The 72,089-nt window shown below is 41.5% G+C and overlaps 1 protein-coding gene across 3 annotated transcripts; it reads right to left on the bottom strand.

Moving 5' to 3' along the window:
• Nucleotides 1–14,706: 14,706 nt before the first annotated feature.
• Nucleotides 14,707–71,576, bottom strand: PELI1 (pellino E3 ubiquitin protein ligase 1). Of its 3 annotated transcripts, none has more exons than XM_004710183.2 (7): nt 71,324–71,576; nt 29,709–29,848; nt 26,526–26,655; nt 22,715–22,816; nt 18,124–18,321; nt 17,841–18,029; nt 14,707–17,191 (listed from the first exon to the last, which is right to left on the bottom strand). In XM_004710183.2, exons 2-7 carry the CDS (start codon nt 29,777–29,779, stop codon nt 16,625–16,627), a joined length of 1,257 nt encoding a protein of 418 aa, XP_004710240.1. In that variant the 5' UTR covers nt 29,780–29,848; nt 71,324–71,576; the 3' UTR covers nt 14,707–16,624. The 3 variants fall into 3 exon arrangements, with proteins under 3 accessions (XP_004710240.1, XP_045150125.1, XP_045150126.1); XM_045294190.1 differs by lacking the exon at nt 71,324–71,576 and adding an exon at nt 70,593–70,611; XM_045294191.1 differs by lacking the exon at nt 71,324–71,576 and adding an exon at nt 30,107–30,125.
• Between the last annotated feature and the right edge of the window lie 513 nt (nt 71,577–72,089).

Genomic DNA, 72,089 nt, shown 5'->3' with positions numbered 1-72,089 from the left:
CCTTGGGTAGCCAATGCAGCCGGTGTGTTTGCGGGACGAAAGAAAGGCAGTGTGGCTGGAACAGAGTAAGATGGGAAGCTTAACCGAAATGAGATGCAGCCACAGAGAGTGGCAAAGCCAGAGCCACGAAGCTCTGGGAGCCTCCAAATTCAGAAGATGCTACTGTCGAATGCATATTACATCCTGTCTGCGTTGGGGAGAATGGGCAGTGGGAAGTCCTGGTGCCAGACAATGGTGGTTTGGACTCGGATTTCAGAAGAAAGCTGCGGCTGGCCCCATCAAACACAGGCCCTGGTGAACATTAGAGAAAAAACCAAACCTCCCCTGGTCTTTGGCGGCTTCGAATGGCAGAGGGATTAAATGTGGCGTGTGAGGAATAGGGAGGCATGGGGAATGACTCAGGTTTGAGCCTGCATAATTGGGTGGGTAGCGGGTCTCGTCTGTGTGCAGTGCAAGGACCGTCACGGCTTCACGAGCCGTGGGTGCCCCCGTGTGCCCAGGTGAAAAACGCACTGGCGTTTACCGCACTGGTGCTGACTTCGCTTCAGCTGGCACCCGGCATCTTTCCGCTCCAGTGCTGGAGAGGGATCTGTGAGATCTTCAACCGGGGTCTTTTTGATCTCCGCAGACCTCGAGTCGGTGGGACAGCGTTGAGACACAGAGGGGGGCAGGGAGAAGCACTTAGCTTAAAAGGATGGGGTAAGTCATGACTTAGGCTAGCTTCAAAATAGGTGGGTGGGGGGAAGTGGAGAGCAAGACAATCCCTTGAAACCAGGTGCTTTGATGAACAAAACCAAGCCTTGGTGAAAGACGTAAAGGAGAAGGGGCGGGGGCTGGTAGGCACCAAGGAGGCAGGGCTGGCAGGGCCTGGAGCTGCTCCAAGAAAGAACACAGGATGTCGCCTCAGAGCCGGTTTCCAGGACTGGAAGGGGAGATCAAAGGTTTCGCAGCCGGCCGGAAGTGGGGAGATTCAGCGGTTTGAGCCCAGCGTGAGCCCCGCCCGCCCCCGAGTGGAGGGGAAGTCCTGAAACAGAAGACAGGGCAACCACCGAGGAGGGGACTTGGGGCCCTTTCCAAGAGCTGGTGCTTCCCCCTCCAGGGCTGGGAGCGCCTGCAGGGCAGTGAGGGAGGCTGTCAGGACAAGGGGGCTGGAAGACGTTTGGATGCAGGCCAAGGTCAGCACCTCGGGCTGTGGCAGGGCCAGGGCCGGGTTAGGCCCAAAGCTCAGGTGAGGCCAGTTCCTCACCAAGGGAGGCTGACCTCGGCTTCTGGGTGGCAACCTGGGAAAAGGAAGGCTTTGGGTTTTAATGTGATACAAAGACACAGAACAAGACATTTGCCTTTCAACCTTTTTTTTTTTACATGTACAATTTAATGACGTGAATTATATTCCTAGTGTGTGCAGCCATCACCACCGTTTCCAAAATGTTCCATCACCTTTAACCAAGAACGTAGCGCTTCCCCAAGCAGTATCTGGAGGAGCCCTGGTGGTGGCGCGGTTACCTGTTGGAGTGCGAACCTCATGGTCGGCAGTGGTCGGCAGTTTGCAACCAGGAGCCGCTTCCATGGGAGCAAGTCTGGGCTTTCTGATCCCATGGACAGTGACAGGCTCAGAAACCCAAGGGGAGCTCACAGAGTCGGCATCGACTCGCTGGCAGTGAGTTTGGGAAGCATTGTCTCACCACCAGGGAGTGGATTCTGATTCAGAGACCCTATGTAGGGTTTTCCAAGACTGTAAATCTTCCTGGGGAGATTTACCCTTTCTCTCTCCTCCAGCAGCTGGTGGGTTTAAACTGCTGACTTGAAGTTAGCAGCCCAATGCTTAACCCACAGCATTCCCTAAGCAATAAACAAAACAAAAATCCCTCAAGACCATTGGGTTGATTCTGATTTATGGCAACCCTGTAGGTCAGAGTGGAACTAGGGTGGGTTTCCTAGAAATTTTTATGGACCTAGAAAGCCTCATCTTTCTCAAGCACGGTGGCTGGTGGTTTTGAACTTCGGACCTTGTGGTTAGCAGTAACTTACTATTCAACCAGGCCTCTACTCTGGGTATCCACTAAGGAACAGCCCAAGGAGATTATTTTAATCCAAAAGAGACGGAGATGCCTTTAGTGGTCAAGGTCAAATGTGTTCCACCTTGGTCAGGAATGGGCAGCTTTCGCAAGAAGTCTCTTTAGACAATAAGGTTTCTCGTTTTGGTTTTGGTTATATCAGATATCTAGTGTGTACACTTCAACCCAACTATGTTAGAATGCTCCTTAGAGGCATGGCTGGCGAGGCTTATCCCATACTTTGGACATGTTATTAGGGGAAACCACCCTCTCGGAAGTGTCCTCTTCCGTGTCACTGATGGCGTCTGGCTTGCTGCCTGTCTTTCTCCGGTGCTTCCTTCTCAGGCTTTGAGATGGGTTTTTTTCTTTCAATGCTCCGCTCCCTCAGAAGTCCGCCTTGGCCACTGTGTGCTGGGAGGTCTCACTCGCCTACAGGACCTCAGGCTGGTTGGCCCCCGTTTTAGGTGCTTAGTGCTGCTCGGTGACAGCAATACCACTAAAGGTGGCTTAGTTAGTTAATTGTGCCAGCCTGGCCGATAATCACATATGGGGCTAATTGAAAGGCGGAGGGATAAATGGGTGGTGAGCCTCGCCTTTCTAGTTCTCGGGTCTCTTGCTTTGTGATGGTCGCCACCGGGTGCAGCTGCCTTAGCAGTTCCCTGCTTCAGCTTACAAGATTGATTTCCTACAAGACATCCTCAAGGAGAAGCTACATGGCCTATCCCGATGCAGCCCTGGGTACTGGAGCAGCCGTGTGGAGACCCCTGCTAGTGCTGAGATACTTGTTCGTTCACTGACTCAGCTTTCCTCCTGCAGTCGGCATCATTGCCTCTGTTTTGTGAGGTGGAGGACTTTGTGGACTGGTGTTGGGTTAATGTTGGACTTGTGGGCTTGTGCAGCATTGGGTTGGGATGTTTCCGTGATGCACATTTTCTTTACATAAAACTCTTTCTTATACATGAGTCGCTGTGGATTTGTTTCTTCAAAGTACCCAGACTAATACAGTGGCTTTAACCAGCAGACGTTTATATCCTCACAGTTTAGGAGATGAGAGTTTTGGATTTAGGGCACCAGCTCCAGGGGAAGTGTTCACTCTCTGCCAGCGGGAGGAAGATCCTTTCTGGTTCAACAGCTGTGGGCCTGGCCTTCCTTGGTCTTGGCATCTCTTGCTCATCTCAGTTCCTCCAATGGGCCATCTTCCCTGATGATGCTGAGCCTCTGCCCAAGCTAGTCCCTCTCCTGGGAATCCCCCCCCACCCCCATTCTTGGCTAACTTTGGTTTCCTTCAAGGCCCAGATAAATGTCTCCTTCTTCTAGAGAAACTCCTCCGATTCCCCCCAAGTCTGTGTCAGTGCCTCTCCTGTGTGCCCCTAAAGTATGAGGGGCTTCCAAAGTTCATGGGAAAACTCCATTATCTTTCCATTTCTGTTTTCCAAAGAACTTTTGGAAGCCCTCTCAATTCCTGCCTCTGTCCTAGCACGGGACACACCACCTGCCGATTGCCTAGTTCCTCGTGTCCTTCCACTCACTTTGAAGTATTGTGAGAGGAGGGCCCATGCCCTCTTGTTCTTCTGAAAATCTTCAGTGCCTCTGGCTTGTCGCTGCCTTTTATGGGTTGAGTTGTAGCCTTCAAAAATATGTGCTAAAAAAAAAAGTGCCGTGAATTCCGCCTTGTGGTTCTACTATTGTGTGGGAATGGGTTGTCTTTGTTATATCAGCAAGGGAGGAGTAGTGTGGTGTGGGAAACTAACACTGAGGGAAATATGACGAGGACTATATTCCCTAACTTAGAACAGAGGGAATCTGGAAAGCTGGTATTCCGTGGTAGGGAAGTTAGAGGGAAAATCCAAGTACGTTATCCTGCTTTAAATACCATTCCCACAGTCTCCCCTTAACAGCTCTGCTGCCTTAAAGTGAGCACATGGTGGATTATATCTCCCTATAGACTGAGGTTCTTTCTTTCTGCTGTGTCACCCATTCCCCCTCATACCTTCCCCCAATGTAGGTACGAGGTTTCCTCACCTGTGATCTCAGGGGCCTTAATGTAAATACCACCCACCTTGTGATGCATGTAACTACTGAATATGCATGTCTTATGGCTACCTATAAAGGTCCCAAGATAGTAAAGGCTCTCTCTCACTTCTCCCAGTTCCACGTGGTCCATCAAGAGGAGCTGAGGTGAGCATGCCACCATAAAATGTGTCTGACTCCTTTATTTCTGTCTCTGTCTCTCTCTCTCTCTCTCCTGTCTTCCCTCTCCTCTATGACTTTGCAATAATCTTTATGTATTATTGCCCTACTTCAGTCGTTGGAGGCTGGTTTCTTCTGACCAGGAGCAGAAGCTCAGAGTGAGAAGCTTCCTCTACAGCAAGGAGCTGGGAGGGGCCGCTGGGAGGTGGGAAGGAAGTAAAAGGGAGGGGGAAGAGAGAGGGAGAGAGGGACTTTGAACTTCTAGTCTCCTATACTGTGAGGAGAAAACGAATTCGTTTGCTATAGCCACCTGTTTGTGGTACTTCTGTTATAGCACCACTAGGAAACTAAGACAACACTCAAGATATATTGACATATTTATAATATATACATATGTATGAAGTGAATTCAAAGTAGGCATTTGGTATTCAACACCCTCTTCCCCTTTCAAGGGGATGCACATGGCTGACTCGTCAGGCAATTAAGAGATATTCAGTCTAACAGCCACTGTCCCTGGGAGGGAAGCGGAACTTGCTCTCCCAGCCTCCTCTTCTCACGTTTTTAAAAATTCATCACATGTAACCGTGCGCTGGGCATTGTGATGGTGCGGAGAAAAAGATCCATCTCCAATCAGACCATGTCACTTGTCCACAGGCCTCCTTTTTCGAGGCTCCCCCGGCGTTCCCCAGAATGGGGTGGGTGGGTGCAGAAGGTGTACCACTCTGTCAGCAAAGCTCCTCATTTCTCTCCTGCTCCCCCCTGCCCAGCCCCACCAGGGTGGGGGTCACTTCTCCTATCCTGTACTATCAAGGTGGCTAGGAAATTAAAAATAGCTTTTTTTACGCAGGAAGGATGAAGGATCTGGTTCTAATCTACTAAAAAATGCAATGAATATTTTACCGGAGGCTGGCTCGCTGCAGGAAATGCTATTTTTCACAGTGCCCTCGGGTTTTAGGAAGTGCCACCTCTTTGTATTTTATCATATTCTTTTCTGAGTGAGGGGCCCGTGCTGGATCGTCAAAGGGCTTTCATCAAGAAGCAGGCAGAATCAAATCCTAATAGTTTCTGTCTCGGTCATTCAGGTCCAAATCCCATCACTAATTTAAGACCCCCCAAAGGAACCGATCTCTCGGAATTCCACAGAAGCATGGCGTTAGCTTGATGGCACCCATCTAACTTTCGTTTGCTTGACGTACCGCCAGCAAGCCCAAAGCAAAATGCAGTGTTCGCAGGACAGGAACCAGGCCAACACGTAAATCACAGAGGGACTTCAGAACCAACGTCTTCTTTCCAGCCAGGAAGACTGATGTCCCTGCATAAAAAGGATGCCAGCGGAGTTCCGAGAGATCGGTTCCTTTGCAAGTGGACTTGGGGGCGGTATGGATGGCTCATTGAAAAAAATAATCTACAAAGTGATCCCTTTTCTGGGCCAATGATCTTCTCCTGGAGAAAACTATCCTGTAAGGCAGTCCCTCCGAGGTGTACCTGTGGGCATCACGTGCCGCAGTGAATGGGTAAGGTACCTGCATAAGAAAAACAGCTAAAACCCAAATCCTTTCCACATAGAGAGCAACTTGGAAGAAACAGTCACAAAATGATGTTCCAGAAGGGTTCTGACTTGGTGGGATGCGAGCTTCTTGTGTGTGTGTAAATCCTCTCCAGTAAAGGCTGGAGGCAAATAAAGGAGTCCTAACAATAGGGCGTGGTGTGCGCTCTGAGAGAAGTACAGACTTCCTTTAGAGATCGGATATGAGTCTTGAAACCGTGGAAACCCAGGTGTCAGGCATCATATGCAACAATTATGACAAAAGTCAAAGGAATGTTGCCAAGAGTGAAAAAAAAGCCAATTGCTCTGTGTTCTCCATGCCTTCTCCCACATCGGTATCATTTGGGAGACATTTCATTGCTAGACAGATTTCAGGCAACCTAACGAACCAGTCACCTTCTAGAAATCCTCATTACCGCAAAACACTCTCGCAGATTCACAAGATGTTCAGACTGGGGTGGGTGTCCATGGCTCTAGGTCACAGGTCAACATGTCATTAGATACTGGTAGCAATAGTCCTTGGAGTTCCTTATGAAATCTGACAACATGGAGTCACTACTCTGTTCCCAAGCTATGTCCTTCCAGTTTTTTCAGCAATGAATAATCTGGATCATCCTTTGCATTCATGATTGAATGATGAAAAAAGACTCTTGGCTTGAAGATAACTTGATCATTAATTTGAGATGCTCGTTGTATGTCAGGCGACTGAACTTCCCAAGTGAAGGGGCTATAGATTGATTACTTTGAGACATCTGATGTCACACAAGTCTAATTCCACACACAGGGCCAAGCACCAAAGGCCTAAGGGACTAAGATAGGTAGAACAAGTCTTAATGCACTGAGGCCAAAGGGTTGAATGATCTTATTCCCATAAGAAGGCAGGTAACGAGGTTCATGACCACAGAGCCAAGGAGTTAAACAGAAGAGCGTGTTATAAAATTACAGGGAATGCTGGCTCCAGTACAAGCGAGTCTTTTCAGAAGGGCAGAACTACTTATCTTGACATTTTCTAACTCTCCCCTGGCAGTTAGGTTCTCCTTAATTTCTGAGGAATAACTGTCCATTGTTACCTACCTTGATAAAGGAACACCCGGGTCTCTGGGGCTGGATGGGATTCAGGCTTGGACTTGTGCCTGACCTGAGGAGTTCCACAAATCTGTGAAACTCCACCCAGACAACATTTTTCAAGGTGCTTTTGTATTTAAAGAGGAATGAAAACACGTTGGTAAGTAAGTGTGTCCATATTTGAAGTCAGTAGCAATAATGAAGCCATAAAGGCACTTTTAAGCATATCACTTAACAGTTTGCACAGTTACTTTTGCACCAAGATCACCAACACTGCACAGGACAATGGACTCAGGGATCTTTTGCTACCATTGAGTGCTTTGAATAAAATCAATACAACATACAAATAAACCATCTGTGTTCATATGTGGATGCAGCATGCCCAACCTAGAAATGACATTAACCTAACAAACCAGCATGCACACCCTGAAGTGAACACTTTTGTTAGTTGCTGTTGAGTCGATTAGACTTGGGGCGACTCTGTGGGCAGAGTAGAACCACACCCTCCCATTTCCAAGGCTGTCAGCTTTGAGCTTGAAGAAGCAGCCTGCCAGCTTGTCTGCTGAGGCACCCGAGTGGGTCCCCATCAACCCTTTGGCTAATGATCCAGGATTTAATTATTTGCATCACCAAGGCAGCCTAAGCTGTGGTAATACCACACCCACTGCCAGTGAGCTGATTCGGACTCATAATAAACCTAGAGTTCAGCGGAGAACTGCCCACGGTGGGTTCCCAGACTGCAAATCTTTATGGAAACAGAAAACCTTAACTTTCCCCTGCAGAGAAGCTGGTGGTTCGAACATCCAATCTTGCAGTTTGCAGCTCATCGCATAACCTAGCATGCCAGCAGGGCTCCTGAGAAGCCATACTTACTTAAACATTAGCAGCAGCTGCCTAGAGAGTGTAGGTGTGAGACAGGCGGAGAGCGATCCAAGAAGCTGCCTGCCTCTTGACCATATAGGATGCCTTTCTACAATCTCATCGCTGGAAACTTGGGAGGTCCACTGTGGCTTCTCTGGTGGAGGCAACAATAAGATCTCTAACCATATGAGCTGCAAATCCTTTGGAAGTAACTACTTTAGGTAGGGATCCTTACATGTTACCAAGAACCACAGTGGGGGATTCCTTCCACAACACCGGTTGGCTGCCCCCTGAGCCCAGGCTACCTGCTTTGGGAGCTGCTAGTTGCTATAGCTCTTGGACAGCTGTGCGAATCTTCCATTCTCTTCTCTCTCAACATCTGCTAATTCAACTCCTGCCCCTCCACCTATGGATCTGGCCCTCAAATTCAAGATTGAGATAACTTGATGGGATTTAGGGCTCAAGTCATCCTTGTTACTCACCTATACTGTGGTGCCCTGGTGGGGCTGCCTGACAAGTGTTGAACTGCTAACAGAAACGTCGCCTGTTCAAACCTACCAGCTACCCTTCAGGAGGACGATGAGGCTGTTTGCTCCCTGTGAAGACTGACAGCCTCAGAAACCTTAGTCCCTGGTGGTGGTGTGGTTCCACATTGGGCTGCGAGCTGTATGGTCGGCAGTTTGAAACCACCAGCCACTCCTTGGGAAAAAGACAGGGCTTTCTATGCCTGTAAACAGTTAGTCTTAGAAGCCCACAGGGGGTTCGCTGTGAGTTGGCACGGACTTGCTAACAGTGAGGTAGATGAGTTGGGATGGATGAGGTGGCAGTGGGTTTGGGGGTACACTGTAGATGAAGAAAGATTTCAAGTTGTTTAACAGTCTAGTAATGTTTGCAGCTTTATGAACCATTGTAATCACTATTTGAAGTAGGTCATTGGACAAAGAAGCCAGTGGACAGCTGGATAGCACCTGGAAGTATTACACATCTATGCAAAAAGTTGTCTGATTTCTGAGTAAATCAAAAAGCAAATTAAGGGCCTTGTCATTTATTCATTTGCTGAACGGTTTATGAATTATTATCAAAGGGTGCTCTTGGTGACTGTTGGACAAGTCTTGACTCTCTCTCTCTGTCCCGGCCTTTCATTGCCAAACCAGCAACTGTCCATTAAGTAAGTTCTCCCAAACAGTTAGCTGTTCCATTTGGGAACCACTGTCCACAGGACAATGAAAGAAAGCTGATGTTTTGACTGTGCTGACCCTTTTCATTTAAAATACAAACTATTCAAACGCAAGAAATTTACTTTTGCTTCAACAAATAAAACACAGGAATATCACCAAGTCTTGGTGACTCAAGCTCATGATAATCAGGGTATGAGGAGCCCCAGTGGGTCTATGGGGCAGGCATTGGACCGCTAACCCAAAGACTGGCAGTTCAAATCCACTCGCCACTCCTCCGAAGAAAGATGCTCTCATCAAGAATTACAGCCTCTGAAACACCATATACCAATGGTTCTCAACCTTCCTAATGGCGCAACCCTTTAATACGGTTCCTCATGTTGTGGTGAAACCCTCAACCATAAAATTCTTTTCGTCGCTACTTCATCACTGTAGTTTTGCTACTGTTATGAATCGACGACCGTGAAAGGGTTGTTCGACCCCCACAGGGGTCATGACCTACAGGTTGAGAGCCTACAGGCTAGGGTCGCCATAAATCGGAATCGACTCAATGGCAGGCACAAAGGACCGGGTTGTGGTACCCGATTTATGCATTAGGGTTTTGTCTGACTAGGCTTGGCTTCCTCATCTGTAACTTGATTGGCAAGATTTCCCACTAGTTTACACCTACGTTTTTATTAATAGTTATATAGTAACATGACTAGTAACTTCTGGAACTTCTAAGACCTAAGCCTCATTTTTCTCCTGTGGAGCAGCTGAGGGGTTTAAACTACCGACCTCGCAGTGAGCAGTCCAAATCTTAGCCACCAGTGCAACCAGGGCTCATTTCTGAGATAGGCAGCGCCTTCAATTTCTCTTGATCTTGGCTGCTGCTTGTGCCATCATTCCTTACCCAATAGTGTCTCACAAACGTGAATAACTCAACGGCACACTTTTGGGCTCTAAGGGACAGTCTTTTCTTCAACTCCAGGGTAATCCTTTCTGTTCTCTCCTGGCACCACCCCCGTAGGTGTTCTTCCTCTAGCCCTGTCAACTTTAGTTATTGCCACTCTTGGAAGAATCACTGCCGCTTCCCTTTTTGCTTTCCAGCCAGTGAAAACACATTTTCAGTCCATCAGCTTCTGCAAACTCCATTCCTTTGGCCATTTTTTTCTTGTTAATAGAGGCTATTTTGGAAATTTAAGGGCTGGTTTCTGTGATACATGGGATCCAAGAAATAAGTTGGTTTTTTTTAAAAGCATAACTGTTAGCCAAGGAGCTCTGTTGGTGTAGGGGATCTGCACTGGGCTGCTAACCACAAGGTTTGCAGTTTAAAACCAGCAGCAGCAGCTCTTGGGAGAAAAATGAAGCTCTTTTTGCTTCCATAAACAGTTAGTCTTGGAAATCCACAGGGGCAGTCCTTCCCTGTCCCATAGGGTTGGTGGGAGTCTGCCTTGACTCCAGGACAGGGAGTGAGTATGTGGGGCCCTGGTGGTGTGGTTGGTTATGCATTGGGCTGCTAACGGCAAGGTTAGCTGTTCAAAACCACCAGCCTCTCCAGGGGAGAAAGGGTGGCTTTCTGTTTCCTTGAAGAGCTAGTCTTGGAAACCGACAGGGGCAGTCAGTCTTGTCCTGTAGGGTAGCATGAGTCGGCATCAACTCAATGTGCTAGCCACGGTGCTCCTTCTTTTATCAAAGTGGGGAGAAATTCTTCCAACATGTCACATCGTTAAAAACGGCAAAACATGGTAGCCGTGTATGTTAAAAACGGCAAAACATGGAAGGACGGAGACAAGACATCTGAGTTTCAAATCCGGATGCTTCTCGTTATAAGCCACGCAGACCTTGGGCAGCTTACTCAACAGTGCTGTGCCTGTGTTCCTCTGTGTCACTTGGAGATTATAGGTCTTACCTCAGAGGGTGGGTTCACATCTCTGGCCCAGTACTATGTTAAACATGGTGCATTTAGAAGGCAGCGTGGCACACAGCAAGCACTCAAATATTGTTAGTTGTCCTCCAAATTAAAACCCCTTCCAATGAGTCAGTGTGGACTCATAATGACCCCGAAGAGCAGAGTAGAATTGTTTTCTTAGCGTTTCTAAGATTGTCAATCCTTACAGGAACAGACAGCCTCACCTGTCTCCCTGGTGGCTAGTGGTTCTGAATCACCTATTTTGCCGTGAGCAGCATGCTGCTTAGCCAAACACGCCACCAGGGCTCCTTATTAGCTATTAGAATCATAGTCTATGCTGTGTCTTAATCATGCACATAGCTGGATTTACAATTTAATATTAACCTAAGACAAAGTCAGCGTTCCCAGCACATCATGGGAACATGATTCAATAATGGCTAAAAACAGTTTATGTATTCTGCTGACAAGTGTTACAAAAACAAAATGTGTACCTAGCTACTCACTGCTAAAGGGATTTAGAGCAGTAAAAGTTTAAGTTTCAGTAACATTTGAGTCTTTTTTAATGTCAAGTAAAAAGGAGGGAGAAAAGTTGCATTAGAACAGGTTGGAGAGGATGTGACTGCAGTTGAAACAGTACTTCATTTCCTCAGAGGGCAGCCAAAGCAGAGGAAAACATGAGGTGCCTCAGCTCTGTTTCAGTCAAAGGAAGTCCACCATCTATTAGGAGAAATATATTTTTGTTTGTTTCTAAGCTAGCATGGGTGCGTGGAGAACAGCAGTTCTGATGTTTAAAAAGCAGACATCTGCACTTTTGGCAAATATCTTGTCTAATACCATAGTCAATCCTAAGCACAAGACTTGAGTTTGGATTCTACAGCCAACCTCCTTCCCCACAATCTGTTCCTTCAAGAATCTTCCTCACATTGTTAGGTTTATTGTGGCAACTAGGCTCCTGTAGGAACATGTGGGCGCACTTCAATCAGGTTGCAGCTTGAACTGAGGGCAGCCGAGGTAAATGTCTCTCCGAGGCTGGCTTCTTCCTTTCCCCCTGGTGATCAGACCAGCAAGCTGCCGCCTGAGCTAGTCCTTTGCCTCAACCGTGTGGTGTGCTACCGGTGGGCCGAACCAATCTGTGGACCCCTGTTGCCTTCCCGTGCATATGAGTTGTGGATCCACAGAGGCCTGTGAGGGCCCGTTTGTACCTTCCTATTGACGAGCTGCAATGAGCCATGCTGAGACCTGCAAGAGCCCTGGAGATGCTTCCACTCACTGTATCCACAACTTTTGCACCCACTGACCTGTCATCTTCCTGCATTTTGCATCATTGAATGTGCTTCGTGAGTCTGAAGAGGGATTTTTGGGCTAGTATCAGACTTATGGGCTAATATTAGATTTATGGACTTGATATGGACTGGGCTGGGACGTTTTCTTAATCTACAATTACTCTTTGATAAAAAGCTCTTTCTTCTTATATGATTGTTACTGAATTTGTCTTTCTAGTTAACCCAGTCTAACACATTGGTAATCTCACCTTTCCAGTTGCCGAGACCAAGTGACCCGAGTTCTCCTTCACTTTTCCTTCTTCATACCCCACATCTCATCTGCCAGCACATGCTGTCAGCTCGGATGTCGAAACGGTATCCATCACTACTCCCTTGATCCATGTCACTGCCATTCTCCAGGGCTACTGCCATACATTGCCTTCTTACCAAGGCTTCCCCGTTTCTACTTCAGGCTGTTTGGGTCTGTTAAAACCCCCCAAGGAGTTCCTCCTCCATCCCACCCAGGGTAAAGGCCCACATTCTCACTAGGATCTATTTCCATCTACAGTCCCTTTCTTCTTCAACCTTACCTACTTGTCCACAGTTCTTACCAGTAGGCCACCTTGGTCCATCTGCTCCTCTCTGCATACTCTGTATGCATCTACTTCAGGGCCTTTGCAGTGGCTGTTCCCAGTCTGGAATGCTCTTCTCCTAAGTAGTCACTCCCTTCAGAGTTGTATTGAAACACCGCCATGATGAACGTTCTTGGCTGTCCAACTGCAACCCCCTCCCTGCACATCAGATTATGTGTACTCGATGTGAACTCTTACAGGCTGTTCCCTAACAGGTTGTACCCTTATTTTCCTTATTCATGTCTAGCTTCCACTCTAGAAAAGAAGCCCCTGGAAGGCAAGAGACTCTCCCCACCCACCCCGCTATAAAATCACCTGTTTAGAGCAGGGCCTGGGGCACAGTGGGCAAATACTTGTAAGAATGAGTAGGTAAGATTTGAAAGCATGACATTAGAGGAAATTCCTCTAAGAGTAATTCTAAAAGTAGGGATGGGGAATAGAATGGACAGGTAGTCCCTCAAGTAAGAATGAGTTCTGCTACTGTCTAATTTGTCATATAAATTGGAACATATATAGGTATTGTAAGCTCAAGTATAGTGTACCTTCATTTGTATTAAAAAAACAACAACAAAGCTTTAAAATAGGAGTACTAATTTTGATGTGCATATCGAAGTCGCACCTGTTTGTCATCATGAACCATTTGTGTACCTTGAGTTTTTAGTACAAGCTGTACATGGCTTGGTATGTCACCATGGGTCATGCAGAGTTATATACCATGGGGGCTGCATGTAGTTTGTATGCAGTTTCAGCGCTGATTACAAAGAAATGAACTAGAGCTCTTTCCAGGAGTGGTCTCTAAAGTGGGGCAGCACAAGATGATCTGTTGGGATAAGGGCCGGCATTAGAATTCTATTTTTCTTACAAAATTAAAGACTGTTCGGTGAATTCCCATGGGTACCCCAGTCAGGTAGGAATGCAGCAGGTATCTTGAAGAGTCAATGGAATAGCCATGCTCTAATGATATGAATTTATTTACATTGCTAACATTTATCCCTAACCTGCTTCCTATGGCATTGGGTGGGTGGCCCCTAAACAAGGAAGGGCTGGCTGCTAGTCAGCTTTGTAGCTTGAGTCCACCCAGAGGCTGCTCGGAAAAGGCCAGGGGACTACTTCCAATGAGAACATTATGGGGCAGTTCTACAGGACACATGTCAGAATTGGCTCGATAGCAACTAGTTCTATACTGCTTCATATGCAGAGTTTAGGAAACCCATGGGGCAAGTTCTATTCTGTGCTATAGATAGGGTCACTGAGTTAGAATCGACTCAGTTATACATAGCAACAATAGATAAGATCATTTTAATTAAAGCAAATTATAGCTTTAAGATCACCTGATCATGGAATCCTAGCTCTAGCTACCTGCTTGGTCTTCCTTCATGACAGCCAAATTTTAGATGGAGGGAAATGGAGTTTTGGGTTCATGTTAAGCAGGATTTAAACATTAACATCTTTCTGATAAAGAGGGTTATCATAAAGATGTGTTTTTTCATCAGTGCACTGAGGAGACCTAAATAGAACTTTTTCTCCTCCTGGGGTAGAGTACTGACATCCCTTAATAGAACCAAAAAAGCAAAAGTATCCTCTCCATTAGCCACTGGCAAAAGGACAAAACTAAGATGCAGAGGGCTTGAATAGAAAAACACCCAATGAATTAAAATGTCTAAATTCCTAAATTTTCCAAACTTGAATTTGATTGGAAATGACCCCAGTGTTCCCCAGCTGATAGGAAGAAATGCAAGCACTGTGGAGGAGCATGGATCTTTTATGGTCTAGATATACCGCAGGCAATGCTTTAGCAGGACTCCCCTTAGAAAATGCCTCAACTCCTTGGCCCTGAACTAAAGGTCTCTGTGGCTAAGTAGAGGTGTTTTCCTGGGAGAATCAGCGCTAAGTGTTCCACTCAATGCAAACCCTCCGGTGACTTCAAATGACTACTTCTGGGAGCGGGGGTAAGATTTTGTACCCAAGTTTTCACTTCTGGTTTCCCTACTCTCACTTATGCAAAAAATGAACTCACAAAGACAAGCATCTATTTTGAAAAGTATTTTACTTAGTTTGAATAAATTAATTGCAAATAAAAATTAGCTACAATATATAGCCTGAATAGAAATGATTAGAACAAATACAACACAGGACTGGATTTCCTTGCATTAGTCACGGGTATGTGACAGCCTAGGAAATCTCAAAATCAAGGATCTTTCTTTGAAAAAGGGGGGCAACAGCAGTTACTGATACATAACAACTAGTAAACTTACAATACAAGTTTCCTGACATGCGTTTCCTGAGTGAACCCAAATGATCATTTTTAAGAACAAAGAAAATGTTGAGAGCGCAAGTAAAATAAAATAGCTCATGGCTTCTAAGCAACAAAGGCTTTCTTCTTTTTTATAAAACCAAAAGAAAATTCAGAACATCATTAAGACAGGTTAAATTAAAGCTATGCTATCACATACAGAAATGTGCTACCATCAGTAAAGTATTCTACAACTTTTCGAACTAAAGGAAAACAAAGGATTAAAAAAATGAGTTTGTCTAATCTAAAAGTCTACCAATTTCTGTAAGTGTCACAATAGGGTTTGATGTAGTGCAACTGTCTATAGTTTTCTTGTGGTACATTTAAAAAAGGTGGGGAGGAGAGAAGAGGGGAAAGGGGGTGGTGGCAAGAGACTGCTTTTTGCTTTTGCAAGCAAAGAATTCATTGAAATTAGAGAATAAACAGACAATGCAAGTACGTCCCTCCTCTCTGCTGTTCCCGGTGCTCACCTGCCAGCCCAGTGTTTGAGTCCCACTAGGGTGACTCTCCTTAGGCTTCACACCCACTGTTGAAGCTGGTCTGCTAGATTTAAAAACCAACCCAAAAAGTTGGGAAGGGGGCGGGGCGAAGGCAGGCACTGTTGTCACTCAACCCTTTATCTCTAGATTTCCTAAGGCCTGGATAAGGCCAGATATAGAAAAATTAATTAAGCATTTCTTTTTCTGAAAGCAAATCAAGTCACACTCCTTTCAAGTGTTAATTTATGTTTTCTCAAGGGAATGGGTTTTTCTTCTTTTCTAGAAACAGTGAACAGATGAACCACAGTTTATATCTAAAAAATAAACTTGCCAAATGTTGCTGATACTAAAAAGAGGTTAGTAATCATGGGAGAAAAATAGATAATCTAGATTAAATTGCATATTCAAAGGAGCATATAAAATGTTTCTTAGCATTAAGTTTTTGTTATAGTACTACACTCAAGAGAAACATTAAGGAGAAAAAAATATCTTTCCTGATTATCTTCCATGTGGTTAAAATCAAACGCATCTTACACAATGGTAATTAATAGGAATTTGGTATAAAAATGTATTCTTGTCTACCAAATCCCATGTTTAGATGAGGTGGTGGGGAGAGGCTCGCGTGTCCTTCCATCCTAACCCGGCAAACCCTGGCACTGTGCTCGCTAAACTACCGGTCACATCCAGGATGTGCCCCCGTCACTATCATGCTACTCTACCGACGTGACGCTCTAAGGTATTTTCTATAATAAAGATAAATAAGGGGGGGCGGGAGCTATTATACATGTTGTATTTTACAATGCTTGTGACACACTGTAAACTAACAGAGTTTGAACCAACAGTACCTCGGCTATACAAAACAAGTTCTCAACACTGAGGATGGGATGGGGTGATTCAAAAACACTAACATGAAGGCATCAAATTAGACTGTCTTTTTTTTTTCTCCTTAAAATATTTTCGGAACTCAGGATTCAGAAGTTTGGTACTTTCAGAAACCCTTTACTTGAGTTTCCCAGATTTTTGCTCAGAAATGGCTACTATTTATTACAAATGTTTAGAAAAATTCTTCATCTTAATGCAAATGATCAGAGCAGAGAAACGGTGACGTGGACAGAGGGTTGGAAATCCCCAATCTCTTAGCTTATAAATTTGTAATGCAGTCCTGGAGGGCAACTGTTAGTCTAGAGGTCCTTGGAAAATCAGTCTGATGTAGCCTTGTTCACCAGCCAGCTGATGTGCACAGAAGGGGCAGGCTGCGTGGAAAGTGTGAGTACCATGAGGCAGTGGGATCTGGGACCAGTAGGCGGTTGTTTTTTCTGAACACACATGCCCACACGGGCTGAACGCGTGGGTTGGAGGGCCGGCGTCCACATAAAATCCCGCTTCACATCCAAGCCACAGAGGGACGTAAGGACCCACGGACCTACACATAGGGCATTCCCGATCTTTTCCGTCCCGCTCTTCCTTGTTTCCCCAGTTGTGGTAGCCGTGGACATGACCACAGTTTAGATAGACCCATGGTTGCTTTTCGTCTACCACATCTTTCCTCTTCATACTAGGAAATGCTAGTGTGTTGAAGCCAACAGGGCACTGGGGTCGGGCTGCATTGATTTCTTGTCTTAAAGCTTCTAAGTGCTTCACGGTGGGGGTGTGGGACAGGCCTTCGGCAGTGCGCCACAGTAACGTGGCCCCACAGAGGTCGATCAATGAGCCATCTTGTAACTGATTGGTTTCAATTTCCACCTAAAGGAGGAAAGGGGGAAAAGAAACACTAGCGTTTAGATGTTTTGCACAATGGCTATGGTCTTAAATGCTGCTTCTACAAGAGATTGGGTCTCCTATGACTGTAATTACCGTATAGATGTGAGTATAAGCCGAATTTCCCAGCACATTTTTAATGCAGTTTTTGTGGTAAAATTAGGTGCCTTGGCTGATATTCGGGTTGGCTTATACTCGAGTACATACGGTAAATATTTGAGAAACTGATGGCAACCATGAAAAAGTTAAGTCTAAGACAGAATATGATGTGTGGTCACTTACTTCTTTTCAGCCTCGTAGTAAAGATAGGTTTATGAACATATCTGGCTAGAAGTAATCTTAATAGTTTCAACTAGGTTAAGTATCGTGGCTAATGATATATAAACACAGATAGTGCTAATTAATTTAGGAAAGCTTAGGTTTTAAACAGAAATGTGACAGAGAAATTTTTAAGTAGCTCAATTGAAAAACAAACAAACTATATTCTCTAGAACAGTGCTTGACGGTGAGACTCGGTACTGTCTCAGCCATCTACTAGAGTTCTTGGGGATGAGTGTTGACTGCAGCTAACTTAAGCGATGTCTGTAAATTTAAAAACACAACAAAATGAAAGCAGCTACATCCTAGTCCTTACCATTTTCCCCCGCTGCTGAGCAGACCTGGTTTCCCGCAGGCTGAACACATTGCCGCACACTGATATTTCTCTCCAGATTCCGGGCTTGGAGTCTTCCGTGAACCCATTGCGGGGATGCATCACAAGGACTCCATTGGTGGTCAAGCCATCCATCTGCCCATCTGAAGTCTTCCATTTGGCTGCCTTCTCCTAGGAGGAGCAAGAGTAAGTGGTAAGCTCTCATTTACTTGTAAGTAGGAGCTGGTACCAAATAATGCAGTAGGTAGGATGTAAAGCTTCTTACCCCGAGGAAGATATTTTTTGAGGAGTCAAACCCTGCGGCATAAATCCGTGCAGTAAAGGGGGGATTCCGTTCACATATGATCCGACAAGCAAACCTTGATATCGTGCTCTGCACTGACTGCGTGTCGGAGTTACTTTGACTTCCCGGCACTGTGTCAGTTACTACAAAATCGATGGGACTTTCAGTCGACCGACCGATCTAAGGGGGAAAAAAAAGAAATAGCTATAAAACCTAGTCAGCGGTCACCATGGAAAATATGTTCACGAAAGGTGTGTAGAAGTGGGAACAGGGTGCCTCTGAAAATTCTAGAGCTCAAGTTTGTCAAACTCAACTCTGAGGGCTTCCCCCTGTCAGCCTCTGATGGAGCAATGAACTTAAGAGCACAGAAGTCAGGGAAGGAACAGCTTGTAGCCCAAAGGCCTAGATGGGGACATAGATTAATTTTAGCCCTTGTAGATAGAAATACTTTTACTCGATCCTCTAACAAAGCATTCTCATCACCACCAGTGAGTCGATTCTGACCCGCAGTAGGGTAGGATTGCCCTGCTGAGTTTCCAGGACTGTATCTCCTTATTGGGAGTAGAAAGCTGCATCTTCCTCCTTTCACCCTCGTCTGCTGGCTTTGAACTGTTGAACTTGAGGTTAGCAACCCCATATGTATGCTACTATACCACCAGGGCTCCTACAGAAGATACCGGACACACTCATGTTAAGTATACTGTGCTTGGAGACTCCAGATCAGTCCATTGTGAATAGCATTTATGGTACTCCATAAACACAGCCATTCTCAGGTGTTATAGAGGTATACTAAACTACGGGTCCTACAGTAGCCTGGCTGAGTCTTCCATACACGTCTCTGATTTCCCTCTCTGTCCTGCCAGGCTGCTGCTATTGCTTCTTGCTGCTAGTGTCTCCAGCAGCACAGCCCCTTCTACCTAGCGCCTCTTATTCTGCCAGGGCTATGGGACAATGACGGCACAGTAACTGACTGAACCCCAAACCAAGCTCAGTGCCATCAAACAGACTCTGACTCACAGCAACCCAACAGGGGAGGTAAAACTCCCTGTAGGTTTGAGAGCCTGGAACTCCTGACGAGAAGCAGTTTAGAGTTTCGCATCGCTGACCCTGTGGTTAGCAGCCTAACTGAACCACTCCACCACCATGGGTCCTGAACAAGAGAGAGCTGAGCACAGAGTCCCAGGGTGTGGGTACTTGGATTTGGTGTTTTTATTTCCTTCCCGATTCTTGACCATATCTCAGAGCAACAAGGTTCCCAGATAAGATGTCCTTCATCAAATTAAAATACATTTTCAGAGGTAGTAGCTAGTAAGTAGACCTCTGGAGGCAGAGGGGTTACACAATGGGCTGGTAACCACAATAAGGTCAGCAGTTTGAAACCACTAACAGATCTGAGGGAAGAAAGACAGGCTTTGTACTCAAATGAAGAGTTCCAGTCTCAGACACTCACAGGGCAGATCCACCCTGTCTTAGAGAACCACCCTGAGTCAAAATCGACTGGATAGCAGTGGTACTTAGTAAGTAAAAGCATTACATTTGAAAAGCTGCTAGCAGAAAAGAAAAAGAAATCAGGGAACGGATGACAAGGATCAAAGTTTTAAAGTACCCATTTCAAAGTATTCATCTCATTAAATGTAGTAGCATAAAAACAATGACCCTCCTTGAAAGGGGCGCCCGCCACCAGCCACTGTTCGCATAGTTGGGCTTTAAGAGGTCCTTCTGCCAGCACGCGTTGAGATAAAATTCTTCAGAGGCTTTCTCCCCCCTCAAGCACAATGTCATTATTTACTTTAGATAGTTTCAGGTGCTGGTTAGCAAAAGTAACTAGACTGGAGGTTCCTTTATTTTTAGGATAATTATATCCAAAGAAAATGATCTCCGAACTTTGAATCATTAAAAAAAAAGGTTCATAAAAGGCGTGTTTAGAGCCAAGGGTTAGACTGAGGATCAACATTCGGAACCAAGGAGCGGAATTCAAAAAGGGCAAGGATTTGGGAGGGAGATTGGTGACATTTGATCTGGTTCTCAGAGGACACGATTTAATAAGAGGTGAGACCAAAGAAATTTTAAATTACTTAGAAGCAGAAAAATACTTGAAGATAGTGCTCAGGTGCCAAGAAACGAATGCATTAAGTAAGACAGATTCTAGGGACTCTTCCTTCTAATAGTTATGATTATCTCATCACAGGACACGTGGAGCCCCAATGGTATAGTAATTACATGTCTTGGTCTGCTAACTGCAAGGTCACTAGTTCAGAACCACCAGCCGCTCCTTAGGAGAAAGATGGGCTTTCAGCTCCTGTAAGGGTTACAGTCTCGGAAACTCACAGGGGCAGGTCTAACCTGCCCTGTGGGGTCACCAGAATGATCTCAGTTGCAGTGAGTTTGGTTTAGGATCACCAGACATAAACACAGGTCTTATTTTGTCATCCTTCCTCACCTCCATGAACACCTTTGGTGCTTCCCCACAGCATATACATACTTCGCCTACTCTTATCAATCTAGTCCAATTGTCTTCTATTTCTAACTACATAAAAAGTACATTCCAGCTAAAAGTAGCTTATTCATCAATCTTCCTCTTTGCCATTTCATGGCTTAAAAATTTTTTTTAAAAATAATTTTATTGGAGGCTCTTACAGCTCGTATCACAATCTATACATAAATCCATTCTGTCAAACACATTTGTACATATGTCATCTTTTTCAAAACATTTTCTTTCTACTTGTGCCCCTGGTATCAGCTCATTTCCCCCCTCCCTCCCCTATGTCCCCTTGATGATTTATAAATTCTTCTTTTGGGGGCCAGAATGCTGTTTCACTCATTGGTGCCACCGTCCAAGGTGACCTTGGAAAATAATTCGCAGTGACCCTTCTCATTCCCAAATCTTCTGTTAAAATTCACTGAACCTAGTTCTAAGATAACTTCCTCATCAATCCAATGTTCTATCCTGGGTCTTCGAGCACAAGCACAAATTTTGTCAACATTTTCATCCGTTTGGGAAGTTGATAGAGTCCAGAATAAGGTCTGTCATCAAGCTACATTTCACCTTTTTTGAAACGAGAAAACCACTCATACACTTTAGTTTTTTCCATAACACTATCCTTGTAAGCTGTGTTCAACATCACAACAGTTTTTATGGCATTTTCCCAAGAGGGAAACAAAATTTCACAGCTGCATCCTGTTCTCTTAAATCAGCCATCACAAAAAACGAACTTTTAGTGAAACTGCTTTTAGTAAAAAATTCACTATGACCAGAAAGAATCTTTTGGGGCGACACCACTGGGTGCACTAACTCAGAGTGAGTTGCTCCATGCTCGCCTAGTGGGGAAAATGTGTACAAAAGCTTCCTCCAGTGGCCAGGGGGGCTTTATGCTGTTGTTTTTTGTGGGGGTACCCCCTTGTATGATATGAATATAGGAATCCCTGCCTTACAATGGCGATTTTGAGTTGTGACAAATCACAATTATGATGATCCATTCTGGAGGAACAAACAATGATGCAGTAGGTAGAGCACTGATGCTCTCTTTTGCAAGCCAACAGGCGTCCTCAAACTACTGCCCACGGCCACCGAGGACATTTATCCTGCTCGCCAGGTGTTTTTGCCCCGTTTGTTTTTTTACTTCAAAATAAGATATGTGCAATGTGCATAGGAATTTGTTAATAGTTTTTTTGTTTTTTTTTTAAACTATAGTCCGGCCCTCCAATGGGTCTGAGGGACAGTGAATTGGCCCCCTGTTTAAAAAGTTTGAGGACCCCTGCCGTAAAACAAGTAATGGTCACATTTATGAAGACACTGATAATAACATGCAATACTAATGACAACTAAAATAAAAAAAAAAAACAACCCACAAAACAAAAACGAAAGAGGTACTTGAGAAGATTTCTATCAGAAATGACTGACAGTGGTAACAGTTGGTAACTACCTGTACAGAACCTTTGTGGAGTGGTGGTTCCGAGTTGGGCTGTGACAAGATTAGCAGTTTGAAACCACTAGCCGCTCTGCAGGAAAAAGATGAGGCTTTCTAATCCTGTGAAAAGTTACAGTCTTAGAAATCCACAGGGGTAGTTCTACCCTGTCCTATAGGGTTGCCATGGGTTACAGCAAGGACTTTATGGCAGTGAGTTTGGTTTTCTGGTTTAACCTGTATTTAGGAATTGCTTGTAATGTCTGGTGTATAAAGAGGAAGGTGGGAGTAGTGGCACAAAAGTGAAGCTGTCAAAATGCACAGAGCATTTCTTAGTTCCTATTTTTGGATAACAATGCTAATATCACAGCACGCGTACTAAGTCGCAGGCACAACTAGCACCTTACATGTCCCAACTCATCCAATCTCATGAGCGTTACCCAAGGAGGCCCCACAGCTTGCACTCTACAGCGGAGGAAGCTGAGGGACAGAAGGGGTAACTAATGTTGCCCTCAGCGTTTGCAGAGCCCACCTCTTAATCACGCTGCGCTGGACTTTTACAGGTGGGGTTACGAATGATAATAGAACAGTCCCTAATCCAACACAGCTGCAGGGTCAACGACAACAGATTTTTAAAGAAAAACAAAACAAAAATTTGATTTTAATACCTGAAACATATCCGTGTTGCTGTCATGAGTGTATTCAACCACCACCGTCTGGGCCCGAGATAAGGTGTATGATATGCTATGCTGGTCCTTGTTGCTTATTGCCTGAGAGAGAACAGGTGAAGCACAAAAGTGAGCACACAGGTCATTCAAATCAGAGAATCTCCTTTCTCCTCCAGAGAATCTTTTCATTTAAAAAGGCTCATGTGTTTGTGTTTATCATAAATATGACCAAATTAGGTATTTTCCCTCTGAAATTTAAGTACAGATTAATAACTCTTGCATGACTTCAGCTGTGACACAGTAGGTAAGACTGAGTGGCATATAGAAGAATCCCTTGAAGCAGTGATGGTAGGGAACATAATTTAACTTTATAGAAAAGACAATAAAACCTGGGCCTGCCTTATAGTTACATTATAATTTAAAATATTTACAAGAGAATTCCATGTAGAAAATGAAAAACAATAACCAGTACTCCGATAGGGAGGAATGTGAAGTCTTGCAAGGTAGGAGAAACCTCATTTTAAAAGTCACACTGAGAGTTATAGAGGTAACTAATAAGCAGAGTTAACAGTTTTCTCAACTATCTTGTGATTCTGTAGACGACAAGTGTTTGCTGTGTACTGGGCTTGATAATAAAATGTCCATAGAATTACTAAACATTAAGAAGGGAAATGAGAATAAAACTAGTAACTGTACTTCTGATGTATTCCAGACGACAAACATGGCTAAAAGGGATTTTTCGGTTTGTTTCAGATATCTTCTATGTATATCAATGAGAAGAGAGACTATCAGAGGAGAAACTAAGCCATTGCACAAGAGATGTGAAAACTGGTTGCGTAAAAGGAAAACAGATACTAATGCACAGGAAGTGATTACATACAGGCAAGAGGTGCAATGAAAAATGAATTTTAATTAGAACTTAGGTATTAGAAAAAATATTACTTGGTTTCAATTTGCAACTCATCTGATAAAATCTATAGCAATAGTTTTAAATTAAGAAGGCTTTGACATTTTCAAATATGAAAAGAAAATCAATGGACACCTAGGTACCAAACCCAGTTAGTTCTCTCAAGACTTTAAAAATATCATCTGCATTTCTGAATTTCCTTCCTTTTTCTAAAGAAATGACCCTTTACAGTAGACCTGAGGGGAGTTTCCACGGAGCCATCCTCCCTGGGAAGCAGCAGTGATCATACTGTGCTTGTACCACATTCTAAGCACGCTTGAACATTGTAGAATGGTTTTGCAGGTGCTAAAACCTACAATTCACTTTATTACCTCCGTGTTTAATCAACTTTTCAGATATCTGCTCAGTATTTTTGGATGTTTATTCTGAATGACATAACAGAGTTTTGAAAACCAAGTTTGGGTACTTTGAAGTTGTAATTCTGGTTTCCTCTATTAGACCTTACTCTTAGATTGAAAAAGGGAACTGTGCCAACATAAGTTTGGGTCTCCCTGGCTTTGAAAGTAGACTTCTCTAACTGTTGATCCCAGATGACTGCCAGACTAAACAATTCGGTTTCTTCCTGACCTCACTAATAACTTTCCTCTAAAATTGACGGAGAAAAAGAGTCAAGTCTCTGATTGGTAGGATTTTTGATGCCTGGTCAAAATGAGAAGGCGCTAACAATGAAAATAAGAGGAATTTGTCACAATAAGTATGGAAGAAAAGGCACGGATTGCAGCGGTTCTTAACCTGTGGGTCACAACAGGGGTCGTCCGATTCATAATAGCAGCATAATTACAGCTGTGAAGTAGCAACGAAAATAATTTTATGGTTGGGGTCACCACAACATGAGGAACTGTATGAAAGGGTCACGGCACGAGGAGGGTTAGGAACCACTGGATTAGGGTATGCTGAGGCAAGGGTTAGAAACACCTGCCCTAGAATGAGTTCTCACCCAGAGGCAGTGCTAGCTGTCCAGCAGGCATTTGGAAATGGAGGTGTATTTGGAGGGGGAGGGGAGGCTGTCACAATGATGTGAGGGCTCAAATGGGATTCTGTGGACAAGATGCAAAATTCTAAGATTATATTAAGTGTCCTGTAATATGTGGGACAGTTCTGCAAAATGAAGATCTGCCGTAGTTGATATGCCAAAAGTTCTCCTGTGGGAAAGAGCTGTAAGAAGCTGCTCTCATCAGATCAACAGGTGTTCGTTCCACCACCTGCTCAGCACATTTCTTTTCTGCCACCAAGCAGCAGGAGTCCCTACAAGAACTGGCCCCTTTGTGCACACTCTGGCTCCCAACTAATCAAAGAGGATGCTTGGTGCAGACTTGAGGGCTCTGTTTTAGCCAGCCAACTGGATATAAAACAGCCTAAATTCCAACTCTCTCCCAGGACTAAAGCATCATATACCAATTTCACTGTCTTGGATTTACTGCATTTACAAAGGTATACTTCAGATGGTATAAAACTGGACACCACAGGAGAGTTTAATTAAAGAGATTCCAGAAGTCAAAGGGCACAGTAATTTGTCTTACTTGTGCATTACAGTATCAATTCTGTCTGTGATATAAAGCTGGAAATAAGAGGAAATCACAGGCAACACAGAGACCGGACACTCCTCTTACCTGCCTACCACTCTCGGAAAAGCCCAGGATTCTGACGTGGGGCCACCTTTTCTCACTTGGGTAGGGACAGGAAGGTGCTAGAAGCACTCAACAGACCATGGGGTTGGGAAGTTTTATTGTAGATGCGGTTGAGCATTTGGTTTTATAGCTGTGATTCAACTGAATAATTATTTACTTTTGTACAAGGTACGCACCACTGCTAAAAGCCATGAGGCCCAAAAAACAAATAAAAATAAATAACAAGAGCCTCCAGAGACTATACCTTTAGTTAAAAAAATGACCTCATCCAAAGAGAGACCTGACTGAATACATGTATTATACCTGGATCCGACATCATTTGCCTTCAAGTAACACAGCAACTCCCGATCTGCCAGGGCAGGCTTTGCCTAATCCTAAGGATTACATCAAATCTCTGCACCCCCACCCTCCTAAAAAATTTTTTTTGGGGGCCAAAGGGGTGTTCCCTTCTAATTTCCATCCACTGGTTTAGGTTTGCTATAGAAAAACGCTGGATTCCTCTTCTAGATGGCAGCCCTTCAAAGAACAGCATCTCAAAAACCTTTTCTCGAGGGGGTGAGGGGTACAGCCAGGACTCCCTCTCAGAAAGCCCTGCCCATCCTGGCCTGCAAGGGCCTTTGTTCAACTTGTTCTTCCTTCCTGTCTTCTCTGATTCTCAGTCCTTAAAATTCTCCTGGAGAATGGATTCTCACACTGGTGCATCATGACCTGGTGGGTGGGTGAAACTTCGCCTGGACAAAAGAGGGGTGAGGCAGAGGCAGATAAGCACCCCACGTTAGATCAGACACTTTCTCTCCTTCAGAAAGGAGTAGAGGGGCACTTTCTCTCCTTCAGAAAGGAGTAGAGGGGCACCTCCTCTCCTTCAGAAGGGGCTGGGGGCTTTCCATGACAAGTAGGGTTGGGAGGCACACAGGCTTTAGAATATCGGTGCTCTTGCTTCTGTGCCATTAGAGGCCGCTGCCCAGTCAGGCTAGCCCATCCTCCTTACAGGTGGACTTGTGTTGCTTACACTACATTCCAAATGAAAAAATCTTACCATGAAAAAGAAAAAAAAAAAAAAAAACCTCAAGTCTAAACAAAAGAGAATTCTGAAATAGAAATGTGAACAGATGTCAGAGAATATAATATTAACAACATAGATATAATATTAACAATATAGACAAGTCTTGCATACTTTCCCCAAGGTGATGTACTTGGTTTTTGTTTGACTTCTTACCTTTGCGGCCTGAGGGGTACAGGCAATGTGCACAGTGCTGGGCTTCACCCCGTTTGCCTTGGGTCTTTTAAACAAAGCAAACCTACTTTTCCTCCGTCCTCTATCGCCATTAGGGAGAGACCCATTATACCTAAGAGGTGGGGTAGAGGAAAAGTTTAGGCGAGTTCTTGTTAGAACCACAAAATTATAAAAAACGATGTTTTACTTTGCCTGTCAGAATGAATCTCCGATTAATTATCTATTAGTACACTCTAATTATCTCAAGTTCCTCTTAGCAACTGCTGATCCCCAGACCAGATGCCTGGGTGTGAAACAAAATGAGCTTCTTTCTGGCGATGCTCCAACATCAGAGAAGCACCTTGTAGATTACACATAGCTGGAGTAGCTGTACGTTTTCCTTTCTTCTGTTACTGAAGATAATCAAGAGCTGACTAATGGGGATACCTAACTCTTTATGATGCACCCTATTGTTCAAGGTGAGCGTTTGCATGTGCTAATATAACCTTTGAAAAGTACACTACTATTGTTCAAAATAGAATCTGCTTTAATTGTGAACCCAGCCCTTAAAAAGTTGAACACAAAATAACACTTTGTTAAGTCTCAGCTACCTGGATGCCCACATATACATGCACTTTCTGCTGGCAGAACCTGCCCACTGAGAAGTCTGCTAAGTGGTAACCCGACTTCTGTTGTTCAGAACTTATGCCCATTCTCCATCACAGCCTCTCAGAGAGCTGCAAAAAGATAAGCAAGTGAGCAAGGATTGGACAAACAGGAAAAAAGTTTAAAAACAACAAGTGTTTCCTGTGTTCCAGGCACACCTAGGTTCTAGCCATATATCACTACTTTAGTCTATCTTCCTAAAAACTCTGCAAGTGAAGAGAAGACGAACAGACTCTCCTCCGCAGCCTCTGGAGGGAAGGAGGCCCCGCAGACACCTTGGTTTCAACCCAGTGCCAATGATTTTGGACTTCTGGCCTCCAGAAGTGAGAGAGGAAATGACTGTGGTCTTAAACCAAAACGACACCACCACCACCAACAAAAAACCAAAATCTCCCAAACTACAAGATTGGAATGACTGGTCTCATTTTTAGGAAAAGTGAGGAACTAAGTTCAGGAATTAAGCTTTCTGAATTTTCTGAAAATCACATACGTGATGCCAGCAAAGCCATTATCTGACTCTGGGTCTGTTAGTTTTCCCTTCCCCACCTCTACAGTCTATCTCTCTGGGCCACGAGCAGTGTTTTAGCAATCGCCTCTCCTCATTCCCTGACCTCTTCATTATCCCCCTCCAACAAAATCTTTGTTTGACTGTCTTCCAGAGTTGGCTACTCTGGCGGAAAGGAAGCACGTAAGGGCAGTTTTGAGGTCCAGGGAGAATGGGGTTGTCAAGTGGCCTGGGGCCGTGACTGAAGGAGAAGAATCATGTTCTCAAGCGGAGGGAGTTTTTTTTATCGACTGCCATATAAAAAAATTACACCGATCTTTTGTAAAACACAAAACACTGATTTCCATTGGAGAAAGCCTTGCTCATTGTGCTAGCTCTTGACTGAAAAGCCAGACAGAGCCAAGCCCTTGGCTAGTACATTAATGATGCTATTCCGGCGCAGACCATTGCCAACAGCCCCACTGCGGCTTCCTCACTACCAGCCTCCAAGGTGCATGACTCACCCCTTTCTTCTGGATCTAAGCTCTCTATTCCCACCCTGGTCACGTAGCTCAAAGCTCTTTATTCTAAATCTCTTTTTTGTAGTAAAATAAACATAATTCGCCGTTTTAACCATCTTTCACTCTGCAGCTCCACGGCAGATTGCAGTCATAGTGGCATGCAACTTTCCCACCCTCTTGCGTTCAAGCTCTTTAAGTAGCAACAGAACCCGCAGACAACCTTGTCCAGCTCCACTCCTCCTTTCAGAAGGAAACTAGGGAGGGGTGCCCGTCTCTGCATTTTCAGACACCGGACTGTGAGACACAGAAACAATTCCTATTGCTGTGAATGAACTGAGAAGCTGCTAGGCCAAGAGGGCCATTTAAGTAAGACTAATGGAAAGTTTGGTCTTCACATGAGCTGCCATTCATCTCCTTAGAACTGAGGTGGCTTGAAATTGTAATTTTATATAAAGAATGTTACACATGGCTATTATAATATTGTACTTGTTATGTTTACGATCTTTTAAAGTTTGGTTTTTTTTGAGGGGTGTGTGATGTTTTAAGACTGAAAGGGGCTCAAAAGTTTTGACTCAAAAGTGTCAAACTGTCACTTTTTAGAAAACTGAAGTCCCAAACGGAGAAGGGACTTGCTCTTAAGAGCTGATGGTGCTGGAGGGAGCCCGGTTTAGGGTTCCTGACTCTCTAGTCAAGCTCAGGGCACCACGTGGACGCCATCGTAGTTTCTCATACTCTTTCATCTCAAACGTCAATGCATTTTTTCATGTAGACAAGAACTTGTACCAACCTGACTCTAAACCATGTTGCAACATCTAACAGGGTTTCTTTTGGCAGGAGGAGGGTAACGGCAGGGGGAGAATAAAGTCTGCGATGTCTAGTTTCTTCAGTGTTCACTTTCGTAGTTATGGTGAGTGTTGAGCGAACAAAGTGAAGTAATGCAATCATCTATTCCTCATTCTGTAGACTGTGTCTCTAGGAGCTAGGTGAATGGCCTGATTTGTAAAGCAAACGGGTAGCAAGGTCCTGGGCTTCATTTTGCTGCCATGTACCTATGAGAGACCCCTTTCACCACGGAATACATCAAGCTGAACCTACGAGCAAAGCACAGCTACCTCTGAGGGACATAGGAACAAGTACCTGCCAACCTCCACCAGACAGCTTCAACAAGCGAAAGGATTTTTGGGTCAAGTTGGCTGAGACAAATTTTTCTAGAAGATGGAACAAGGAAGACAGAGGCAAATTGTCTATGTAACATTAGCCAAATAACATTTTCATTGCATCTTTACCACCCTTTCAAGAAGGTTAGAAGAAGGCAGTTTGAGCTATAATTTGAACACTTACTAAGATGGCATGACCATGAGAATTTCAAAGCCTTTCTTGATTTGGTAATATTGCCATGTCATTTTAACACTTTTTGAAAGCAGGCAGACACATTCCACATGAATACCTTTAACTTACATGTTAAAGTTAATAGATAGCATTTAATCTTATGTCCCATCAGATAGAGAAACTTACCCTAAGACAATAAGTTCACCATATTTTACAGGGGCTTTGGATGGGTGATTTTCTTGATCAGGAGAAAACATGAGCTTGGCTGTCTTTCTCAAATCTCTGTTCACTGATCAGGAGGCTTGGGACACCTTTTGCATTATTTCCTAGAGAGAAAAAGTTTCCATTAATAATGTGACCAATGAATTTGAGTTTAGTTCAACTAAAACTGCTGCTTTTGATGAGCAGTCCTCTTGAGCACAATATTATGTACAGTGTACAAAGTGACACCTTCTCCAAGGGTTACATATTAAAAATATAATTTAAATAAATTAATTCTAGGAAGAGTTAGCTATTCTTTTTCCTATTCCTTTTAAATAAAACTAAAAGCCTTGGTCATGATCTACAACACATGAGACACTGACCAGGAAAGAGAAGGCAGACTGGCTGGGGACCTTGGGGTGAAGGAACAACTCCATGCATTTGTTTTCCTGAGGTGTTTTGTTTGGTCTCTTATATCCCAGCTTGTAGCTGTAGAAGCCAGCAATCTGCAAAGGCCAAGTGACACAAAAAGAGAAGACAAAAAAGAGCCTTCTGACAATAACTGCTCCACTCCAGCCAAACACCACAGAAAACCCCGTGGCCCCACCATACCAGCAAAGCCAAGTGGGAAAGCCTAGACTTCATCCTGAGGCTGAACCACCCCACACCCTGACTGGTGGTTTCGGGAAAGGCCAAACAGAGTCCCTCATCCTAGGCCAGCCCACTGACTGGGAATGAACCTCACTCCACCATGGTGGGGCTATAGAAACCACACCAGGGGTCAGAACTCCATCCTATCCAGCCAGCAGAAGGTGTCTGTCCACCTGGCGGTATCAAGGTGCCTAGCCCCTACTGCAGAAGTTTCTGAGAAGGCCAACAAAATCAGACACTTGAGACAATATCCAGAGTCTCACAATATAATATGAAAATGTCCAGTGTTGAATATAAAATTACTTATATCAAGAATCTAAATGATCCCAAATAGAATGAAATACAATTCATAGATGTCTAAAGCAGAGATGACAAAGATGTTAGAATTGTCTGATGCAGAAAATTATCTGAGATTTTCCAGCTGCCATGAAAAAAATGCTTCCACGAACCAAATGGAAGCTTTAGAACTAAAATTTTATTAACTGAAACAGAAAAGTTCAGTGATGGGTTCTACAGTAAAATGAAAGGAACACAAAAAAGAATAAAGTGGAAGTAAACAACAAAACTCCAAGAACAAACTTATTGCCATCTAGTTGCTTCTGACTCACAGTGGCCCTCTAGGACAGGAGAACTGCTCTTCTGGGTGTCTGTAGAGCAGCTCGTGGGGTCAATCTGCTGACTTAGCAGCTGTGGTCTGATGGTAACTACGCTATCTGGGCTCCTAAATTGGAAGACAAACGAATACAAATAAGTCAGTTTGAACAACAAGGAGAAAATTGATTTTGGCGAGGGAGGAGGATGGGTGTGTGTGTGAAGAACAGAACCATAGGGACTTGTGACACTGTAACAAAAGATCTAATATTTGTGTCATTGTAATCAGAAAGTGGAAGAGGAAAAAAAAAAGCCTGAAAAAATACTTGAAGAATTAATGCTTGCTGGATAACACATAAAACTATCAATCCACGGAGCTGAACAAACCCCAAACAGAATCAATCCAAAGGAACCCATTGCAAGACACACATCCTAAGCTAACTTTCTGAAAACTAAAGACAGAGAAAATGTCTTGAGAACAGCCAGAGATAAACAACCCTCCTTAAAAAGGAAATATCCTTCAAGAATTAGGGGAAACACCAAGATATTCTCATAGATGGAAAATGAAAAGTATTGGTGACTAGTTGCTCTACCCTAAAAGAATGACTAAAGCAAGTTCCCCAAACCAAAAAGAAATGATAAAAGAATGTTGCAACGTTAGGAAAGAAGAATGAATATGGTAAGAAAAAATATGGGTAACATTTCCCTCTGTAAATTTTCTAAACAATGTTCGTTCAGAGCAAACATTGTTAACACTAATGTGTTTGTGCCAAGTGGCAGTCAATGAAATATTTAAGGCAACTGTAAGCAGGAAATGTAAACAGGAAATAAAGTTTTGGGTAGCTTTTAAAAAATGATGTGTACATATACAGCATTCAAACAACTTATCATGTAATAGCTGAGTAAACACTAAGAATAACTCTATAATGGAATATGTACAAAAACGATACAAATAAGTAAAAATTGAATCCTACAAAACATTCAAATAACTCACAGGAAAACAAAACAAAACAACAGAAGGAACAACAAAGCAAACTTAAATCCTAAATGTACCAGTAACAATATCTAATGTAAATGATCTAAATACACCAATTAAAAAAAATAAAAAAAATACACCAATTAGATTACCCAGAAAACAAACCTCAACATAAAAGTATCAAAACCAAAGAATGTGTTCTCTAAGCCCAATGGAATAAAACTAAAAGTCATTAAGAAGGTTAACAGGAACATCTCCTAGTATTTAGAAATTAAGCAACATACTTGTAAATAATCTAAGAAATTTTAACGAAAATAAAAACACACTAAACTGATTAAAAATGAGAATACAACATATCAAAACTTGTGGGACACAGTTAATGCTGGGCTACGCTAGGAAAAGGAAAAATTCTAATTCAAATTAATCAACACTTCCACCTCAAAAAGAGCAAAGTAAACCAAAGAAAGGAGAAAGGAAATAAAGAGCAGCTATCAGTAAAATTAAACACAAATAGAAAAACAAAAAAAACCAATGAGACAAAGCTAGTTCTATCAACAAAATTGACAAGCCTTCATAGCAAGACTGGCAAAAAAGCAAAATGTAGAAAACCTTTAGGAGAGAAAATACATAAATTACCAGTATTAAGATTTCAAGAGGGTATTACTACAGACCCTACATACTAAAGACTGTAAGGAACATATACTCACACACGTGCTTACGAAAAATCGATCAATTCTTTGTAAAACACAAACTATCACAATTCACCCAATAATTTCAATTGGCCTATCACTAAAGAAAACGGAATTTATAATTCAAAAACTCCCAGAAAACAACTTTCAGGCCCAGATGAGTTCTCTGAAAAGTTCTACCAAGTGTTTAAAAAAGAAATAACATCAATTTTGCACAATCTTTTAAAATAACAACAAACCCACACACAAAAACCCTTTAAGAATTATTGTGTAAAATGAATAGTACCCTGCAGAGCTGCTGCAAGGTTCAAACCACTGACCCTTTTTTCCCCCCCATTTAGTAGCTAAGCACTTCAGAGCTTCTGCCTATTAAGGAAATGTAAATTAAAACCCCAAAAGAGATCATTATCAGACCAAGAAAAATTAAAAATGATGACAACAGCAAGTCCTGATGAGGATGATGAGAAAGTGGAAAATTTACAAATTTGAGCAACTGAATTACTTATGCATTGTTAGTGGAAATATAAAACGGTGCATACAGCTAGTCTGAAAAATAGTCCAGGAATTTCTTAATAGACTAAACATGTAACTACCAAACAATACAGCTACTACCCTCCTGGGCACTTATCCTAGAGCAGTGAAGACTGATGTGCACACAAAAACACATACATGAGTGTTTATAGCAGTTTTTGTCTAAATAGCCCCAAACCAGAAACAACCCAGATGTCCTTCACCAGGTGAATGGTTAGTCTGGCATATCCACAAGACTCAACAATGTAATGGTCTATAACCTCATAATAAAAAGGAACAATTAGTGAGTTAAGTAACAAGCTAGATGAAATCTTTAGATTTTTATGTGGAATAAAATCTCAAAAGCTAACGTATTGTACTGTTCCATTTATGGAAACACTCTTGAAAGGACAAAATTTGATAGAAATGGAGGACAAATTACTGCCTGCCAGGGTATGCTGTAGGAGGGGGGTAAGAGTGGAAAGTGGGTGTGGTTATAAAAGGGACCCTTCTGGTGGTGATGCCTACATCAATGTCCTGATTATATTTTATTATAGTTTTGCAAGATGTTATCACTGGGGGGAAACTGGGTAAAGGATCTCTGTGCATTTCTTATAAGTACATGTAAATTTACAATGACCTCAATATACACAAATTTAATTTGAAGAATTATAAATTTGACCCAAGGATGGCAAACAAATGACTATCAGACTACCTAGCAATGCAGATAAACTGGAGTTATTACTATAATAAATAATTCCCAAATATCAATCTATTTCATCAACAATTTAATGGGACCACGTATTCCCTATATCTATTTCTCTTCCTGATTTTCTTGTTAGACCTGTTTGTTACAAAGGTTTCACAATAAAATTCTTACTGGCTAACCTATAAAAACCTTTTGCTTTCCGACCTTGTCCAATAGGTTTCATAGGAAGCTCATGAATGAGTACGCCTACTTGGCTTTTTCTATAATATGGTGAAATATACCCTATCACCTTCACTTCAGAGTCCCAGTGATGCAGTAGTTAAAAGCACTTGACTGCTCCCCCAATGTCAGTGATGCGAACCTGAGGAGAGGTTGCTTTTCAGGAAAAAGATGTAGCAATCTGTTTCTGTGAGATTTACAGCCTTTGAAACCCTATGGAGGCAGTTCTACTGAGTCAGAATCATCTCAATGCTAGCGGGCAATGTGTTGACCATCACTTCTGGAGAAAAAGCAACACAGGAAATCTGTTGCCCAGTGAACAAGTAAAAGGAGAAAGCTCAGCCATTTCTACCCCCTTTATATCTCTTGATACACATACATTTACATCAGCAATCAGACAAATTCAATTATTGTTGGCAAATAAAAAAATCTAAGTTCATTTAAAATAACACGAGTTATTTTAAGAAAAACACATTTCCTCTATCCAAACACACTATAAAACCTCTCGTCTTCCTAGATTAATTCCCTTTTGTTGACCAGATTTTAATTCATCGTATTGGTTAAAAGGTTATGGAAACCACAGAGATGTTGTTGGTGGCTGCCAGGCGACGCTGAGTCAGTGCCCACTCATAGTGACCCGTATACACAACAGAATGAAACACTGCCTCGTCCTGCACCATCCTCACCACCGTTTGAGTCCATGTTGCAGCCACTGTGCCAATCCATTTCATCGAGGGTTTTTCTCTTCTTTTTGGCTGACAGCCCGTCTGACAATGTATCTAAAATACAGGAGAGGAAGTCACCCTTTTCACTTCTATGGATTACTCTAGCTGTACTTCTTTCCAGGCAGATTCGTTTGTTCTTCTGGCAGTACACAGTACTTTCAATATTCTTTGTCTGCTTCCTAGTTCAAAGACATACTTATCTCTGATCTTCCTTATCCATTGTCAAGCATGTGTATGCAGATGAGGCATTGAAAAATACAGCTGTTTGGGTCGGGCACACCTTAGACCTCAAAGCTCTTTGCTCTTAAATACTTTTCCAACAGATTTACCTAATGAAAATCAAATGGCATTTGATTACTGCTGTGGGTGTTGATTGTGGATTGAGTCAAGTAAAATCCTCAGCAACTTTAATCTTTTCTCCATTTATCATGCTTCTTACTGATCCAGTTTTGAAGGTTTTTGATTTCTTTACAATGAGATGTAAAATATACTATACTGAAGGCTAGTATTTGATTACTAAGTACTTCAGGTCCCCTTTACTTTCTGGAACGTTGTGTCATTTGCATATTACAAGTTGTTAATGAGTCTTCCTCCAATTTTAATACCTCTTTCGTCTTCATGAGGAGAGCCCTGGTGGTGTAGTGGTAATGCATCCGGGCTGCGATTCACATGGCTGGCAGTACCACCAGCAGCTCCTGGGGAGAAAGACTGGGCTTTCCACGCTGGAAAACACAGAGGTTCACTATTGAGTAAGCATTGATTAAGGCAATGAGTCTGGCTTTTGAACATATGTAAACAGTTTCCTTATATCTACAATAGTACATGCTGAATATGGGCTGGTAATTAGTTCTCTAGGAGCCTTACACTGAAATACTGATACTGATAAGCATCAATAGGTGTGTGTTGCAAAGTTGTAGGAATCTTTAATTTTTAAAAAATCATTTTATTAGGGGCTCATACAACTCTTATCACAATCCATACACACATCAATTGTGTAAAGTGCATTTGTACATCATTGCCCTCATCATTCTCAAAACATTTCCTCTCCACTTAAGCCCCCGGCATTAGGTCCTCATTTTTCCCCTCCCTCCCTGCTCTCCCCTCCCTCATGAGCCCTTGATAGTTTATAAATTGTTATTTTGTCATCTTGTCCTGTTCGACGTCTTGTAGGAATCTTTATATGTGTTCTGAAGGATTTTTTTTTGTGCTGCCTTGGACATTGTGTAGTTTTAAAGTTTTATTGGCATATGCTTCACATATCATACAATTTAATCATTCAATCACATTAAGAGTTGCACATAATTTAAACATTCAAGCATATGAAGAGTTCCAAAATCATCACCACAATTCATTTCAGAACATTTTCTTCTCACACTCATTGTTGTTAGCTCCCCAGTTTCTCCCATCCGCCCATGCCATGCCCCTAGGTAACTATCAATCCAGTTTCTGTCTCTACAGAGCTGCCTATGCTAGATTTCATAGACAGAAAATCATACAAAACACAAACAGGAAGCAAACAAAAAGCCAATGACTAGATAAAACACAGAAAAACTTCAATCCCAAAGCAGAACATATTGAAAACAAACTTTAGAATGAGTCAAAAAAGAGACCAAATGAGAAGGTGTTATATTGTAATTTAAACACACCTGCCATAACAGACTTCACAGTGCCCTCTGTCTGATAGCAAGGCTATTCACATGCCTCGACTACTGTCACCGGGGATTGATTCACTGCAAGCTTATTCCATGTGAGGACCCTGCAAATGGATTTGGGGCTTCTTTCCACTGCTACCCATAGTCTTTTACAAACTGGTGTTCACAATTTAAGCTCTGAAATTATCCCCTCCTTCAGATTTGGATCTTTATTTACAATCCTTGGTGTGCTTCTTCCATTCAGGCTTAATTGACACCTCACTGAGATGGCTGTTTGTTAGAAGACACAAGCCTTAAGACCCCAGACACGATTCTTTCCGATAGTTGGGCACTATCTGGTTTCTCCACCACACTTTGCTATTGTACGCATCTTCAACAATCTCTTCATGAAGGTGAGCATCGAGCAGGGCCATGTCATCAAAGAATTGTTTTTAGATTGGGAGTAGAATTAGGGGCAAACCCTAAATCGATTCATATATCAATGATTTATATGTATGTCTCTGGTTCACTTTAGAAACATTATCATTTTAGGATGGAGAGCATTATAAATCACTCCCTTGGGATTTAAGCTAACTATTGATAGTAGCATTAATTAATAGCCCTGGTATATCCCTGGTGGGCTAAGTGGTTACTAGTTGGCTGTTAACTAACTACAAGGTCAGCAATTCTAAACCACCAGCTGATCCTCAAGAAAAAGAGCTTTCTACTCCTGTAAAGAATCACAGTCTTGGAAATTGACAAGGGCAATTCCACCCTGTCCAATAGGGTCGCTATGAGTTCACATTGACTTGATGGCAGTGAGAAACAAGAAAAATGAGTATAAAACACTGTTGAGAAAAAGTAAATTACATAAGGATAGGCTGGCTTCAGATTGTAATACTGTTGACCTGTAGAGATTAAATTCTCAAGTGACTGGACACTATCAAACTACGGGAGTTGGTGATACTGCAAAACTTTCAGCAACTCTCATTCACAAAGGCGAAACCATGCCTACAAGATCAATATATGTCACGAGAAAGCAAGTAGGGCCCTAAAAGAATACATGTATGGTAGTCACGGGCCACCATTCATTGGGTGCTTTCCAAGCAAGAGATCCAAACCAAAGTGAAGAAAGATTCATGATCTTCACGATGGCTCAGCATCTGTCATGCTTCTTCCCTTTAGATAGATTTTTCTATACATTTTAAGATGAGCTACTCAACTTGATGGGAATATATTTAACATAGATTCAGTCACTACTGGTTCCACAAGTTGGTCTTCATTACATTATAGCTGATCTGATATCTCATATTCAGTCCTATCCCAATGTGATCTAACACCAAGAACTTAAAATGGCACCATTAATGCTACCCATAGGGAGAAGAGGGGGAGTACTAAGAAATGGCTACCATGAATAAAGAGATTAGGGGGAAAGAAATCTTGCCAATAGGTTGTTTTCGAAAATGTATTTCACTTTGAAGGCTTGCTTGAGCCTTGAAAATTAACCATGCTGCTCTCATCAGCAGGAACTAACCTTTCCAAGTTTAAAAATAAAAACTTTTTCTTTTTTTTTAAAGTAATATATTCTAGAATGGTGCTATTTTCTGTGTAGGTTGGGAGAACATGGAAAGTTAGGTGTAAAATATATATATTTCTTAGAAACAGCTTATTAATTTGATTGATTTAACATTCAAATCACTTGGTCTTTAAAGGCCAGTGAAGTACAACTACTTTCATATCAATTCTTGCCAAGGGAAGACCTTCTAAAATATGTAACTGTCAGTTTCACCTTAAGGAGGAAAATTAGGAAATCAATCTTTGTCCAAATTGCTCCCTCAACGTAACAGTTTTTTTTCTTCTATTATTTACATTGCACCCAGCACTTTGCTTACCACCTGCTGAACTCAAGTACACAATTCCTGCCCTGAAAAACAAAAAGCAGCAAAACAAGCACTAAGCAAGGGACAGAACAAATCTTATGGAGATGTTTACACAATCTTTTGAACACTTTTTTTTTTGGTGGGGTGGGCCTGAGGAGTGTGATGAGGGAATAGAAAGAGAAAAATTTAAACATGAAACTGCTATGCTTTGTGACGGAAAACTATAGTGCTGGATTGCATATATTATCTCTGATGAAACAGATTCCCATCCATACTCAATGTTCCCTGTGGTTGAATTTAAAAGGGCCAAACAGAAAGAATGGTTTTGATATATTTGTGGTGGGGCCATTTTATGAAGCCAAATCAGCTGCTGACTGAAGGGAGGCTAATCTATAGCAGCTTCTTGATAAGGGTGGGGATTTAATCACTTTCTTCCTTCTTTCTCAACCCGCAGGATTAATAAGCAGCATCTTTTACATAAAAGGAGAGATGCTAGGAGAAACAACGGTGTCATCAGCAGCGGAAGGAAATTATGACTTTCTGTGAGTGCCTTTTAGCTTTCCCACACTTAGGCAGCTAAGAAGTGAAGTCCGAGTTCCCCTTTCTAAGATGCAGGGCACCAACTGGGCAAGGACAGCCAAAGGATGCACGGACAGTCTATCGCCTACAGGGCTAACATGCTGTCACCCTGAAAGGAAAGCAGTGCACAGCTCTCACAGACAGAGCAAGTCGATGCTTCCCTAAACCAAAGGGCCTCAACCTCAGCACTACTGACTTTTTGCTGCCAGGGAGGCCGTTGGTGCACTGTAGGAGGCTCAACTGCAATGCTGACTGGCCCGTACCTCTGAGATGCCAGCACAGCAGCACCGCCCAGTTGTGATAACCACATATGGACCCCTGCCCCACTCAGCCTGTGAAAACCAATGTTTTAATCTCACACTGGAAAATAACAGGAATTGGTTTTAAGAGAATTTCCTTTATTTTTGGCACAATGCCTGGCACGTAGGTACATAACAATAAATGCTGGAGACCAAAATCACCACAATGATGCCTTCTTGGCTTTGTTGGGGCTGCCATCGAACTGATTTTCAATTCATTGCAACCCTATGTGATAGAGCAGAGCGACCTGATAGGGTTTTCTAGGCTGAAGTCTTTAACTGAAGATGAAGCAACAGACCTCCATGTTCTTCCCCTATGGAATCTGAAAGGATTACAAATAAAGGTTCTCTAGGGAAGGAATGGCTTTGGATGTAGTGCAGAACTGGTAGAAGTGGCTGGGAGTGTGAAGGGATGCACTGCTCTTCTGTACATTTGAAGCACTCTAACACTGTAGCAACCCCTCTGAAGTAGTTGTTGGGAAGGTGGTGGAAGCTGTGTATGGCCAGAGCAGCCTTAACTTATGGAGAAGGGCTAATTAATCTCTGGAGGCCAGGTAAGGAAGTAGCTTCTTGACCTAAGGGGCTCATACCAAGAAAATTCTCAAAAATGAACAAAATAAAAAACGGCTTTGGAACGCTTGGGGGAATCCTTTTAAGTCAAAGGGTGTCACAATCTGAATCAACGCAGTATTAAATTCCATCTTGCATTTACATAGACTGCACATTAGCTAAATGCTTTCATATTGATTATTCAGACTCAGAATAGCCTGTAAATTTACAGGAGAGGGAACAGACAGGAGAGGGAACGGAGTGGGTTAGAAATGTCAAATGACTAGGTTAAAAGCCAAACATAATACATAGCAGAATTAGAATTGAAGTCCATATAGTACTTCAACATATATTAACTCTTCTAATTTCCATCACAGCTATGCGATGGAGGCTAATTCCTACACTAAAACCAAACTCACTGCCACGAGCCTCACCCCGTCTTCTCTGGAGTATGGACTAATGGTACCAGGGGTAAATAGTTGTTCAAAGCATGGCTGTGAGGGAAATTAGAAGAGTTAATGCATGTTGAATTAGTATATGTTAGTAAAGACACCCGTGCAAGATTAAGGTTAAACCATGTAGTCGTAATGACCATGCGGCTATTTGAGACTTAAATCTTTGCTTTGTCACTTCCTCAGTGAGCACTACACTTGGTAAACCTGCTTCCTGGTAGGGACCCACAATAAAAACTTCACTATGAAGTGGACTTTCCCTGCTTCAAAACGGCCTGGGAGAAAGGAAGAGGCACGTGTACTAGAAGTGAGGCCGAACAGAGAGAGGCGGCTTCATGAGCTCCATGAAAAGTTGACAGCCATGGGAAAAAAACCTGCAGGGCAGAATTCCTGAACAGGGGTGGGGGTGTTTGTATTAAATACAGCCCCTCTGTCCTACTCCAAAATATCAACTTCATTTCCCATACCATTAAATGAGCAAGGATGCAGACATTTTTATTGCCCTGTCTATGCTTGGGCTGTATTCAATCATTGTATTTTATTTATATTGTGATCTGGGTGTGTACTCAATCATCTGGGTGTGTATGTATTCAAATCATTTTAGATGACAAAAGTTCTTAAAATAACCATATCCTTTCAAGAAAGCAAAACTAGAATCTCTCCTAGATTTAACCATTAGGGTCCCAAGTAAAATTCCCTGCAGAGAGTAGTAGCAAATTTGGTGGGATTAGAGTTATTTGGATCAACAACAAAGGAAAGAAGTATGTTCACAGGAAATTTATCATTTTTCAAAAGCCAGCATCCAACACTGGCCGTCAACTCATGCTTATAATAGCCTTTTTTCGTGGTTAATATTCACCTGATTCTTGACATGCATTAACTAACTTAATGTATTAACTTAATCCTTGAACTATTAATGTCCCCTCATTTTATAGCTAAGACTGAGAACACCAAGCAACTACACAATTTAGGTTTACAACTCAAAATCTAGCAATCTACAATATGTAAACAAATCCACGTAAAAGAACACTCGGAAACTAAATTGAACTGCCATAAAACAAAACCCCAACTCTTTTCCTACTATAAAGGGTCACAGAAAGAGGACTTAGATACATTATGCTATTGTCCTAATATGGGCAGATTTTAAGGACAGGTTTTGATAATGTTAATCATTTTTATTTCTTAAAGCTGATTTCAAAAGTCCTTGGGATAAAATTTACACATGGAAAAGGAAATAAAATGGATTTCCTCCACTCACTTTAAACCTAGACCAAGCTATAAAATAAAAAATAGAACACAAAATCCATTATCATCTTCTCATTATTTTAGGAATAATCCAAATTGATTTTACATAGGCTAAGGGTTTTTTTATTCAAGGAGCTGCTGGCAGCGTAGTGATCACACATTGGGCTGCTAACCTCAAGGTCAGCAGTTTGAAATCACTAGCCACTCCAAGAGATAACGATGAGGCTTTCTACTAGAGTAGATGCACAACCTTGGAAACTCACGGGGGAAGTTCTACCTTGTCCTATGGCACTATGAGTTGAAATCAACTCAATCGCAGTGAGTTTTTAAGTGAAGGGCTTATCCAACATTAAGTACTGCTTAAGGATAAGGAATATCTTTAGACAGTTAAGTTACTTCCAGAAATAGAATCATCTGGATCTTCTGGACCAGAAGATGTTTCATGATTCTAGATTAGACCAGGGTCCTTTCATGAATTCTCAAACCCACAAACTACCACTTTAGCACATGATTTTCTCTAACTGCTAAAATGGTGAGTTCTGAATGGGAACAGCCAAGCTGCACTGAGATTTGGATGTTGAGTCATCTTCTTAATTCATTTACCCAGTAACTAAATCCATTCAGTCCTTTTCTTCCTTCATCCCTTCTATCCCTCCCTCCGTCTGTCCCTTCTCCCCCGCCCCTACTCCCCATAAAGCAACCTCAAAGCACAGGACTCAAAATCTGTGCCTCAGCAAAATTACAAATTACTTTTAAATCAAAGACTTTCCGGTCACCTCTTATTCATGTTGGTAATTAAATCAGTTATTTCCATGACACTAATTAAAACTATCAAGCATTATATTTGTCTAGTACCTAATATATTTTGAGCCACACATATAAACAAACCCAATCAAAACATACTGTAGAACTGGCCACCCCCAACCTCCCCTTGGGTTTCCCAGCCAGAAAGTCTACCATGGAGGGCTGGTGGGTTTGAACTGTTGACTTTTCGGTTAGCTGCCAGGACTCCTTCCAGGCATGCAGAGTAGGTATTAAAAAATACTTGGTTGTTTTATAATGATGCTGCCTCATCAACCTAAGATGCAATAATTTCCTCAGAGATTTATCTTTATTTCTAAGATCTCTAAAACAAAAGAAAGGATCTCGGGTGGTATGGTGGGTCACAAGTTGGGCCGCTAACCCCCCAGGTCTGCAGTTTGAAGTCACCAACCAGTCCTTGGGAGAAAAATGAGGTCGCCTGCTCCGGTAAAGGTCTACAGTCATGGAAACCCTAGGGGCCCTATCCTATATGAGTGGGAAATCAACGGGCTCCATGGCAGTGGGTTTGCTTTTAAAACAAAGCAGTCCTGGTGGTTTGAACATGCTCAGCAGCTCCTCGGGAGAGACCTGGCATAAATAACCTGTGTCCATAAAGACTGCAGCCAAGAAAACCCCATGGGAACATTCTCCTAGTCCCATGTGGTCACAGTGAGTCAGAATCCCATTTTGGCACCTAACAACATCATCTTTAAACAAATGCTTAAAATCTGTTCTTTGTAGTTAGTTTGTTACTATGTAGAAAAACCTAGTTTCTTATTGTTTTTAATATAGAACAGACCCCTGAGTGTAATCAAAGGTCTCAACACTGCTGCAATTAGCTTCAAGGTTGAATCCTATAAAAATAAAGAAAAATTTAATGTGCGCTTTCTGTTGTTTTTTTTTAACAGAGGCTAAAACATCAAGTCTTTCAGCTTTAAATGTCCAACCTCTATTCAAAAGGAATGGGAAAAGAAAAACTTAGTCAAAATTTCAAATTAAAATGAATCTCTAATGTTGTCTTTAACAGTAAAGTTAGATACTAATAATCGAGACATTATTTTAAAATGGCATTTATTTCTACTCTTACTAACAAACAAGATTGATCTTATGAGAGTTTTAATGTTCTCTTTAGTTAATGAAAAGTTCTCAAAAGTAGCAGCTGAATTTTCTTTGACCAAACCAGCATGTTTTTCCCATAGATTTTTATAGCAGTAATCTAGAGACATTCTGTGTGGGAGGCTAAGAACATCTATTTTTTAGCATAGGGAATATTTTAAATCACTCAGAATGGCATTCCTATTTAACCCTTTTCATTAGGAAAAGGATAAATACACACCACTGGGGGATTTCTACACATTCCTTACCTTTCCCACTTTGAATATGAGTATTATCATCCTACAAATACCTCAATTAAGTCAATTACAATGTCATCCAGCGTCTCACCAATTCACAACTTTTCCCTGGGCACTAGTATCCATGTTATTCACATATAAGAGAATGACTACTTCCCTTCACAAATAAATTAGGAATATTGATCAAAATGGGCTGTACATTACTGAGCAGGCATGTCAGTATTCCAGAAAATAGATTACACTTTCCATAGGTCCCTATGCAAAGGGGGGCCAAAACAAAACAACCAAACACACTCAATTCTATCTTTTCTTCTGGTGAAAATAAAAAGCTTCAGAAACACATACTGCTGAGAAATGTATGATGGTTCATTCTCTGCAGTCTTCCTCTTCCAAAAATCTATCATCAGGCCTAAAATTATGAAATTTCTTCCTCCCAAATCAGAGGAAATCCTGTTCAACCATTTAGGGAGAAATCAATCAAACTCCTTATAAAGTATGGCTCTCAGAATGTATTTATTTTTAATCCTTTTTAGTTTCTCCTTTGTGAAAAATGTTTAAATAGTAAGTTCCTGTTCTATCAAAGGGCCATCTGCTTCTTGAGTGAACATGGGAAGGTTTATGGCTAAACAGCAGGCCTCTAATGAAGGTGTCAACAGCTAACCCAAGTACATAGACAGTGCCATTCATTATTCTGGTTACCAAATTAATTTTCAAATTTGGCAGTTCAAAGTAAAATAATGGACAGCATTAAGTTCCACAACATGTAAAAGCAAATTAAAAAAACCAACCACCTAAGTGATTTAAAAAAATGAAGAGTTTGAATTTTCTACTGATCATAATCAATAAGCATCAAATACTTGCAATTGGTTTTCTTATTATATTCTTTAAGGCTAATGGGACAGAGATAAGATGAATAATGTTCATGTGTCCCCTAAATGACAACAGTACCCCAGAACTTGAGATTTGTTCAACGCAATATGCTTTTAGAGCCAAATATGAAAAGAGCAAATATTTCTATATAAAAGATCAAATCAATGATGCTTCAAATAATTTCCAGTGTCATCTTAACCCATAATCTGAAGCACTGTCAATGGGATGCTTAAAAATGTAGCCAAAGAACACCTACCTCTTTATTCCACCGCTATCATCACAAGCTAGACCACACACCTCAACAGAGACAAAGATCCAGATAGTATTAAAGCATCTCCCAGTTACACTCGGAGCCACCACACACCAAATAGCTGTCTGCTCCGTGCTCTTTCACTAAGCCTCAGAATGTGTGTGGGTGGGCCGGGCCTGTGTTACGCAAAACAGGTAAACACTGTAATTCTAGAGTCTATTGGCTAAAGTCAGAACTCACTTCTCCCTCACCTCCTCCCTAAAGGAAGTCTCTTGCCCAAAAGGGAAGAAACGGAAGTAAGGGAAAGAACAGAACAATTTTTAACACAGCCTTCATGACAAGTGATGGAATAAGGCATTTCAAGAGAATATTCTATTTCTTAAAAGCCTGCCTGAAGTTAACTACATCAATGCTGTATGAATGTTGGAGGTACAGCAAAGAAACAGAACCACTTTTCATGGTAGTATAACCGCCTATTTTAACAGACTGAGCTTGATACACAGTCTGTTAAGAAATGCTCCATTTAAGAAGAATTAACACAGTCCATATGTAAAGAAAAGAGTCCCTGTTTAGCACTATTAAGTGAATCAGAATGTTTTGGATTGGTTATAAATACTACTGTCTTACCCTAAACATCAAAGAGTTTGAGTATTTTCAATTGATTATGCTTATTTCTAGCTTTATACTTACATGTATAGATTTGGTGTTCCTGGACATGGAGAAAGTACAGCACTACTTAAGAGGTAAACTGGGAGGGGACAAGCTTCATCACTGATTTTTTTGTTGCTCTACTCTATACCTTTTACATTGGAAAAAAAAATATTTTCCTTCTAGTGAGGGCGTGTACATAGAACTAGCCCTGGTCTATTTCTGTAACAGCCAAGGTTGACCTATGTTGTACTGACTTTTAAGCTGTTTCTTTTATGGTAAAATTAAGACCAGTAAACGATGACCATATCTGCTTCCTGATGAATAAACTGCATATGCAGTTTAAGTGCGCCCCCCCTCCAAAACACACTAAACTGACATTCAACTCAAGTCTGCTGCTGCTGTGCGCTGTCCACTAGATTCCGATTCATGGACCTCCTACATGACAGAAAACTGCCCAATTGCATTTCCTAGGCTGGAATCTCCAGGTCTTTCCTTTCATGGATCTTGACGGGGATCAAATGATGGACCTTTTGGTTAACAACAGAGCACTTAACCAGTGCGCCACTAGGTGCAGATAATTTCTTGTTCAAGTCATTAGTAGCCTTGAAGAATCAATTCAATAATAAGGTGAAAGTAGTAATCACTCATCATAAAATTAGTGATATATCCAGGGTTCATGCCATCTATGTAAACAGCTATGTAATTAGAGGCCTAACTCCATTACACCATGGTTGAATGATATAAAACTTACTAATCATACCCCATTAGAAAGTACCTTTGTTGACCTTAAATGCAATCCTTTACGTTTGACCTAAAAACACACTTTCACAAAACACACAGTTGAATCAATTCTGACTCATAAGGACCCTATAGCACAGGGTACACTTGACCCTATGGGTTTCTGAGACTGCAGCAAGAGTAGATAGCCCTATCTTTCTCCCTCAGAGCAGATGGTGGTTTCGAACTGCTGGCACTAAGGTTAGCAGCCCAACATTTAACCATTACTCTACCAGGACTCCTTTGTCTTAAATAATAATAAAATCATATAGAAAGATCTTTCGTGACCCTGTGGAGTTTCCAGGTGATACAAATGGCTAGGCGCTAAGCTAGTAACCATAAAGTTGGCGGTTTGAACCCACTCAGAGGTGCCTCTGAGACAGGCCTGGCAATCTGTTTCTGAAAGTCACAGCCTCAAAAACTCTGTGGGGAGAGCAGTTCTACTCTGCATACTTGGGTCTACTAAGGGCGGAACTGACTGGTAACTAACAACAAACAGCTGTCTTCACACAAAGCCTTCTTACAATGTGTCCCCAGGACAACAGTCCTGGCTCACAGTAGGGCTAAACAGTGCTGGGTCACAGTAGGGCTGTGGTTTTGAACAGAACATCACAGTTATAGCACCTTGTTATCTAATGCCTCAGCACAAAATGAACCCCCTCCCCCCAATAGCTCCAGGTCTACTTCTGTTGCTCCCCAGCATTCCATAACTGTGCCGTGCCATGTCCCGGAGCTGTTCTTCAGTAAAATCTGTGTAATGTTTGTTTTGTTCATTCTGCTGGCAGCGGGCCTACATAAGCTGCTGTGAAAGGAACAGGCTCAGTTATCTGTTTCTGTTCAATGCAGATACAGTTCCAGCCCAGGCAACATACCCGTAGAGATGATCTGGGCATAGTCTAAGGTTCTGCTACTTGGTGATCCTACCTTCTCATGTGATTGAGGCTGATGAAACTGCTCAAGAAGCCGGACATGACAGTTCTAATACTCATACCAGAGAGAATGCAGTTGTGACTCTGCCTCAAACTTGGTTTGACAACTACACTTGAAAATCTGACAGCCTTTGGACCAGCGTACTAACTCTTTCAATTTTAGGAGTTATTTCTTGCTTAACCTTTAAGGTAACTGAGATATCAGTAACTCACATGATAGCCTTATTAACTACTTTAATGATTAACAATAGAACACTAAAGTGTATAAAAATTCCTTAGATATTTCAAGCTTTGTGTTTATAGCAAACAAGATCCTGAGGGGATATATTTATTTTTTCTTAAAGAGCTCTAAGAAGAATACATTAGAGAAGAAACCTCCATATTTTTAAATGTTTATGAGGTATATTTACAATGGAACAAAGAGCTTTTTCTTTTCAATCTGAATTCTAACTAGTTACTTTTTAAAACAAAAATAAGTTTTACTTCTTTTTCCTTATCACAATGTGCTTTGTTTACAATATGTCTGATTAATAAGATCTTGGGGAGGAGGGTATCAATCAAAACAAAATAAAACCACACATACACACAAAACCTTAGGGACCTATCTTCCTTGGCTGGTGGGAAGCAAAGTCATAATCTTTGGCAAATGGTCTTGAACTTCAATATCCTGTCCTTACACTTAGCTGACTGTCTGTCTTCCCAAACATCGTCTGAGCTTCTGGGGATTCTATCTGTTGAGCTCATGTACCAATGATAAACTTCTAAAAATGTGGGGGGACGGGGTTGTTTTAAAAGCTTAAAAATCATTCCAGAACAGAACAAAACAAAGAACACTTACCTTATAATTTCTAAGCTTTTTAAGACGCTTCGTTTCTTAGATGGTTATTTTTCTTTTATTAGCTGTAGTCTTGGTTTTGGTCTCACCTCTCAGCACAAGTGCCCTCAGAGTGCCTGTTTCCTCGCCAATGACTCTGAATACTTCTTCCAAGGATGCAATCAAGGATGCATGCCTTTTACCTCTGGCCCCGCCCACAGCAGGTGTTCAAATTATTTCTTCCTTTAGTTCCACCTCATTGGTTCCTCTCATCCATGCAGGGACACAAAGAGCACTATCCCAAGTCTTTCCTAGTATCTGTAAGTGACTTGTTTCTCTAAATCAAATCCTTTTGAGGAAAAGGTACAATGGGAAGGTTTTCCCACAAGACACCAATTATTCCTTATTAGAAGCAGAAAGAAGAAAAACCACTCGCTTACTGTGCCATGCAATCACATTTCCAAGCTGAAAAGACTCTGAAAAAAGCAAACTGTTCAACTTGCTCAATTTCCTTTTTATTCCCTCCTTTTGGAGATGAGAAAAATCTATCTCCAGAGAGGGGATGTTCTTTGATGAAGGTCACTGGGCTAAGTAGTAGCTGGCCAATGTCTTCTGACTCCTCTGTAGGAGTTTCTTTCATTATAGTGTTATTGGAGGTGGTATCACAGGCACAAAAGGAGCCCAGGTGGTATAGTGGTTACATATTGGGCTTGTTAACTGCATAGTCGGCAGTTCAAAACCACCAGCCACTCCACTCCACAGGAGAAAGATGAGACTTTCTGCTCCCACGGAGTTATAATCTTGGAAACCCACGGGGTAGTTCTACCATAAACTACAGGGTCCCCATGAGTCGGCATCAACTCAAGGACAATGAGTTTGGTTTTGAGTATAACAAGCACTAAAGAGGCAGTCAATAAGTACTGTGAATATTTTTACAGGAGCGGGTCAAGCACACACCTTTAGCTGTATTCTTTCCTGTACATTACCATGAAGAGAACTCTGAATATTGGACAAATAAAACAAGAGATCTGCTTCTTTTGCTCAGAAGCATGCCTCTCCCGGAATTGACTATTCAGTCCAATCAGAGAGCTGCTCACCTGGTCCTTTAAACAAATGAATGTAATACACGTTTCCAAAGTGCTGCCATAGTTAACCCACCAAAACCCACTGGCGGGGAGTCAATTCCAAATCATAGTCACCCTATCGCATAGAGTATACTGCTCCTTAAGGCTTAAGGCTTCTGACACTAAAACTTTACAGGAGCAGACAGCCTCACCTTCCTCCCATGGATGGGCTGGTGGATTTGAGTTGCTGTCCTTGCAAAGAGCAGCCTAACTACGACACCAGGGTTCCTTTTAGGTAACCTACAGAATGGGAGGTAAAAAGCAAAGCACACAAAACAAAACCGTAGATCTGATAATGGGCTTGTATCCTGAATATATAAAGAATTATAACTCAAAACTAAAACTAAAAAGACAGTCAATTAAAAAAATGAGTTAGGGTTCTGAATAGACATATCTCCAAAGTGATAGACAAATGAATAAACACATGGAAAAGATGGTTAACATCAGTAACCACTGTCAGACCAGTGCCACAGAGTCCACTGTGACTCATGGTGTCCCCGTGTGTGTCAGAGGAAAAACTAGGCTCTGGTGGGTTTTCACTGGCGGAGGTTCAGAAGACTGCCACCATGCTCTTTTCAAGGCTCTGCTTAGTGCTCTCAAACACAGATCCTGGGATCCAGCACCATTGTCCCCAATCTCCTAGATCTTTTCTCTCACAGAACCCAACATTTTACTTAGCAGCTGAGAGCTTAACCACTGCACCACAAGGGATCTTCATTAGACATTAGGTAAACACAAATCAATATGACACTAAGATACCACTTCTTATTCATGGTGCTGGTGCTGCTGTTATGTGCCATGGAGTCAGTTCCAGCTCACAGCGGCCCTACGTACAACAGAAAGAAGCACTGATGGGCCCTATAGCTTCTTCACCACTGTTGTTTTGTTTGAGCATATGGCTGCATCCACTTGCGTTAGTCCATCTTATTGAGGATCTTCCTTTTTCACTCATCAACCATGATGTTCTTCTCCAGCGACTGGTCTTTCCTGATAATATGTTCCATATACATAAGATGAAACTCCACCATCCTCATTTCTAAGAAGCATTCTGGCTATATTTCTTCCAAGACAGTTTTGTTGGTTTTTCTAGCAGTCCACAGTACTTTTAGTATTTTTCTCCAACACCATAATTCAAGCGCATCCATTTTTTCCTGTGGTCTTCCTTATTCATTGTCCAGCTGATATGCATATGAGGATATCGAACACACCACGGCTTGCATCAGGTGCAACTCAGTCTTCAAAGTGACATCCTTGCTCTTCAACACTATAAAGGGGTCTTGTGCAGCAGATCTGCCTGATGCAATACGGCATTGATTTCTTATCTGCTGTTTCCATGAGAGCTGATTTAAGCAAAAGGATATTCTTGCCAACTTCAAATCTCTTCTCCATTTATTATGTCGAATGATCAAGTTGTAAGGATTTTGGTTTTCTTTACTTTAGAGTTTAAATTCATACCGAGGGTTGCAGTCTTTGATTTTCATCAGCCAGTGCTTCAAGTCCTATCATTTTCAGCAAGCTAGATTGTATCATCTGTACAATTCAGGTTGTTAATAAGCATTCCTCTAATCCTGCCACACTCACTAGAATGTCTAATATCAAAAAGTCAGATAACAAGTGTTGGTAAGGATGTGGAGAACTGGAAACCTCATCTACTGGTGGTGCAAAAGGAAAATGGTAAAGCTGCTTTAGAAACCAGCCTGGCAGTTCCTCAAAACATTAAAGAGAATTACCATGTTGGTGGTGGATGCCTTCAAGTCAATTGTGATTTTACACTGGTACCACACGATAAAGTACAACTATCCCACAGGGTTCTCTTTGTGGAAGCAGCTCACCAGTTATTCTACTCTAAGGTACACACCTCAGAAAAATAAGAGCATTTTTCTATAGAAATGTTTGTACATAAAGGTTCAAAGCAGCAGCATTCACAATGGCCCCAAAGCACACAATCCAAAGATCCATCAGGTGATGAATGGATAAACAAGGTGTGGTGGGCCTATTCAATGGAGTACTATTTAGCAGAGAGAGAAAGAGAGATGAAGTACAGATAGAAGCTACACTGTGGATAAACCCTGAAAACATTATGTAAAGTGAAAGGAGCCAGTCACAAAAGCTCACTTTCTTCCAATCTTTTATATTAGTAAAGCCTTCTGCTTTCAAGAACTTTCCCACAGGGTTTTCTTGGATACAACCTTTAAGGGAACCAATTTCCAGGCCTATCTCATGCAGTGGCATTGGGTGGACTCAAACTGCTAACCTTTATGTTAGTAGTCAAGTGCAAACTAGCAGTGTGTTCAAAGGGTCTTTTCTAGATTTTAAAACAAAAACATCTCAAACTCACTGCCACGGAGTGAGTTTCTGACAAGTAGCAACCCTTTCCAGATTATTTCCACTAAATGCTTAGTAATTATTTCTGCAAAACAAAAACAACCCCCAGCTTTCTCACTCAATGGCAACTCATAGGTACTATATAAGACCAGGTGAAACTGAGTTTCTGAGACTCTTAGGTTTATAGGAGCCGAAAGCTGTCTTTCTCCTGCAAAGTGGCGGTGGTTTTCAACTGCTGACCTTTCCTACAGAAGTACAACATGTAACTACTAGGGCTCTTTAAAAAACACACACACACACACACACACACACACACACACTCACGCAGTGAGCAATTTAACGGAGTAGTTTTAAATTAAGGCTGTAGCCACCGAACCTCTAATTTTTCTTCTTGGTTCGGCTAGTCAATAGAGCAAAACTGGAACTGACCTGAATTTGTAATATGTGGATATACCAAAATTGGAAAAATTAAAGGCCAATGCCCTTCTAGAAACAGAATCTCTCAATTAGAAAATAAGAGCTGCATGGGCATCGCATAGCAACCAAATCTCTTGATCAGCATACTTGAAACAATGGTGGTTTCAGTTTAATGACAGTAGCCGACCTCTTAGCTTTGTGTGTTACTTTTCACAATCCTGGCCTGGCAGAAATCCAATCTGCTGTATCAGGCTCCTGAAAGGGCTCATTATGCCTCTTCTAAGTCTCTCATTCTAGAACTCTGATTCCTAATTTTTTCCTGTTTCAGAACACCCTAACTCAGGTTTGTTCCAATTTCACTGTACTGGCCATGGCTGAACTGTTTCAAAACCTTGGTTGTTAGCTCTCACATCAATTCCATGTCATGCTGAAACATGGGTGTGTAGTGGTACAGCCCCATTGGGTTTTCATGGCTCTGACTTTTTGGAAGTAAATTACCAAGCCTGTCTTCCAGAGTGCATCCTCTGAGTGGTTTGACCCACCGATCTTTTGGTTAGTCAAGTGCTTACTTATTTGTAACCGCTGTTAAAGGAATAAGAAATCAAATATACAGCTGGAAGATGTCTATTAAACTATTTGACATTAGCATGGCCAAAGTTAATCACAAGGAATCTCTACTTGATGTTGGATATGGAGTTCATATTTTTAAGTATTAAGAACTAGAGCAAATTTAAGTATAAGTTCATGGAAGTGAAAACTGAGGCAGGGTGTAGTGGTACAAAAGTAAGGAAATCAATCAGGAGTTCAAATATTTGTACAACAAAATACAAATTCTCTACTAAAAAGATAACCATAGATTTGTTCAACGTAAGTATTACAATTCATTCTCCATTATAAGCTTGACAATAATAACAATAATTAATACATTTTATTCTCTCAACAATCGATAGACCACCAGGACTAGAAAACAAAAACAAAATCCTTTTAAAGAATGTCAATTTGCAATAGCCCTGGTGTTATATAACCCTGTGGTGATGTTAAGTAACAATAAAAAAGTATTGAATTTCAAAAGCTAGGTTGATTTGAAGACTTTTCCAAGCAGCATGATTCTGTATAAAGTTTACTGGAAGGCTGCATTTTAGTAGACAATGACATCCCAGCAGTATTAAAGGATGTTAGAAGAGGAGCCACGTTTATATCACTGGTGAATATGGCTTGAATTGGTAATGGATAACTAAGGGAACTTTTATGAGGCACATTAAACACAGTAAGTGTTGTTTTAACTGTTTTTCCTCAACTCTTTTATTTCAAATGAGCTACTTGGGACTATAATAACTGCATGCTTGCTGCTGCCTCAGTTACCCTTTGACAAAGTCAAATTTGACAAACATGAGCTACATTTGTTGGGTCTGACCACTTAAACAGTCTTTGTTCAAGCTGGCTGTTCAACTTAACTTGGCTACTTTTGTCCAATCATGTCAGATAAAAACAGACTTCTCAATTGATGTAGGTAGGATCTAGAGTCTAAAGGCCTGGAAGATGGTCCTCAAGCTGTAAAATCCAGTTTCCTTTTAGGTAATTTCAGTTCAGGCCATGATGTGGGAGATGATTCAATCCATTTACTTCACTCTCAAAACTGAGAACCTGTTTCATTAGGATACAAATGTGTATGTTGGAGGGAGGGAGGAAGAGTTGTTGATGTAGTAAAGTCCAGGATATTTATGCAGCCTTACTCTAAAATTTCAGGACAATATGTAAACATTTAAGGAGTTAGGACTGGATTCATGAAAAACGGTCTTACCATAAATAAGGTAATAAAAATAAGAAAAATAACCCCCCCACCCCCATTTTTCTCTGAGTCCTATTTTAAAGCCCATAATAACAGGCTTATAAAGTTACACATGACACATTTATAAATTTTCAAACTAAGCAATCAGATTATGCTTTTTCTTGGAGGCACAACGAGTTTACATTCAACAATTAACCTAAAGGCTGGCAGCTCAACTGGACCCAGCAGTCCGGAGCAGACAGAGCTGGTGAGAGCTTGGAGAAAGAAAGATTATAGCTCTTCTACTCTGCAGCATAGGAGAGGTCACAGATCTGATTGGATGGCAATGGGCTTTGGTGTACATTTTAATCGCTTTCTTTCTCTTCCTACTTCTTCTCCTTCCACTGAATAAAAATCTTCTGGTTTCCCAGGACCTCAACATTTCTTAAAATTTTATATACGTAACATTTTATTGAGTTTTTGGTGAACATTTATAAAGTAAGAGTTCCACTGGATATGGATAATTTTCATACAGTTTGGTAACATTAGTTACATTTATCACAATGCAGCCACATTCCAGTGCTCTAATTTCCCTTTTTTAAAAATCATTTTGTTGAGGGCTCGTACAGGTCTTATCACAATCCATCCATCCATCCATCCATTGTGTCAAGCACATTTGTAGCCATCATTTTCAAAACATTTTCTTTCTGCTTGAGCCCTTGGTTGCAGCTCCTGCCCCCCTCCCCCACTCCCCTTATCTGCTCGACTTTTTCAGAAATTGTTAACCTGATGTTTCAGTAGGACACTGATCTTCCTTTATTCTATGTGCCATTCTGCTTGATCTCGGGGGATAGGCTCGGGTCTGGGTTTTAGAGGGGCACAGGCAATGAACTCCAGGAGTCTTGTGCGCACTAATGTTCATGTGTCTGGTTTAACATTACATTTCTAATTGGGATTACAGATGGGGTTTGACTAATGTGACATATCTGGCATGAGTCTTTCTGAAATCATTCTTTTCTTCTATGTCACCTTTATAGTGTCCAGGTGGTACAAAGAGTAAAAGATTGCTAGTTTGAACCCACCCAGAGGTGCCTCAGAAGAAAGTCCTGGCCATCTGCTTTGGAAAAGGCAGCGTCTCGAAACCCGTAGGGAGCAGTTCTAGTTTGCACTCATGACTGACTTGACAACTATTCACAACAACAAAACTGTTATCTTTAATTATTTGTCCTACTCATGCCCCCTTGTTTTTACTGGAGTTTTATTGTAGAGTATATCAATATAGCATGTTTAAAGTTCTATACATCTGTGAATTTCATATACCTTAATCTATTAATATTTTCACTTGTCAAAGTATTGGATTTTACATCAGTTCACATGATGGCTTTTCATAGTATTAAAACAAAAAAGAGATTCAAAAGAACTTATTATATGATCTTCCTCTTTGAAGACCTTGATACAAACATTACTGATATTTGAATATATTAAACTGAGATTTCCTTTCCTTTCTCACCTTTGACCATCAAGTATGTGTTCTATCACCATCACTGTGTTTACTGAGCTAAGTTGCAGCCACAAAGACAAACAGCAAAGCTTCCAATTCATTCCAGTGAAATCAATTAGGGTATTCACACATTAAATGAACACATGCCAAAAGTACCCCCCTCCACCTTTTTAGAATAAAAAAAAGCAATCTTATAATAAAGGTTTACTTTGTTTTGAAAAAAAAAACAACACACCCCAGGGTTCTTAAATTCACTGTATTGCTTTGTGACTCTTGCTTCACTTGCCTCCAACAGCATGTGGGTGGAAGAAAGAAACCAAGACATTCAGAACAAAATGTGAAGTCAAGGGAAATTTTAGGCAGCAATAAATTGTGAAAAATCACTTAAACTTACTGTTAGAGCAATCCTGTGCAGGAAAATGTAAATTGGGGGCAGTTTAATATACCCCTGGCAATCAATGAAAAATGTTAAACTCAGATTACTATAAATTCAGAGATGTTATTTGTTTAGACTTATTGGGACTGTTTTTCAAGTAATACCTAGGGCAAACTGCAATTTGAAGCACACTTCAATAACCTTTGCCACTTCTCTAAGTACCATCCAGAAGCCGTAAATTCTAAATGATATCAAATATATTGATTTACCTTTTACATATTAGAGGCCAGAACGTAAATGCCATTTTCCACTTCACTTAATCATTTGGTATTAAAACTGGTATTAAAAAGGAAGAGCAACCATACAATGAGTATCTTATTAATTCTTTTCAATGAGAACTCAGTTTTCATTTTGACTAAAATCATTCACAGAAATCAACATGCAAAGAAAGCCTTTGCTAAATACCTCTTCACCCTTACTCCTGACTCCATTTCTCCCCAAGGTCCTGTAGGTTTCAAAGAGGTCTTTATACACTTCTTGGTTTAAAAGTCAAGTCTACTTCTGGCAATTAAAGTGTTACCCAGACAAGCACAGGGATCTAGTGATACAGACACTGGCCTATGCCACAAGAACTAGCTGTGGATAAGCACAGTGGTAAGTGTGGATAAGAAAACCACAAGTACCCTGTCTACTAGGGCAGCACAAATATTTGAATTTTTAATACATTTTCAAAGTTCTTTTGAGGATAAAAGTCTTAGGAATTTCCATTTACACATTGCTTTAAAACAGTCATTAGGAAGAAAATACATATAAATCCAAGATCATATTAAATACTAAATCAGAAAATAACTGGTCTTCCTAGTTGTCTGCTGAAAAACGTAGTATCAAACATTAAGAATATCTACTTTCTGCTACCCAGGAAACATTGACCCTGAACTGCCTCTGATGTGATGGTATCCTCTTTGGAGCAAAACCTTTTCTTCCCAGTCCACCTGTATTTGGGGGGCTTGATAAACTCACACATTCCATACAATCAAGGTGTCGTCACATTTTCCTGGCCACTGGAGTGGCACATGGCCCTATCAGACCCATGAAATGCAGTACAACTTCTGCTGGGGCTTCTGGAACAGAAGATGGTCGCTCTTCCCAGCTGAAGATGACTTTGTGAGGATTTAGGCACCCAAGAGTATCAAACTATGTTTTACTCATGTGAGGTTGGAGAATAAACCAATACATAGGAAATACACTTAGAAACATCCAGAAAACGAGTCCTGACAACATTGTGTGAGCTGTACCTGGAGTCACCCTCGAAGTCACACTGACCCTGGACAAGTTACACTACCCACTTAACTTCCCTTGCTCGTTTAAGCCAATTTGAGTTGCCATTTCTGTCACAATATAAAGAGACTGAACTGATATGCCAGCTAATGTGCCAGCTACTTCAAGCGTTATTTGTTTCCTTAAGAATAAATCTATTAGGTTACACTGATTCTGTTCCACAAATAGGATTTAAAAACCACTTTCCTCCTCAGATGATTCGGGTTTTTCAAAGTTCACCCTCCCTCACAGTTTTCCCTTTCCTCCAAGCTCAAAGGCTAGATAATTTATATGGTCTGATTTTATATTATCTTAATACAAAGGAAAAGTTTTGCCACAAAGAAATACAACACCCACAATGGAAAAAAAAGGAAAGTAACAAGTAACTGGGAAGGGGGTGGGGGTGCAAGTCACTTACAGAAGTTTTAAATAGTAACCAGATGTTCTTTTTACTAGAAGTCTAAATGAGTGTCAGAGACGAAAGCTTATAAAATTAAGCAGATTCAGCTACAGACAAAATCTAATACAAAGGCATCAAAGTTCTATTCAAAAAGCAGCTGATCAAATTCACAGGAAAACTCCCTGGAAATCTAAATCTCTTGGACTTTTAATACGCATATCACTACATAATCTCAAATGAGATAATCATATTCATAAAAGTATTGACTTTAAGCATGCTAAATGCATATGCATTCTGAAAACATTCAGCAAAAGAAGTAAACCACAACAACTTAAGTCACTGAGAATCATACAGTAAAAGTAGTACTTCTACTTTCTAGGGATTCTGAGGACTTAACAGCTAACAAGAAGGGGGTGGGGGGAAATAAAGCCATGGACATAAACTGGTTATGGTTTATAGTTTAAGGTTAAAATGTAATCCTTGTGCTTCTCAGATAGTACTGAAATGAACTTCACACCTGCTTAGTTTAGATCTTCTGAACAGAATCCACAATTCAAGATTAAAAAAAAAAGCTGTGAGCACTGGAATGAGTTACAGAATGATCACATTGAGACCATTTATATGGAGTCTATAAGCAAGACCAATTGAGACCAATTATTAGTACTTGGGATGAAATAAAACACAATGGTGAGGAGAGTTCTGTCGCCAGACTAAGGTGCTCTAGTGGTGGGAAGTTAGAGGTTCAAATCTAACAGCCATTCTGAGGAAAAAAATGAGACTGTCTGCTCCCATAAGCACTCAGTCTCAGAAACCCTAAGGAGCAGTTCTACTCTGCCCTATGGGGTCACTATGAACTGATTTGATGGCAGTGGGTTTATGCAGTCAAACTATGTTTAGCTCCTAGTACCATCATTTAATAGATAAGAGGGTCAGCTTCCTCACTAAAAACCTAAGGCAACAATAAATAATAACAATAGTAATTAACATGTATGTAGTTCATATCATAAGGACCAGTCATTTTTTCAAATGGGTTATGAGTTGGGCTAGTAACTGCAACGTCAGCAGTTCAAACTTACCAGCAGCTCTGAGGGAGAAAGATGAGTCTGTTTGCTCCTGTAAAGATGTACAGTCGTGGAAACCCAAAGGGAAAGTTCTGCCCTGTCCTGTATGGTTTATTCTGAATCAGAACTGACTCAGCGGCAGTGAGTTTGGTTTGGGGTGATAAGCAAACTTCTCTCTTTATAGACGAGGAAACCCAAAGCCCGTATCAGTTTAGTTGCTTGCTTACCATCACATAGCTAATAAGTGGTAGAAACGACACCTAGGACTGGATCTTGCACTATCTTGGTCAAGAATTTCTATTTGGAATCCCATTCATTTTCTCAACTCTCAATAACCTATCTGATATGGTTGTTACGGGAATTAAACTGTGTCCAGCACATGATAACAGCTCAATAAAGGTCTATTATTTTTACTGGAGTTCTTCAGATTGTTAATTCCATTTACAGTTATGTAGAGAAAGATTGCCCAGCTAAAGCTCAATTCCTTGGCTCTCAATCTAGTATCTGCTCTGCTTCTTTCTGTGCCTTCTCAATGGGCACATCATTTTGAATTTCACTAATCTGAAATTTCTGCCATAAAACATTTAGGGCATTAAATAAAAAGCATTATCTTCATCTGTCTTAGAAAAGGTCCAAGTGGGTCTGAGCTCTATTTTCATTTACTGAAAATCTTTTCTCAGCACTAACATCTCTTGGGATTGTATTCTCTGCTGAATCTTTTCCTCTATTAGGAAAGATAAGTGAAAGTGGCCCAAGGATTATTTAAAAACATTAAAGTTCATAAAGTGAGAGAGATCAGGAAATGAGTTTAAATCAAGTCATCACTCAGTATTTTAATCTGGCTTTACTCAATTTTGAAAATTCCAAGAATTTTCCTTAATCATTTACTACTTTTAATATCTCATCAGGAAACATAAACATACTCTGATTGACTGTAAAGAATCCTTGAATTTAAGCAGTAAAAGACGACTCACGAAGAATACAGAGATGCTTTTATACGCAAATTATTTAAAATCTTGGTGCTGGAAGAGACTTTATACGGTTGGGATGTAAAATAGATTTCATCTTGACTGCCAGTCACATAGCTGCTGACACAGCTGTATCTAAGAGCGTGAAACTGCTGTGGGGTGAGTTGTCAGCAATTTTTGCCAAGGGGTTCAAAGAGGGATGGTGGCCGAGGTGCTCACCCTGTAAAGGTAAGGAAACCAAGGCCCAGAGAGGTCAGGTTAAATATCTGAGGGCCCATGAATGGACCACAACACTGGGTCCGACTCCTGTGAATGCTAACCTCTATGCTGCTACTTCTACTCTCTAATGCATTTATTTACTTTTGTTTTTTAAGTTAAAATACTTTTCACGTAATTAAAAAAGAGAAAGAAACCACACCCATTGCAGTCAAGCCCATTCTGACTCACAGTGATCCTGTAGGACAGAGAACTGCCCCACAGGTTTCTAGGGCTGTCCCTCTTTATTATGGAAGGAGATTGCCACTGCTGTCTCCACAGAGCGAGTGGTGGATGGAACAGTCAACCTTTCAGATGTCAGTCAAGTGCTTACCACAGAGATTACTTTCTAATCCCATGCGCCCCCATCCCAATGAAAAGAAAATCTATCGAAATTTAACTGAGGATAAACATCAATATATAAATCCTCTAATAGAAGCATGTGTGTGTGCACATTCAAAGGTTTAAACAAAGCCCCAGACCTCTAGGCTTAGTATCATGGTGATCAATGAATTATCTCTGATTCAGATTGTTTTCTGCCAATTTTACTTCATGGTGCGGTTTTTCCATATGACAATTCTTCTTTATAAGTTGAGCCGTGATGACTCAAGGTACCTACATGCTATGAGGAGCTTTCCATTTAAGGGGTGGGAGGAGAATATGAGGGGGCCCACTGAATCATTAACAGCCTACTCAGTTCTGAAACCCAGCAAATTCTTTTTGGAAGCCATTTTAAAGATAGCTTTAGGTACAAATTCTGGCTAACACCTTAAAAGGCTGCTCTTTAAAGAGCTGAACTATTTGCGAATAAATTCTGACACACTGTTTCTAAAAAGACAAAAACAAAAAGCTTTAGCAAAATGTAATTTTCTTTACTGTATGAGTCAGTGAAGAATTAAGGAAAAAAAAATGTATGGAACCAGGTGAAGTTACAGATCTGCTCTATATTGGCCAGTTTCAGAACCCCTTCACAGCTTTTACAGTGAACTGATAGGACTAGCTTAGAAAGTGACTCATCTTTTTAAGTGAAATTTACAATAATACAGTAAGCAAATTTTAAAAGCTTTCTGATATATGAAAGCCTGCCTATAGGGTTATGGTTTCTGATTAGAAGCAAGGATGGCTTTACAATGCACATTTTTTGCATCTTCTTTTCCCTATGAATGATAACCTTAAGTAGTTGTGTAATCTTACAGTACTGGACTTTGCTGGTCAATTGAAAGTATTAACAGGTGGTAGAATTCTATCTCCCACATGCAGGTATAATTAAACTCAGGCTTCATTACTAGCCAATGCACCTTATCCACCACCACCACCCCTCAGTCAGTGCAGGGTTGCATGATGCTATGTTACTGAACTGGTTTCTGCGGCTTTCAAATGGAAGAAGGGCCTGGCAATCTACTCTCCAATATCAGCCAATAGCAATCTTATGGATCACAATGATCTGATGCCTAAATGACTGGGGGTGGGAGGGCACAGGACGGGGCAGTGTTTTGTTCCATGAGGTCACTAGGAGTCAGGGCCAACTCGATTGTAGCTAACATCAGTGAGAAACAATTCAAAGAAACATCCGTAACATTAACTGTAGTCTAAAAAACTGTAGTCTAAAAACAAAAAAAGAAAATCAGCTTTAGTGCTTCTAGTACATGCAGCTCATTAAATCTGGCAGAAGCCCAGAGGAACATGAAGTACTGGGGATAGTATCTGCCAAGAACTAAGAATACAGTACTAAGGTTTTGAAGAACCAACAAAGCACCTCAAATGTTTTTCACTTATTGTTAATAATGAAATTAAGTGTGCCTTCTAAAGATTGAGCCAACTGATGGGCTGAGCACGACAAATGGTAGATGGTAGCATGTGCCAACTAGCAAAAAATCAGAGTTGATCTCTTCATAATCCACTGCTAAAGAAAGAAGATTTTACAAACTTCTTTGCCACCTTAATGATCTTTTTAATCCTTTCCCTTCTTGACTGTCAAAAAGAAGCTCAACAAAAGTTCAAATGACAGTTCCCCCAATTACCGCTTGTGATTATAGAGTTATAGGCCCCAACTGCTTGATGTTTCTAGAGAAGATAACCACCAGCATCAAGAGCTAAAAACAGCTTTTGAAATTTTATTAGGCTGTTAATTCTACTATTAAACTTTGCTAGTTAGGTATAAATTCTGGAAGCAGGATTCTCATGAGGCGCTCAAATAAAAGAGTCAATTATAGTTTCCTATATTTCCATCCCCGGAAGGGAACTGCCCCACAGGGTTTCCGAGGGAGCTCTGGTGGCAGAGTGGGATAAGCACTGAGCTGCTAACCACAAGGTCAGAGGTTTAAACCCTCTACCTGCTCCACCAGAGAGATGAGGCTGTCTACTCCTGTAAAGATTTAAAGTCTTAGAAACTCAAAGGGACATTATTACTCTGACCTTACAAGGTTGCTGAGTTGGAACTGACTTGATGGCAATGAGTTTGTTTTTGTTTTACAGGGTTTCCAAGGCTGTAATATTTACAGAAGTAGAATGCCACGCTAGGGTCCTACCTCCAACCCTTTCACTGTCCTTAACGACATGCTACCAGGGCTCCTTCTCCTACATTACTCAGTTCCAAAAGTACTGCATTCTTGAAAGAAAAGATAATCAAATAGTCACCTCTTAATGGCTGCTTGACGGAACACACCATCTGCACCAGAGAAAACACACACACACACACACACACACGCACACGCACGCACGCACGCGCGCAGACAGGGTCAATGGAGATCGTAGATAATGCACAAGCAGAAAAAAGGAGGTGGTACCCTTGCCATCTACATGTTTCTTGTTTAAGGCCATTGATTCATGATGAGTTCGCGTTATAAGGATAGACATGGCAGGCAACCGTTGTGTACTTGGGTGCAACTAGGTTAACAGAGGACCATAAAGAACTCACTCACTGCCTTTGAGTCAATTCTGACTCATGGCTACCGTATAGAACAGGGCAGAACTGTCCCTGTGAGCTTCTGAGACTGTACCTCTATAGAAGTATAAAAGCCCGTCTTTCTCCCAAAGTGATTTCAAATTGCAGGACTTGCAGACCAAAGCCCAACTCATAACCACTATGTCACCAAACAAACTCAATGCCATTGAGTCAATGCTGACTCAGAGCTGCCCTATAAGTCAGGGAAGAACTGTTCCTGTAAGTTCCCAGACGGTAACTGTTGACAGGAGTAGAAATCCCAGTCTTTCTCCCATGGGGCTGCTGGTGGTTTTCAACTTTTGACCAAGCAGATTGCAGCCTGATGTGTAAGCACCACACAATCAGAGCTCCCTGTCTTTCTCCCGAGGAGCAGTTGGTGGTTTCGAACTGTCAACCTTCCAGATCACAGCCCAACATGTAACCACCACACCTATAGGGTTCCTTTCAACTATGCCACTAACACTAAGCCTCCATTAACAAAGAGCTAGTAGAAGATAATCCAAGTGTGAGAGGCAGAAACACGGAATTATGAACATCTTGTAAGGTGCAAGCTGAAAAAATTACTTGGTACCTGTTATTGCAACAGTATACAGAGTTTGAGCAACAAACCCGAACTTTCAATTGTTAATCACTTTAACTTAATTTCAAAAGTAAGTATAGTTTTTTTCATGGTTACAATATCTAAGTCAAAGTCCTTCATTCAAATTTACCAGCATCAAGTTGAATTTGAGTCATAGCAACTCCAGGACTGAGAAGAATTACAGCTTTGTGTTTCCAAGACTTAAATATTTACAGCAGCAGTTCTCAACCTATGGGTTGCGACCCCCCTTTGAGGGTTGAACGACCCTTTCACAGGGGTTGCCCAATTCATAACAGTCGTAAAATTACAGTGATGAAATAGCAATGAAAATAATTTTATGGTTGGGGAGTCACCATAACGAGGAACTGTATTAAAGGGTCGTGGCATTAGGAAGGTTGAGAACCACTGATTTACAGGATTAGCCAGCCTGACTTGCGTCTGGCAGAGCGGCTGCCAAGTTCAAACCACTGACCTCCTAGTGGCAGCTCATCGTGTAGCCCGCTATGGCCCCAGTGCTCCTTCTCAAGGTCCCTATGTGGTGAAAAGGTTTGTGTTCAACCACTAACCAGTGGTACCAGGGAAGAAAAGGCCTGATGATTAGCTTCCATTAAAGATTACAACCAAGAAAACCTGACTTTCTATCACACAGGATCAACATGAGTCGGAACAGACTTGATAGCCAGTAACAATATTTAAGTCAACATGCCACATAAGAGGCTCATCTTACAAAGCGCCTTTTCTTTAAATGGAAGCTACACTGTTTTACTCTTTGCTTAATTTATAAAACGTGATTCTTAGCAATTAAGTCACAGATTCTCATGTAGATCCAAGTCACAAATTATCCATGGCCATGTTTGCTACTTAAAAGAGCCAAATTTTCTTTGTTTCTCTAGCTCCTTCTCCTTTGTTCTCTTTCATGTCAGTCTTCTTGTATTTTGTTATTTATTCCACAAAAATGAAAAGGGAAAAAAGATTCATAATCTTATCACCAAGTCAACAGACTATTTCTAAAAGGAGCCATACTTATTACAGACTAGAAATGCAATTCAAGTCTTTCATGAAAAATGATTGCTGTTTTATAGATGAATCAAAGATAGGTTGTTCAAATGTTTCAGAGTTAATGTAAAGTCCAGGAATTAAACTTGGGTCTGTGCTCCATGCTAATGGCCTAATGTTTAAAGCATATTAAGCAATCCAGTCTAGCAGTTCAATCCTTATGGTATGCACAGTATGGGCAGTTACACGATGTTAATGTATCTCTTCAATCTTGAACGCAAGATACCAAAAGAGAGTGGAGAAAACAAAAAAACTCAGTGAATTAAAACAAACAAACAAGCCCCCAAGATTGCTAAATACTCACTGAAAAATGTTTAGTAATACAATTTTCCTTATCCCGTTATATAGTTTTATTCTTAATGGTCACTTGATAAAATATTGACTAGATAAAGAACATTTTCTTTATTCGCTATTATTAGCCGGGTAGAAGGCACTAAAGTAAGTTTTACAGTATGTAAAAATTATTCCTATAAAGAATGAGCTGATATATTGTTTAAAAAGACTTTCCCTATATATATATATTGCCCATAAGCAGAAGACAAAAATAAAACGGTCCACATTTATATTCCTCCCCTCCCCCCCTTTGGGGGTGGACTTTTAAAATATTTAGATGGGACTCAAATTTTCTATAATTTTAATGAAAAACTAATAAGATAAAAATTAGTATATTCTTGAAACAATATCTGAGAGAAAAAATTTTAATGAAAAACTAATAAGATAAAAATTAGTATATTCTTGAAACAATATCTGAGAGAAAAATAAAGCATAAATACAAGATGACTTGACATTTGGACTAAAGGTGTCCTGGTCTTTCTATTCCCCCAATGCACAACATTTCATTATATTGTATATACCATCTCTCCAATTCTGGATGCAAAACATAAATGAAACATATCTGCAATGATGGTTTTGATCAAGTATTAAGATATTTGCTTGATTTTGTGCTCTTTGTAATCTATCAGTATAGGAATAAACATCCAAATTCATGTTCACCCTTCCACACTAGTCATTCTGGAAGGTTCTGATGCCCCAACTGTCCAGAACATTATTAAAACACTTCCTCAGTCTATGGGTATATCGTGATTTTCAGAAATAGCTTGAAGTTATTCCCTAATTTCTTTTAATCAAAATCCTGAGTCATATCTGATTTTAAGAGAGAGATCATGTGGTGAGTATCCCCTCCCCCATTTCCTTAAAAAAAAACCCACAAACAACCAATGAATTATTTCCATGCATGGCTCTTAAACTGGCTTAAAAGGCCAAAAAAAAAAAAAGTTCAAAAAATCCATACAGTGAACCTGTGAGAGCCAGAAAGGATTGCTTTATTTTCTGGGTCCTGCAAGCCTTCCACCTTTGACAGGGTGCCATATTACTTCCCACTTTTCTATACTGCTAGTTTTAGTGGAAACAGATGATTTTCCTTCTGTGGTCAGTTTCAAGGTTTAGGTTATCCAAGGCTTGGTGTTCACAAACTGACTATCTCATTATCTGACATTCTGCATGTACAACAGTAATAAAATAAAAAGTCTATTTTGCACATTAACAATGTACATCTGGTAATAACAAACGCTGAAGTACACAACAAGATAACACTGGCTGAGACAGTTAAGACTGTGTGTCAAATTGGCTGGGCCATAGTTCTCAGTAGTTTGGCAGTTGTGTAATGATGTGATTTATCAGCGGAGTAATGATGTAGTCATCCTTCATTTTCGCTTAACGTTGATTTTCACAGAAGGCCCTGGTCTTTGCCTAATGATGTCCTTAAGGGAGGAGAGGGTATAATGGTATTGCTGTTGAGATAAGCACACAGCTTCTAGAATAATTGCTGTTAGTAGAATACTTATTCCAGTTAAGTGTGGAAATAAATATTCTTACTCTACAGCAAAGATGGCCCTACACAATCTGATCTTTTCTACCTTCCTCTTTCTGATTTTATTTCCTTTTACTCTCTCCTACTCACTCTAACCCAGCCACACTGGTGTTCTTGTAGTTTCTTGCATTCTAGCCATGCTCCTATCTCAGGGCCTTCTGCTCAGGATGGTTTGCTCCAAGATATATGTAAGATTTTCTCCCTCATCTTTTAAAGGTCCTTCTGACTACATTTTCCTAGCACCTCTTGTATCCCTCCTAGTCTCTTTACTGCGTTGTTTTCCTTTATACATGTGTGAGTTTATGTGCTTGCTGCTGCTGCTGGGTGTCTGAGTTGATTCCAATTCAGAGTGACTCCACAGGACAGAGCGGAGCTGCTCCACAGGGTTTCCAAGGCTGTAATCTTCATGAAAGCAGACTGCCACATCTTTCTCTTATGGAGAGGCTAGTGGCCTTGAACTGCTGACCTTTTAATTAGTAATGGAGTGCTTAAACAGAGTCAATAAGCTCCTGATCCTTGTTTTAGCCCTCAAAAAAAATTTTTTTAAGTATAATTCTATCTCCATGATAAATTACTGACTGAACTTCTCGTCAAGTATATTTAAACATTTACTAGCTTAGTTTGGATAATTTAGGGGGGGAAAATAAACTGCAGCCAAGAAAATAATTTGAAAGAAACGGCACAAGATGATGAGAAATTGGGGTACTACATGCTTTTAGAATTAGCAACATCCCAAGAGGTTCAATATATTAAAAAAAAAAAGCAAGATTCTTTGAAGAGGAAGTATATTACATATGTATTGAATTATAATTGTTTTAAATAAATACATGAATGTTTATGATTAACTGAGGAAGGAATGGTAAGTGTTAGGATTTTCCTCATATTTAGGCATCAGCAACATGTTTTAATTTTCTGTAAAAGTCTAAAGTATTACAGGGTGAGACTACCCAGAATGATTCTCCAAAATGAAGTTTAATGTGGCAAAAAAGGTGGGGGAAAAAAAGGAATCTAATTACCTTGTCTGAGACTCTGAAATCACAATCAGGTCTTTTTAGAATCACAATACATTTTTCTGAAATCATCTGACCACCTAAGCTTATTTCTGTAGGTAGTTCTGCTAATTAATAGGCTCCAATCAGACACTCATGGATTACATCTATAAAAAAAAAACCAAAAAAAAACCCCAAACAAATCATTTCTATTGAAAAGACAAAAACTTCACTGACATTTGCTCAAGAATTTTGGGCTTCCCCTTAATTACTTGTAAATTAATTTATCATCAATAACAAAAGCAGCAGCAGCCAGGTCCTGAGAAGTTACAGCATTCACTATCTGTCAGTCTATCTTATGGGAGAACCTGTGTGCTGCTGTGATACTGGAAGCTATGCCGCTGGCATATCAAATACCTGCGGGACAGCCATGGTACACAAGTTTCAGCTGAGCTTCTAGGGCAAGACAGACTAGGTCCAAAGGCCCAACAATACACTCCCAAAAGAAAAACTCCCCAGAAAAACTCTAAATGAATGACAACAGTATATTGTCCGAGAAAATGCTGAAGAGAGGAGTCCCTGTGTGACACACAGTAGTGGATTGAGGATCCCAATGACTGTGAAGATGGCTTAAGAGTGGGCAACAAGTTTCCTTTGGTTGTACATGAGATCACCATGAATCAGAGCCCACTCACCCAGAACTAACAACACATGTAGCATGCTAGGCAATTATTTTCAACCTCTGGGAGGAAAAAATATTTAAGGCAAAGATCTATTTAAGGGAACATGAAAAATGCTAATAGCAGAACTTAAAATCGTATCCAGATCTTTCAGTGACCAATCATTCTGGTCTTGAGGTCCCCACGCTAAGTCTAGGGAAATTTTTCTCCTCAGAAGTCAACTTCACAGAGAAAAACAATCAACGCCACCACCACCAGTGTTAAAAACAATGTCCAACAATCCAGACCCATGAAAGACTGACTTCTATTTACCTTTCCTGTGTGACATATTTAGAGGGATCCTGGAGAAGATGGCTGAAAGTCTACACAGAAAAGTGCTCGTGGAATGAATGCCATGTTTACAGACTTCAGCTAGAATCTTGTCCCTTACATTAAAAAAGGCTGCCAGCTACTGTACTTGTAACAAACATCTTCATCAGGTTTTTGATCACTCTACTTGTTTTCTTCCTTCCGCTGGTCTTAAATATGTTTTATCCACTCTCTTTAAGGCAGACTGCTTTTCTTTCCTTTTACAACAGCTTTTGGAACAGCCCAACTTTCACAAAGAAACTCCTATGACTACCTTCAGAGCCATATTATTTGTCATTTAAAAATCTTATTATACACAGTTAAATACATATGCAGTACAGTACTCCATCTACTTTCCTGATGCAATTAAAACTAGACTAGTTCTACATTGATGCACTGTGGTAAGGATATAACTCATTCTAAGTCTTTGGGCTTTAAAGTATCAACTACAGAACATCTGTCTAAAAAAATACCGTATTTACTCGCGTATAAGCCAACCTAAATATCAGCTGAGGGACCTAATTTTACCACAAAAACTGCGTTAAAAATGTGCCGAAAAAACTCAGCTTATACATGAATATATACAGTAACAGTTGTTCACAAAGCAGAAGTACCACAGTCCTTATCACCTGACCTTCTGGACAACCACAGCCAAGCATATTCTGAATTGACAGAACTCTTAACATGCAAGCGACATTATGACAACCTGAAAGGCAGCTGAACAAAGTCAAGTGGAAACATACTTATGCTTCCTCTTGAAATGTGTCTCAGCAGCACTTAGCAGTATCCCCACTGTACTTTTCAGTCATTTCCTTTAAGGCAGTGAGTGGTTCTGAACCTTCCTAATGCCGCGACCCTTTGAGACCCTTTAATACAAGTTCATGTTGTGGTGACCCCAACCACTAAATTATTTTTGTTGCTACCTCATCACTGTCATTTTGCTACTGTTATGAACTGTCATGTAAACCTCTGATATGCAGGATGTATTAGGCGAGCCCTGCGAAAGGGTCCTTCGACCCTCAGGTTGAGAACTGCTGCTTTAAGGGGTCCAAAAGAGAGAAGGAAACCTCCAAGGTGAGAACGCACACCAGTCAACCCTAAGTCCATCCAGTCTTTGGACTCCAGTCGCAAAGACACTGTGTAAATAGGAGCTTCCTTAAAGTACGAGTTTCTCTGGTAAATCTGGTCTGTGAACGCTGGAAAAAAAGAAAAGTTCAACATCACCCACAGTAAAATCACTTCACTGCTAATTTTAACGAGACCATGGGTCCCTCCATACCTTCCACCCCCCAAGTCTGCCACTAAGAAGCAATCTACAGTTCACATTTTTCTTTCAAGTCAATAAATACTACTCGTACATTATAGCACTTCTACCTCGCTAATAAAAACCTACATGAGTTTCCTCGTTAAAAGCTGCAAATTTATTAGATGAGACATCATACATCATAATCAGTTCACTACATGCAACTTTCCACACACATTTAACTGTTCTATTTTTCCAACTGGTGTTTTAATTTCAAGATCTCTCTCAGCTTACTAGAGAAAGGGAACAGGTTTGAGGCATGGGGAGAAATACCAACATAACAAATGCAGTTTCTTTTCTGATTGCCACCACCAGAGTCTACACTCTAGGGGTGGAGGGGAGGCAACTAGATAACGAAAAATAAAATAGAAGCAGCATTTAGGATAAATGAAAGGTACACCTTGCTACTACCATTCACATCATTTAGTCACCTCATGAAAAAAAACACACTAGTAAACACAATACTGGATTTTAATTTCTGGTTCCTTCCAGTTTTGTTCCAACACAAAACATACTTGTCCTCAGAGTTGAGTCTTTTATCCAGAACAGTTGTTGGGGAGAATAGAAAGTATGAGGAACTTATACGCTGTACTGGGCATAGTGGCTGTGTTGGGCAGCTAACTGAAAGGTGAGTCGTTGAACCCCAGGAAAAAGAAAGCTGCAGTCTGCTGGCAAACCTTACGGAAAGGTCTACTGTCCTAAAGGGTCTCTGTGTCTCAATCAACCGGGCAGCAGTGGGTTATGACTCCTTTCCCCTCGCTTTCTATCTGTACAATCATGATGCTGTTTTGAGAGATGTAAACCTGATCACATTTTTCTCTGTCAGGGATAAACAAAACCTATCACGAACCCAAACAGAAAAACTGAATCTTCACAATTAAAAAATCTAAACTCACATTACTGAGCAAACAAAAACAAATTCCACCAAGCCCAAAAGCTAACATTTCTTCTTAACTACAAAAGTAGTGAATCTGCAATGTGGGAAACAGGCAATGCCAGTTCGAAAACAAAAGATCAGCTGCCATAAAAACTAGCAACGTTTTGCAAAACAAGAAAAAGTAAACCTCCTTTGAACCTAAAACAAATAGAAGACCCTTTCATACACTTAGAGCTTCATTCAGTCAGAACCTGATCATACCATACATCTGGAACTATTTGCTAATAACCAATTTGATAACCAAACTGGGGGAAGGCTGTTGGTGCTGTTAAAACCCACATATTCCCATGATTAAAATCAGCTAAGTGGACATTTAAAAATAGCTCTCTTCCCCCATTACTGCTCTCTTGCCTCGACTTGCACATGCAAAAATTAAAGTAAATGGTGAGTTTCTGATTTACAATATTTTTCCGGCTCAGAGCTTGTTTCCGTAGGCCTGTGCGGTTTCAGGGTTGAAAACACTCTCAAGACAAAATATTGTTTGAACAACCTAACAATTACCCAGACTTCTTTTAGACTTCAGGTAAAATGAGCATCCTCAACTCCTCCACAGGGCATTGGAGAACGCGTTATTACTCATAAATGCTTTCAGGTCCTCGGACACTCGGCTCGGAAGATCAAGGGTATCCATCAATTAAAGGGCTCTTCCGGACCTCAGTTTACCCACTTATGGAAACTGGCTTATTAACTTGCTTCGCAAGGGGCCCCGGAGGTGTCATTAATTAGTGTTTGCAAAATGCCGAGATCCCGAGATGAAAGGCGACGCGAGAGCCACGTAGCGACGGGGACAACAATCCTAACAATAAAAAGAATGACTAACTTGGAAGTCTGCGTTATGTAAGGAAGGAGAGAGAAGTTCTCGGATCCGCACAAACAAAAGAAAAACCCACCGCCCTTTGTTTCCCTTTCATTTCTCTCTTCCTCCACGGAGCCGCCCGCGGCGGCGGCGCGTGGTCGGCCGGGCCCGGGAGCGCGAGGGGCGCCGGGGCTCGGAGTTGGCCGCCCCGCGGTGGGGGAGGGCGCGCCGGGCCCGCTCCGGACAAAGGCGCTTCCTTCGGCGCGGGCGCGGGATGCACGCGCCGCAAATTCGGCGCCCGGCCGCCTGCGAGCGCGGGGTCGCGCGGACCGGAGCCGGAGCCGGGCCGCCGCTGAGGAAGTTGCGCGCCCGCCTGCCTCGCACCCCTCGCCCGCCCCGCCGCGGTCCCTCCCGCGGCGGCTGCCGCCACACTCACCGGACAATTGCCGGAGGACGGAATCCCTGCACGGCCCCCGAGACCCTGAGGGAGCGGGGGAAGTGTGTGTGTCGTGGGCGCGAGGAGACAGCCTGGCGTTCCGCCGCCGCCTACCACGCCAGCCGGCCAAGCCCGGCGAGGGGAAGTTAACCGCGGAGCCTGGCGCTGAGGAGCCGCGGGCGGAGGAAGAGGCGCAGGGCCCGCTTTGTGGCGCGCTCCCGGAGAGCTCAAGACAAATCCAACCGCGAGGTAAGGCTGCTGCTGCTGCTGCTTGCTGCTGGCGGCGGCGGCGGCGGCGCCCCCCGACGGTACCGTCCGCCTCACACCGCCTCTGGGTCACTGACACACACTCGGTGGGAGGGGCGGGGACAAGTGGGAAGGCGGGGCTAGAGGGAGTGTCAGGGCAGGGCCACAGCGGTGGGCGGTCCGGAACCCCAGAGGCCTCTTGGGAGTTGTAGTTCTGGGACTGAGAAGAAAAAGGATACGTTGTTGTGAACCCTTCCCTCGCTCGCCTTGTACAGCGCATGCCTGGCGGAAGAACGCTTGGCCCCCGTTGTTACCATGGCGACCAACACGTTGAACTCCAGAGAGCTCTTTCAGTGAAAGCGGCTGTTCGCTCACCAAAAAGGTCCAGTTTTGTATTAAAGGTTACAAACTTCCAATTGACAAATAACCCATAGTTATGTACCGACAATGTCAAGCCTATTAATATTACAATTTGAGGTATATTCAATGGCTTACAACAAACGAACACTACTTTGGGATG

The sequence above is a fragment of the Echinops telfairi genome, unplaced genomic scaffold (genome assembly GCF_000313985.2).
Source record: "Echinops telfairi isolate 266 unplaced genomic scaffold, ASM31398v2 ScPeMD7_2573;HRSCAF=3158, whole genome shotgun sequence".
Taxonomy (NCBI): domain Eukaryota; kingdom Metazoa; phylum Chordata; class Mammalia; order Afrosoricida; family Tenrecidae; genus Echinops; species Echinops telfairi.
The sequence above is the reverse complement of the archived record's forward strand: the minus strand, read 5'-3'. Positions and strand labels throughout refer to the sequence as shown.

Excerpts from the sequence above, each read along its gene's own strand:
- PELI1 (XM_004710183.2), bottom strand. The coding sequence starts at position 29,779 with ATGTTTTCTCCTGATCAAGAAAATCACCCATCCAAAGCCCCTGTAAAA. Across the intron at positions 22,817-26,525 it reads GTACCCCTCAGGCCGCAAAG|GCAATAAGCAACAAGGACCA; the intron begins GTAAGAAGTCAA and ends GTTCTCTCTCAG. Across the intron at positions 17,192-17,840 it reads CTCAGCAGCGGGGGAAAATG|GTGGAAATTGAAACCAATCA; the intron begins GTAAGGACTAGG and ends TTCCTCCTTTAG.